At 38.6% G+C, this 72,089-nt stretch overlaps 1 protein-coding gene across 1 annotated transcript; it reads left to right on the top strand.

Moving 5' to 3' along the window:
* The first annotated feature begins 28,590 nt into the window (after positions 1–28,590).
* LOC122042454 (mediator of RNA polymerase II transcription subunit 7a-like) lies at positions 28,591–38,343 on the top strand. The gene is made up of 5 exons (XM_042602589.1): positions 28,591–28,860; positions 28,997–29,066; positions 31,005–31,171; positions 31,259–31,332; positions 37,925–38,343. The coding sequence occupies exons 1-5, from the start codon at positions 28,717–28,719 to the stop codon at positions 37,989–37,991; spliced, it is 522 nt and encodes a 173-aa protein (XP_042458523.1). The 5' UTR covers positions 28,591–28,716; the 3' UTR covers positions 37,992–38,343.
* Positions 38,344–72,089: the final 33,746 nt, after the last annotated feature.

Raw genomic sequence — 72,089 nt, 5'->3', positions numbered from 1 at the left:
TAAAATGCCTAGATAGATATGCATGATCCCTAGATTAGGGCAAAACCAAAATCTACATCTCACAAAGACTATAAGGTGACTTATATGTGTTTTAGTGCACATTAGATACAAGTGAGATGTTAGGATGATGAACAAAACTCAAGATGTTGATTTAGTGCATTCTTTTGAGTTTTAGGTTCATCAAAACACATAGTTATGTGTTTTCCCATCATTGGGAAAGCTAATGTACAAGTCATGTGCATTATGCCCAAGGAACATGATGGGATATTGGTTTTGAAAATGTTTTTAAAATGTTTTTGGAAAACCTTGGTGAAGGCTATCTTTTGATAGTAATCATCATTGAATAGTTAGACACAAACTTGAAGAAAAACACTAAAGTTTTGCAAGTTTTCAAGTTTGTGTCAATCTTTGAAAATATGATGTATTTTCATAGAAAGCTATTTTTCCATGATTAAGTATGCCTAAATAATGTCTACACGAAATTTCATAATTTTGGATTTTGTAGAATTTTCTAGGGGTTTATGAAGGATGAAATAGAATTTCAGCAACTATCGAGCTCGATCGATCCATGGATCGATTGGGTTCTGAATCGATCCATGGATCGATTCAAGCGGCAATTCCCGCGAGCAGAAGCTCGCAGCCGATCGATCCAGGGAATCTGAATCGATCCGTGGATCGATTCGAGAAAGGTTCAATCGATTGGAACCCAACTCAATCGATCCAAGTTGCTGATTTTGCTGGGAAGGCCTGATTTCAGCATCTTTGAACCTCTTTGAGTCTAGGTAACCATTCCAAATCCCTTAAATACATTTGTATACATACAAAGGGTGTTTTCATGTTGAAAACAAGGATGGATTGGTTAACGAAGACTAAGTAAGTTTAGGTTGAGGTTGTTTCAAATTTTGAATATTTGAACCTCAAAACTTCCAAATTTGGGTTTCCTAATGTTTTAGGGATTCCAAGTCATTGTTGGTGCAATGACAGAAGTTACCACCATGTCTTTAGGGGGAGGGACTCTTTAAAGACATGAAAGTTATTTTTCATGAACCTTGGAAGGTGGTTAACCTTCTGTTGTGAACTTGCTCAAGGTTGAGCATTTAAACTTGAAATGGGGAGAAATGGGGAGTGGATATCCTCATTATTTCAAGTGGACACTCATGTGGTAGATAATGCTCAAGGTTGGGTAGTTGTCTACATTGAGGGAGAAGTTAAGGATAAATGAAGGGTATGGGACCTTCATTATCGTGTTGATCACAACGAGTGATGTTGTGAACAACGATGAGCAACTCTTCAGGGGGAGAGTCTTCAACAAATGGATTTGTTGAAGTGTGCCCAGAATTGGAGCATGGGTTGATGTGTGTCCAACGATGGGTTGATGTGTGCCAATAGGGGGAGAATGTATGGTTAAGCTTAGTCCTTCATTACCTATGAGAAGGTCATAGGGGGAGAATGAAAGGACTCATGAAAGGGAGTAAGTTAGGTTTTCATTACCTAGAGGGAATTTGCCCTCTTAGGGGGAGAATGAAGAGCTTAATTTATGCTTTCATTACCTAGTGGCATGAAGAAGGAGGCTATGGGATTAGCCTAACTTACATATGGGATTGTAAGTGTTATTGTGGTATTGTCAAACATCAAAAAGGGGGAGATTGTTGGTGCAATATCCCTCAGGTCAAGGTTGACACAGGTAACCAAGTCGAGTCTTGGTTTGGGTTTAGATGTTTGACAATAAGATATTGATTGAAGAAGAGTCAAGTAGGTCAAGGTTGTTGGATACTTGAGGAAGTCCTAACCGGGATGTTAGGCAAAATGAAAGTCTGGTGAGTGAAGCCAGGCAGAAGAAAAGTCTGGTGAGTGAAGCCAGGGAAGGAAGTCTGGTGAGTGAAGCCGGCAGAAGGGAAGTCTAGTGAGTGAAGCTAGGCGGATGGAAATCTGGTGAGTGAAGCCGGTGAAAGTCCTAGTGGTGAAGCTAGGCGGATGAAAACCCTAGTGAGTGAAGCTAGGTGAAAGTCACGGTGAGTGAAGCCGGGCAGGAAAATCCGGATGGATCAAGGATGATCGGACATCAGGTGTTGAGAAGTCAAGTAGGTCAAAGGATTGATGGATACTTGGCATGAAAGAAAAGTCCAAGTAGGTCAAAGGGGGCGAAGGCACGAGAGAAAAGTCCAAGTGGGTCAAAGGGATTGACCGGACACTTGGTAAGAGTCTAGCAGGTCAAGGGAGTGACTAGATGCTGGGCATGATATACCAACAGTCAAGGTTGACCGGATGTTGGTTTGGGAGGTTTAGGACTTGGTTTTGGACAAAAACCAAGTCTTTGGATCGATCGATGGATCGATCCAGGCTCTGGATCGATCGGTGGATCGATCCGGACACTCCAAGCAGGTCGGATCGATCCGTGGATCGATCGAGGTCCCAATCGATCGATGGATCGATTGGGGGTCCTATCGATTGCAATGGCCGGATCGATCCGTGGATCGATCGATCAGTGGATCGAGGCGCTGCGGATCGATCCGTGGATCGATCAAAGCCTCCGATCGATTGGGAACATTCGAATCGATCGGGATCCGACCGTTAGCGTCGTTTATAGCTGCAGGCGTTCGATGGCTGCGGATCTTTTCTCCGATTCACTCCAGAGCTCTCGCCTACTCCTTCACAGCGCTCTCAAAGATCAGGTCGCCAGTTCTTGAAGGATCTTGGAAGCTTTCCAAGTCAAGAGGCGGATCAAAGGCAAGAAGAGAAGCTAGGGTTAGGGTTTTCTGTACTCATTGTAAGCTTTGCGCTTGTATTTTGTTTCCCTTTCCTTTCTTCTTGTACTGAGAGTCTTGTAGGGCTTCTCCGCCCTCGGTAGTTACCGAAAAGGAGTGTTTTCATAGTGGAGGGTGCGTGCGTGGTGTGGATCCTTGGACTAGTCACCTCTTGTGAGGTGGATACCAAGTAAACCAACCGTGTTAGCGTTGTTGCATTTGTTTCTGTATTTTCCGCTGCATATTCTTGAAGAAACAAGCAACGCCAAGCAACGCCGAGCACCGAGAGAACGCGACGAGCTATTCACCCCCCCTCTAGCTACTTTTGGTCCTAACACTCTCATGTACAAGAATGCAGAATTGTCTAGATCTTTTTTAACTAAGTTTGGAGAGGATTTACTAAGAAATCATCGCCTCAATCACGATCCTTCCACTCTTGGACTACTTCCTCCTAACGAAGTACCTGCCGAGAAATCTGAATCTTCCGAGGAGGAAATCCTCTTCATCACTCGCCGAAAAAGACTAAATATTGACAAACACACTCCTCTTAGGCTCACCATCCCTACGCTTGAATAAATCCCCATCGTCCCCTCTGATATCTCCCATGAAAGAGGTAAGGAACTTATGCCTATACTCGTATCTGTTCCGATTCTACTCTTAATATGATGAGACCTAGCTTACTTATTTCTATTATTCCTCTAGTTATCTTTACCTCTAAGGTGGATTCGAGCGTGCCTATATCTTTCCAACCCCCGCCAATTTCTTCTTCTTCCCCACGTAGAGCGAGAGCCAAGAGAACCCCCTGTAGGAGAACCTCTGTCTCTACCTCTCAAGGTATTTCTACTTAGTCAAACCTTGGCTCCCTACCTCCTATTATACCGTCTTTAATTCATGCTCCTGTACATAATCTTTCTACTACTTCTAGTGTTAGGACTTCACCTCCTATTCTTGAACCTTTGTCTACCCCCTCAGCGAGACCTTCCACCTCTGTTCCTACTCAAGTTCTTTTTAAATAAGCTCAAGGGTTACCTTCTTTATTGGGACAACCAAATCTCACTCCTATTGCTTATAAGCTTCTTCAATTGAAAGGTTCCTTAGCTGAGTCTTGGTTACAATGCCAAGTTTTTATGAAAGGAAAAAACATTATAGATCGAGTAGATGAACATAATCGCCAAGTTGCCGCTGTAAGTATTTTGAATAGGTTTTCCTGGTTCTCTTAATTTTATTAGCTTGTGGTTTTAGATTGTAAAGGTGTTATTATCGCGTTCAGTTTTTTGCCTCAAGCCTACATATGGGTCACTTAGCCTTCGAATTAGAGAGGGAAAATAATATCTTGAAGAATCAAATAACAACTTTAAGGTCAGCTCCCCCTCCTCCCAGCAATGAGATCATTCAATTATGAGAGAAGCTAAGTTCTCAAGCTCAAAATATGGCCCTCTTGGAGAAAGATCTTCAAAATCATCGACAACTACTACAAGTTCGAGAAGGAGAGAACAGGGCACTGGAATTACAAATAAAGGGTTTAAATTTCAAATTGAACATTGAAGCAGCCCTGAAGGATGAAGGAGAGAAAAGGGCACTAGAATTACAAATAAAGGGTTTAAATTCCAAATTGAACATTGAAGCAACCTTGAAGGATAAAGTCATTCCAGATGCCACTCTCAGATCTTCTCTTATGGAAAATTTCCAAACTTCTCATTCCAAATCTCCTGACGTAGCTCAAGAATTAGCCTCCTGAGATTTTGGTCTACTACAATTACAAGAGCGGTTAAAAGTTCAAGACTCTCAGGTAGATTTCCTTACCAAGGATTTGGAGAAGGTCAAAACAGAACGAGACGATCTCAAAGGCAAAGTGGACCAATTGGAGTCAGAGCTACAATCTTATAGGGTGGGTGAAGAAAAGCATTGGGAGAGCTACCGTTGATAATATTTAGACTCCTCCGAATTTGTGAATGAATTTGATGAACGCATCATAGGGACTCTAACTCATTCTGCTGATGGGGTCCTTAGACAACTATAAGAAGGAGGATATCTACCTCAAGAGCCTCCTCCTCGATTTATAGATCGTCGGTGGCTTAACAAAGAATTATCCAAGAAATTCCTTAATAGTTTTAAGTGAAAATTCAGTTGATGGGCTGACCAGGGTTTAGGTCAATTATACTTATCTTCCTGAACTTGTATCTATAAGAAATACCACTGTCTTGTTGACTAATATTTGCATGCTCTTCCAACTATTTTAAATGAACTTGCAAATGAGTACTTTTTTTTAACAAGGAGCATGCGATAATCATGATATTAGGAATAACCATATAAAGTAGGTAGTTACATGTATGTATTTTATTCTTGAATTGTAAACGAATATTTGATACTTACTTGTTTATCGCTTTCCGATACTTGTATATCTTCATAGTTATTCCTGTTACACTTATAACAGATACAGTGAAGAAGCAGTTATGTGGAGCAATCATTTGATAGCCTGATCTTGAATAGGTAAATAGTCAAATATATGTACTCCTTGCTTGCTAAAACTGAGAATATATTTGTAAAAATCAGTACTTACTTGTTTTTTTATAGATTATATCGCTTTGAAAAAAAAATTTAGGTGGGTTATCTTGATATAAAGAACTTTATCCGTTCTTATGTCTCGGCTTAGCTTCATATTTTAAGTGGACTGAGAAGATCTGTAAGTTGTAGCACGCTCTTGTATTTAGATCAGGATTGAATTGCCGGACAGATTTGAGCTGATGAATGAAGACGAAGGTGTCAATATATCTCAACTAGGATATTGCTCCCAAGCAAATTTGAATTGATGAATGAATCCTAAGTGCTTATTACACTTCAGTCGGGAACTTATTCCCGAACGACTCTGAACGGATGAGTGAAAACCAAAGAGCTTATCATATTTCGGTCAGATTTGGGTTTCCGAGCGAGCTTGAGCTGATTTGTGAGTATTCAAGCGTTATTGTATTTCGGTCAAAATTAAACTTCCGAGCAAGCTTGAGATGACCAGCGAATATTCAAGTGTTGTTGCATTTTGGTCGGAATTGAACTTCCGAGCGAACTGATCTGTACTAGGAACATATCAAGAAGTTTAAAATTGCCGCTTATCAATTCGAGGTTTAACATTTATGGTTCCCCTTAAGGAAGTCAGGTCGGTCACTCCTTAAGGTCCCCGATTGAATAGTGCTGAGCGGGGGGAACACGCTCGGAGGTTTATAGTCGATGCTCGACTGTTAAGGGTTTAAAGTCTCCGGTTCTCCTTAAGGAAGCCAGGCATGTTACTCCTTAAGGTCCCCGATCGACTAGTGCTGAGCGGAGGGAACACACTCGGAGGTTTATAGTCGCTGCTCGACTGTTAAGGCTTTAAAGTCTCTGATTCCTCTTAAGAAAGTCAGGTCAGTCACTCCTTAAGGCCCCCGATCGACTAGTGCTGAGCGGAGGGAACACGCTCAGAGGTTTATAGTCGCTGCTCAACTGTTGAGGGTTTAAAGTCTCTGGTTCCCCTTAAGGAAGTCAGGCTGGTCACTCCTTAAGGTCCCCGATTGCCTAGTGCTGAGCGGAGGGAACATGCTCGGAGGTTTATAGTCGCTACTCGACTATTGAGGGTTTAAAGTCTCCGATCCCCCTTAAGGATGTCAGACCATTCACTCCTCAAGGTCCCCGATCGACTAGTACTGAGCGGAGGGAACACGCTCGAAGGTTTATAATCACTGCCCGATTGTTGAGGGTTTAAAGTCTGTGGTTCCCCTTAAGGAAGTCAGGTCGGTCACTCCTTAAGGTCCCCGATCGACTAGTGCTGAGCGGAGGGAACATGCTCGGAGGTTTATAGTCGCTGCTCGACTGTTGAGGGTTTAAAGTCTCCGATCCCCCTTAAGGAAGTCAGACCATTCACTCCTCAAGGTCCCCGATCGACTAGTACCGAGCGGAGGGAACAAGCTCGAAGGTTTATAGTCGCTGCCCGACTATTGAGGGTTTAAAGTCTCTGGTTCCCCTTAAGGAAGTCAGGCCGATCACTCCTTAAGGTCCCCGATCGACTAGTGTTGAACAGATGGAACACGCTCGGAGGTTTATAGTCGCTGCTCGACTGTTAAGGTTTTAAAGTCTCCAATTCCCCTTAAGGAAGCTAGGATGATCACTCCTTCAGGTCCCCGATCGACTAGTGCTAAGCGGAGGGAACACGCTCGGAAGAGGGGAGAGATCGGTTGATCCATCTAAGAAGATATACGTGTTTTAAGGGTAAATGCATGCATTGTCCCTTATATTCAAAAATTAAATGAAATACATAGATAAATTACAGGCGTAGAAATAATTTGCACTCCAAGGTCGCTCAAGATTTCTTCCTTCTGCGTCCTGGAGATAATAGGAGCCCGAAGCAAGCTTCTGTATGACTTTATATGGTCCTCCCCATTGTGGTGTTAATTTACTAACATCCCCTATGGGCTTGATGCGCCTCCATACATGATCCCCTACCTGAAAGAATCGGGGGATAACTTTTTTGTTGTAATTTTGTCTCATACATTGTCGATATGATATAAGGCAGGTCGCTGCTTTGTCCCGGACTTCTTCTATTAGATCAAGTTCCATAAGGCGTCGATCTGCATTACCCTCATCATATAGTTGTCTTCGATCAAATTCCATGCCAACTTCAATGGGAACTACTGCCTCACCTCCGTATACTAACTGAAATGGTGTTATTCCCGTAGTTTCTCTAAGAGTAGTACGATATGCCCATAACACACTAGGTAACTCATCCACCCATCTACCACCAACATGATCCAATTTAGTCTTAAGCCCTCTGATAATCTCCCTATTAGTTACTTCTGCTTGCCCATTACTTTGTGGATATGCCACAGAAGTGAATGATTGCGTAATACCATACCCTACACAGCATTCTTTGATTCTTTGTCCCTGAAATTATCTCCCATTGTCGGAAATCAGTTTATGCGAAATATCGAATCTGTAGATGATGTGCTGCCATAAGAATTTAATGACTGCATTTTCAGTTATTCTTGCCAATGGCTCAGCTTCCACCCATTTTGAGAAATAATGTACAACTACCAGTAGGAACCTTCTCTGTGCAGTCGCTAAGGGAAATGGACCTACTATCTCCATGCCCCATTGATCAAAAGGACAAGAAACTATAGAAGTTTTCAATAACTGAGTAGGATGATGTGATAGATTCTAATGTTTCTGACAAGATATGCATGTTCTTATGAGTTGCGCTGTGTCTTCTTGTAGAGTAGGCAATAAATATCCGGCCAATAATATTTTATGAGCTAAGGATCTCCCTCCGATATAGCTTCCACATGAACCTTGATGAACTTCTTGTAGAATATATTGTATATCTTCTGGTCCAATACATTTGAGCAAAGGGCTAGAGAAGGCCCTCTTATAAAGGTGATCACCCACCAGTGTATACCAAGCAACCCTTTTCTTGAAAACTCTCGCTTGCTCTTCTCCGACTGGTAGAATTCCTTGTTGTAAGAATAATATAATGGGTGTCCTCCAGTCACCCTGTATCTCTATATTAGCTTGTGTCTTGATACAAGATACTAGCACTATTTGTTCCATAGGCTGATCCAGGTTCCAAGGTATTATTACTGAAGCTAGTTTAGCTAACTCATCCACTATTTGGTTTTCTGATCGAGGTATTGTTAATGTTTCGCAAGTGTACAGATACGCCGTCAGTAATAAAGAAAGATATCGTATCCACAGGGACTGGTTATAACCACTAAAGACATCTCAACACGAATTAGCTAAACAACTAATCAATTGGTTTATAAAACTAAGTGCAACTATGAAAAGTAAAGCATAGAAGTAAAAACCTAAAAACAGGAATAAGGGCTATGATAAAAGAATGTTCTAGAAGTTTTGGTTTCTTTGTAATGTTATTCAATGTAAATGACCTACCAAATCTTATTCCTCAATTGTCCATCATTTGTAGAAGGTTTCCGATTCTCTCTTGTAATAGACAACTGGCTTAGGACTAAAATTTATATCTAAATGTGATTAATTAGGAATGATTCTTATGATGTCCTTACACGGGTTTGTCTGTCACATGCGTCCCTCAGATAATTAACATAGAAATTCATTACTTCTCAATCCATATCAAGATATAAAAGATTAATGCATACAATCTATCCTACCCCCTTGAATGACCTTATTTCACCTTCAAGATTATCCTTCAATCGTCCTTACACGGATTTGTCTGTCACATACGTCCCTCGGATAATCGAATGAGGAATTACCTCTACAAGATCCACAAGATACTCAAACATTCAATCAAGTATGGTAATTAAATTCAATCGCAACAATCCACACAAGATCAAATAGATACGAACAAGACAAAATCATAGAAATAGGAAATTGACAAATCCACAAAAGTTTACATCCAATCATATTACAAACTCCCTCTATCCTAGAACAAGGAGATCTAATCCATAGAATAAAAAAAGAAATCCAAAGACAAGAAGATCATAAGCACCTTGATCCCAAAATCCAAGAAGAGAAAGGGAAGAAAAGCTTATCTACGATGAAGAAAGGTCTTCGGATCTAATCCTCGATCTCGGAGTCGATTCGTTGAAGATATGCCCTTAGATCACCGGAAAATCCCTCCAAGGAGGTAAGGAATCGCTCAAATCTCGTTCTCTCCCAAAAGGGAGAACCCCCCTTACAAATGATGAAAGAAACCCTTATATAGAGCAGAGATTTTGGGTGCCACAAGGCCCCGAGACCCAGCCGTGTGTGAGACACGGCCTAGGTCATTCTCTTCATTGCCCATCGCACACGGTCGTGTGATGCACATGGTCGTGACATGTTCTGCCACCGCCATCCTTGCACGGCCGTGTAGATCTACACGGCCTGTGCTGCCTCCAATTCTGGAACTCATGCACGACCGTGCCTGGGACACAGCCAAGGTTTGTTTGGCTTCTGGAAGGCTTGCACGGCAGTGTAAATCTACACGGTCGTGGCCCTCTTGGCTTACACAGTCGTGGCTCTCTTGGCTTACACGGCCATGGCTCTCTTGGCTTGAAAATTGGCACAGTCGTGTGATACACACACGACCGTGGCCTTTTCCTTTTCTGTAGAAGCTACACGGGAAAGCTTCACCACACGGCCTAGATACTCCTCTGCTCTGCCAATGCTGCATGGGTGAGCATCACCACATGGCCCAGGTCACTCTCCCAGACATGGTTGTATGGCACTTCCAAGATGGTGTCTTCCTCCTTACGTTAGCTTGCAGATTTGGCATCGATCATAAATTCTTCTCCAAATACGACTCTTGCGTATAGAAAATGCACAAAAGCATATCTCCGAACAAAAAGAGTAAATATGCTAAAAGCAAAGCTGGAAGTATGAAAATGCATAGATAAAGCATACGTAAAATATGTGAATGTGCGTCAAAACATGCTAAACAAATGTATACAATCTACGCACATCAGGTATCTTTTGTATATTCACTTCTTGAAATCCAACCTTCAATTTATCGAATGCTTCTGCATATAGCTTAAGTCGGTCATTGCTAATTTCAAAGCTGCCTGTTAACTGTTGTGCTGCAAACTGAGAATCAGAATAAATTCACACTCGAGCGGCTCCCACATGCCGAGCAGTTTGTAAACCGGCTATCAGTGCTTTATATTCTGCTTCATTATTAGTGGTCTTGTAATTTAATCGGACTGAAAGTTGAACCCGGTCTTCTCTTGGAGATATGAGGAGGATTCCAATTCTGCTGCCCTGTCTAGTAGAAGACCCATCTACATAGATTTTCCAAGTTTCTTCCTCTTCTGGACCTTGTACTTCTATTATAAAGTCTGCCAGAGCTTGTGCTTTGATGGTCGAGCTAGGTTGGTACTGTATATCATATTCACTGAGTTCGATTATCTATTTGATTAATTTATCTGGATGTTTCTGGATTGAGAAGTACTCGGTCGAGAGTGCTATTAGTTAGTACTATAATTGCATGTGACAAAAAGTAAGGACATAACCTCCTTGTTGTTAACACTAATGCATAAGCTAATTTTTCGAGCGTAGTATATCTACACTCATCTCCCTTTAATAAATGGCTTGAGAAGTACACTGGTTGTTGCTCTTTACTCTCTTGCCTTACCAACACTGAGCCTACAACATGCTCATTTGCTGAAAGATAAATCCATAAAGTCTCTCCTACTACAGGTTTAGATAAGACAGGGAGGGTTGACAAATAATCTTTTAACTCTTAAAATGTCTTGTCACAGTCTTCATCCCACTGGAATTTAGTAGCTTTCCAGAGTATCTTGAAGAAATGAAAACTTCAGTCAGTTGATCAAGAAATGAAGCGAGATAAAGTCGTAATTCGACCGGTCAACGTTTGGGCTTCTTTCATATTGCCTGGGGGCTCCATGTCTTGGATTGCTTGAACTTTGCTGGGATTCGCTTATATACCCTGTTCTGTAACCATATAACCAAGGAACTTACCCCCTTTAGCCCCAAATAAACACTTGCAAGGGTTAAGCTTAAGTCCATACTGCTGCAAGGTCTTGCATGTTTCCTCTACATCCTTGCATAAGTCTTCCGTCTGAAGAGATTTAATTAATATGTCGTCTACATATACTTTCATATTTCTTCCAATTTGTTCTCGAAAGACCTTGTTCATAAGCCTCTGGTAAGTTACCCCTACATTCTTTAATCCAAAAAGCATAACATTATAATAATAAGTACCCTCGGCTGTTATGAAACTAACCTTTTCTTGATCATCCTTGACTAAAGGAACCTGGTGATAGCCTTGATAGGCATCCAGCATGCAAATATATTCACAACCGGCGGTAGAATCTACCACTTGATCAATGCGAGGTAGGGGATAGTAATCTTTCAGGAAAGCTTTGTTGAGATCCCTGAAATCGATACACACTCGCCATTTGTTTCCTGGTTTAGAGACCAAGACAATGTTCGCCAGCCAACTAGAGAATTGCACCTCCCGAATATAACCGACCTCTATTAACTTGTCCACCACCTCCTTAATGTTTTGGTTATGCTCAACTACAAAATATCTCTTCTTTTGTTTGACAAGTCGAGCATCTGGGTATACGTGTAATGAGTGATCCATAACCAGGGGAAATGCCTGTGACATCCTTGGGTGTCCATGCAAATATATCATTATTTCTTATCAGGCATTACATCATCTCAGCTTTGAGCTGAGGATCCAGATTAGCCGCTACATAACTCACGGCTTTTGGTCACCAGCCTATATCTGTATTTCTTCTTTCTCTTCATATATTAGGACGGGCAGCTTCTCCTGAATGGCATTGACCTTCATTCTTTGAGTTTTGCGAGTAGTGTTGGCTTCTGTTCTGATAATCTCCACATAATATTTTCGCGCCAATAACTGATCTCCTTAAACTTCCCCCACTTGGTCATCAACAGGAAATTTTACTTTTTGACAGAAAGTAGAAATGACCATCCGAAATTCATTCAGGGTTGGCCGACCCAGTATGACATTATACGCAGAATATGCTTCTACCACCATAAAGTAGGATCTCTTGGTTCTCATCAAGGGCTCTTCCCCTAAAGATATAGTCAACTTTATTTGTCCGAGCGACTGTACTTCATTACCCGTGAAACCATAGAGAGGAGTCACCATGGGTTGAAGGTCGCTTGGATCTATCTGCAATTGATCAAAAACTTTTTTGAAGATAATGTTAACAGAACTACCAGTATTAATGAAGGTACAGGAAACGTTGTAATTAGCTATAATAGCTTTGATTATTAAAGCGTCGTCATGGGGTACTTCTACCCCCTCCAGATCTTTAGGCCCGAAACTAATCTTCGATCCTGCTGCCCTTTCCATGTTGCATCCCACTGCATAGATCTCTAAACGTTGAGCGTGTGATTTCCTTGCTTGGTTTGAATTACCATAAGTAGGTCCGCCAGCTATCATGTTGATGTTACCCCGAGCGACATTACTATGATTCTCCTCTTGTCGAGAAGTTGTTGCCTCGGGCTATAGCCGCTCAGGTGCCTGGACAGGCCCGACCGGTGTCTGTAATACTTCTCGTTGTGGTTTGGTCATCCGATATTCTAGCTTGAGCGGACTGTTTCTTCTTGAATATTGTTGTCGATCAGAGGATGACCGATAATATTGAGCATTATTCCTCTGGTTCTTCAGAGCGAAATAGTTTTCTGTATAATGAGTACCTAACATATGATATGTACACCATCTTCTTGGGACTTCTTGTGGCCTTTCCACATGTTGCACTACTTGGGGTCTAGGCTCAGGCTGACAGTGTGTAGGAGGAACCACCCGCGGTCCCCTTGGTGGTTGAACAGGGGTTGTGGATCATTCATTAATAGGAACTGGGGAAGGTACAATGTTGTCCTTCTTGCGAGCAGATTGAGCTTCTTCGACATTAATAAATTCAGTAGCTCGCTCAATTAACAAATCAAAATTGGTTGGAGGATTTCACACTAGATCCTTGAAAAAATCATTATCATTGAGTCCTTGAGAGAAGACACTCACCAGAATTTCAGTAATAGTATTGGGAACATCAATAGCTACCTGATTAAATCTTTTAATGTATGCTCTGATACTCTCCTTATGCCCTTGTTTAATAGAGAAAATACTCCAAGGGGTTTTATGATACCTTCTATTGTTGGAAAAATGATGCAAGAATACTTTGCAAAAATCCTTGAAACGTCTAATAGAATTTTCTGGCAATCTTTTGAACCATCTCTGAGCTGCCCCTCCGAAGGTAGTAAGAAACATATGACACTTAACGCCATCAGTGAATTGTTGGGTTGCATGTTCAAATTTAAGAAGATGGTCTTCTGGATAAGTGGTTCCAGAATATTCTCCAATGTTTAGATTCTGATAGCGTTTTGGTAATGAATCATCAAGAATCCTCTGAGAGAAAGGAGTAACAATTCTGTCAGGAAAACTATCACTAGTCGCCATCTTTCCCTTGTATTTTTCTTTTACTGGTGCCTCACCAGATGATTCCTTGAGCACCGATCTTCGTCCCCCTTGCTCCATAGGAGTACGAAAAAATGCTCGGGGATGTCAAGTAGGGGAAATAGGAGCAGGAGCTATGTAAACATAATTGTCTTCCTCCATACCTCTGTCTTTCCGATGATCAGTAGTTGAGAGGGCTGGATTTGCTACTACCGGCAAGGTACCTCCAGTGTTTGCTTGTTGTTGCTGTTGTAATGCCTTCTGCACTCTTTTGTTAATGAACAGCTCCAGATCTTCCTGAGTTAAGGTAATAGTATGAAGTTTTCTAGTGTCCTCCATCGCGTAGTCTCAGATTCAGGCAAGAGTTCCCATAGACTGCGCCAAATTGGATCCTGTCTGAAAGCGTAACGAGATAAAGAGCTGGGGATGGCAGGCGATGACACCGGAGAGAAGACAGGCGACGACTCCAGGGAAGGTGAATAACAATGGATCTGAGAAGACCAAAGCAGATCCCGAAGAAATCCAGTCAGAAAATACCTTCCAGCGATGAGGACAACAATTTGAAGCTAGATATGAGAAATCCAAAGCAGATCTAGATAAGACTCCAGCGAATTAGGACACCATGATGAAGAAAACCAAGGATCAATGTTCTGGCGGATGTTATCACCTCCTGCGCACTATAAAACCAACCGACAAAGCGTTAGTGACCTAAGACCGGAGTGGGAATCCTTGGCTAGTCCCTCCGACGCTCAAATCAGTCTCCTCTGTTCTAGGTGGGAGGAAGAAGAAGTACAGTAAAACTAAAGTGGCACTAGGGTTTCGGTGGTGGTGTTGCGCGTACCTGGCCAGTGGAGAGGATTACCCTTTTTATACCACCTCATATAACCTCCGCAATCATGTGGTGGACCCTGGTTTGTTAAAGTTTGTTATGAGATGACGTAAGTATGTTACAAACCGCAAGTGTACGGTTACATCGTCAGTAATAATAAAAGATATTGTATCCACAAGGACTATTGATTAATTACAAGTGAACTTCGCACGGTGAATTATCTAGACAAACACAAGATTAATTAAAAAGAAAGTAAGAGAAAGAAAGAGGAAAGAGAGAGAATAGATCTTAAGAGGGGTTGAGCAAGAGAATGGAGGATGATAGATTCTAGGATTTCAGTTTCTTTGTAATGCTAGATGATGTTACATAGATTACTTAATTTTTATCCTCTATGTTCATGCTCTTGTAGGAAGTTATATTCATTACCGACTCTCCCCTGCAGTGGATAAGTCGGCATGATCTACTATTCCATGTCCTATGCTACTAAATGGAAGTGATTCATATGAAGTCCGTTAGCGGGGCAACCCTGTCACGACGTCCCTTGGTCATACAATATAAAAACACACTAACACACAATAACATAGAAATATAAATAGAAATTACGCCTGATCCCCTACTTCCTTGTGGAGATTTGTTTATCCTTTCAAGGTAATACCCTAGATGTCCGTTAGGAGGGCAACCCTATCATGACGTCCCTCGGTCATATGATCTAGGATATTTCCCCTACAGGATTAACAAATCTACACAACCATTTGATAAAACATGCAAAAGATATATATAAGCATTCACACACACATCATCAAACATGAACAAGGCATCAACAAGTCATTGAATAAAATCATGGGAAATCTACATAGTTTTACATCATCCATCACATCACAAATACTCCCTACATCCTAGATCTGGAGATCTACTCCATTGAAAAGGAAGAACAACCCCAAAATATAAAGAAAAGCATACTTAAAACCCTAGATATGAGAAGAAGGGGAGGAAGAGATGCTTGCCAATGATTCCGATGTCTTGGGGATACTTCCTTGCTCCGAAGATTGACGGATCAATGAGAGATGGAGGTGGATGAAGCTCTAGGGTTTCCCCCTAAGGGGAGAACCCTTCTCCAAGGAAAGGGACGAAGTCCCAAACCCAAGATGAGTCAAAGAATGGGGATCTTGACCCTTTTATACCCCCTCCAAGCTGCCCAGGAAAATCAGGATTATAGGGGTCTGGTAAACTGGGGTTTTCACCCATTAAACCAGGTTTTCTCGTGATTCACCCAAAACCAAAGTTGTATCTCTTGAAATTATCTTCAATCTGATACTTGGATCGAGCCATGTCTCCAACCGATCCAAAAGTTATGGTTGTTCAAAGCAGTAGAACCCACGATTGGGAGGCACGACTGTGCCATTTAGCATGGGCAAACAATGCTTTCTCTCTATTGGATCTGAAGCAAAGTTGTAGATATTGAAGTCAGCTACGTTTCGGTATAAAGAACATCCTGAAACTCCAATGAAACGTAAAGTTATAACCGAATTACGATCGATCTGCAATCTTCCCAGAATTCAGCACAGCTCTGTTTTGGCATGGCACGACTCGTGTTCTTTGTCACACGGCCGTGTGGAATCCACACAGCCTCACACGGCTTCCTTTCGGGTTGAGTCACACAACCGTGTGGCTCACACGGCCGTGGCGTTCTTCTTCTCTGCCGAGGTCACACGGTCATGTGGATTCACACGGTCGTGACCTTCCTCGCCACTAGAATGTTTGCACGGTCATGCCATTTGGCATGGTCGTGTGCTTCTTGGCCACGGGGATAATGGCACGACCTTGTGGGGCACACGGTCGTGGCTTTCTTCGCATTAGGTGCTGGCACGGCCGTACCATTCGACACGGCCAAGGCATGATAATGGCCACACGGTCATGTGGCCTACACGACCCAAGCTCCTGTGTGCGTTTTAGCTCCATTTTTTATCCAAATAGCGTCCTGTCAATCAAAATAAATAAAGAGCAGATCTCCAAATAAAATATAATTAAAGTATGACATTATAGAGAAATAGGGTGCAATAAACATAGATTATGCTAATGAAATACAAGTAGATGTGCGTCCAAACATGTATACAAGTGTATATAATCTACGCACATCAAAGTACCTACAATAATAGTTTAAGGAATTTTTTTTGTACCCCGGATGTACTTTATTTATCATCTAGCGCACTTACAGAGGTTTCTAGAAGCTATTTCCCGCTAAATTGACCGAATTGTCATATGATCACATATATTTAGTTATACTAGTCTGTACTGGCTATGCTTATGAGATTCTAATAAGTATAAGTGTCTTTATACCCGACCAGATTTTGCCAGGTCGATCTTACACTAGTATCCATATAAAAGTGCATTTTTATATATACTCACTCGGGATTTTATCACCGAGAGTGTTAGGCCTATGTTCGATCGGCTATTTCCAAGACGAGCCTCTTATGACAACCTTGATTCATATGTCTGCTCGATTGCTCGAGATTGTATTACCGAGTGAGTTATGTGCCTGCTAGACTAGGCCTCTACTACCGAGCGTAATATTACGATTCTGCAAGTGCATGGATTCATCATCAGTAATAAAGATTATCGATCTCAGAGGACTGGTTATAAGCACTAGCAATGGTTCACTTAGGATTAGCTAAACTACCGATGGTTGTAAGTTATCTAAAGAAAAGAGATTGGGAAGTGGAGATGAGAACTAGTGAAGAGAGAGTAATTAACTTGGTTTATGAAGAGTTTTAAGAGTTCGGTTTCATTGTGGTGGTATTGATGTATCACTTTCTATCCTTTACTCATTGTCCGTCAACATGCATTCGCCGGAAGATAAAGCAACCATCCTTAAGCACTAAATAGAGAAGATCCCTGTGAAATCCTATTATGGTTAACCCCTATCACTAGGGTGCCTCGGTAGATCACAAGAATACAACTCTAATTGATGTCATTAAGGATAGAAATAAGGGCTTGGTTTGGTCTCTTACTTCCTTGTGGAGAAGTTGCCTCTCCTTTCAAGGAAATACCCTAGATGTCCGTAAGCGGATTACCCCTGTTACTAGGGCCTCTCGGGTATACGATCTAGGATACTCTCTCTACGAGGTTAGCAATTCCTACACAATCAACTAATACGATATGGAAATCTAGCAACAAGTCTCATGCATAGTAGTTGAAATAAAGCAAGCGAAATCATCCAATGAATAAAAGCATAAATATGAATCTTATATCAAAACCAATCCACAACTACTCTCTAATCCTAGAACAAGGAATCTACTCCATAGACGCCGGAGAAAAACTCGAAGATATAATGTAATCAAGCATGCAATCCTTATACAAGAAGAGAGAAAGAGAAAGGATGCTTATCCAACGACGACGAGTGATCTTCATATTCAATTCTTTACTTCTGGAGTTGATGTGGTGATGAAGGATCACTGGACGGATGTCCTGGACGGTGTGGAACGACACCAAGACGATTCTCCCTTTTACGGGGCGCTCCCCCCCCCCCCCCCCCCCCGGGAGAAGGGTACGGCGCCGCGGCACGGCCGTGTAGATGTGGCATGGTCGTGCCTTCTTTTGCTTCTGGTCGTGCTGCACAGCCGTGCCAATTGGCACAGCCGTGTGGATCTGGGGCTCGGCTCCTGGAACACAGTCGTGCAGGATCGCACGGCCGTGTATGGCTTGGCTACAGGTCATGGGGGGCACGACCGTGCAGGTTTGCACGGTCATGCACGGATCCACCTCTATTTGGCCGCACGTCCGTGCCAAAGTTGCACAGCCGTGCACTATTCTTCCTTTGTTTGGCCACACGGTCGTGCGAGGTTGCACGATCGTGTTCTCTGCCTCGTTCCGGTGCGTCGAAATTACTGTTTTTGCTCCGAAAGTTGTCCCTGTCAGCACAAAACCAAACAAAGAGCAGATCTCCGAACAAAAGAGTATTTATAATGAGTATATGATAAAAGAGATGATCATGCAAAGAATATATACATATAAAACAAGTTAATGTATGTTAAAACATGCATAAATGATCATAATATTTACGCACATCACACCCCCATACTTGAACATTTGCTTGTCCTCAAGTAAAACACTACAAACTATGTTCATGAGTTCCTGCAGTGTTTCATAATCCCTAGTGCATTTGTCTAATTTTATCAACTAGTTTCATTGATAAGCATGATTGTAGAGTAACTTAAGTATGACCTGAGCATAAGTTATTTGTGCTCGGTGCAATAAGTAACTCAAACTCTTTAAGTTTCAATTCTCTGTCTTAGTTAAGTCGTCATACAATTGAGTTCCTAATGTTCCCAGTGATAGGCACTTACCTGCCACACACTTGGTTCATTTTCCTTAAATTACACAAGGTCTCAAAGGATATTACTCGGAATCAAGAGAAACATAACATTTATTTTCCCAGTAACCTAACTCGGTCTCAAAGAGATAAATTGTTAGTTTTCACTCACGACAACTTTTTTTTTGTTTATATATATATATATATATATATATATATATATATATATATATATATATATATATATTTGGTGCTATAAAGATGTAGCACTAATCACAAATACATATGTTGGGATTTAGATTTTTCCAAATGAGCTTCCATGATCCGAGGTCATCCAGTAACCAAAATGTAAATAAGAAATCACCATGGGAATAAAAGTACTAAATAATTTGGATGAATCATAACTATTTCAAAAATATTTCTACTATTCAAGCTTAAGTACTTAAGTGTAGTGAAAATAAGATCCTTAAGGTTAGGCCAAGACTTATACCAAACTTCGTACAATACTTAGCTTATTTCATGCTACTAAAGATAGAGAAAGGAGATATACCAAATATACTAACACTATCTTGACAACACATGAATTAAGAGAATGCTAGACATTTTGCTATCGGACAAGTTGGGAAAGTAAAAGATTTGATGTTCTCAAATATGCCTCAAAACTATTTTTTTCAAAAAAAATGATGAAGAACTACAAGTAGGAAAGTGCAAATGAGATGCAAGTAGAAATATTACACTAATAAAATGTGAATAAATAAAATAGACTAATAAAATATGCAAAAAAAAAAAGAAAGAAAAACTCGACTAGACTCAGGTTGTGCAGACACAACACCCCCCAGACTTAAACTTTTCATCGTCCCGATGAAATCAAAATGGTCGATGAGGCTGAAGGTCGGGGAGATCTGGAAGCTCAGGATAAGTCTCAACTACCCATCTCAGGTACCTTACCTGTTTATGATATGCAAACAACTCATCAATATTACTCTGAAAGTTCCTCATATACTACCTAAAATCTTCGTTCCAAATCATTCTCTTTCTATGAGCCTCCATAAATTCAAGCATTCGTGTGCATAACTCTCTCTCACTCTTAAAACACTCCGCAAACACTTAAATTTATCATCCTTCATGCAAATATTTCTAGTGAACAATCCATTATTTTGTTCTAAGTCATGATGAAGAGAGTCAATGATAGGGTGAAATTCTTGGAAATCGAATCGTAAAATATCTCGACTAACCGAAGGAATATGTCTAGGAAGAGAGGTTGGAGGTGGGTTAATCTGTTGCTTTGCTAAAGTCAAAAGCTAATTCTCCTTGACATGGATCGTGGTCAAAATTGGGTTAGGCAATCTAAGGGGAAAACTATCCTTAATCATAAGACTATACCCATATTCTTCTCGACGAATCAAACGAGTGGTTAAACAGAAATTTAAATTCATTCGATTAACATCTTCAATCATTTCAAGACCACTCAGATCATAACCTAGTATTACTGTAATATGAGTAAGCAATCCTCCTAAAATAATGGGGATAGAGGAAGAAGTTTTCCCTAATATTATCAAGTGCCTTAAAAAGAAATATCCAGAATTAATAGACACATTTTCTATCATTGCCCATAAACAATACAAGTCTGAAAGTCTTACAATTCCTTCTTTACCGCTCTTTCCAAATATTGTATTCCTCATCATCATATGGACATATCGAAAAATTGGGTTAATGATACTACTACCATTAGAAACATGTGGATTAAAGCAAGACCGTCCACCAATTTGCTCCCATAAATTTGAATTTTCAAAAGTAGGTAGGATTATGTAAGCTCCATCCCTAGGCAAATCAAAGCATACATTAAAATCCTCAAGACTCCATTCATAGTCATCATTAAATAAACGAAATTTTAATTTTCCTCCCCCTTGAACATTATCAACAGTGATGGAGCTTAAAATTTCCAAAACGATATGAGGATAAGTTAGGTACTTCAAGGCAATTATGTTAGTCCAACCTATTCTACCAAGCAACCAATCAATATCATTCCCAAACCCCAATACTTCTAAGGTTTCTCGGTCCATAAACCTAGTGCTCAAAATGGAACGTTTAGATAACGAATGATAACGATGCAATTGTTCGTCATTAGAGAAAGTAATACCGAAGTTGTTCGATATACCTTTGAAGTGTGCATTCTCCTCGTTTGAGACAACCAACAACTCTTTTCCTTTCCTTTGACGAGAGCTCCCTTCGACGAAGTTCGACATCACGAATAACGAGAGAGGTAGATTTGAGTGAGATGAACGTGAGGAGTGGGCAGTAGCACCTTGGGAAGTTGGAGGAGGAAAGGAGGTATGGGGAAAGGGGTGAAGGTGGTGGCACGGTATAAAGAGGGATTTTGGGGTGGGTCATGTAGGGTTGCACGCCCTCCTCTTGGTGATTCTGCACAGTCGTGCCAATTGGCACGACCCTCTCTTTTCTCTCCTCGGACAAAATTGCATGATCGTGCCAGTTGGCACAGCCCGTGCCTTCTTCCTCTCTACACAGATCGCACGGCCCGTGTCTCCTTCTTCACTGGTGGTCTTGCACGGTCGTGCCAATTGGCACGACCCATGCTCTTCTTTTCTCTGCATAGGCGACACGGTCATGCAAGGTTGCACGACCAATGGCCTTTGCCCTCTTGTTGGCTTCACACAGTCGTGTGGGGTCACACGGCCGACTCCTTTAAGCGCACGGTGACTCACCTTTAGCCATTTTGGCTCCTCTGACGCCTCCACGCCCATGAAACACTCACGACCAGTTCATGGAGGCTATGCACATCCTGAAAACGAATACCCAAAAATAAAGAAGTAAGAACAATACTCGTCTGAACTTACTAGAGAAATAAAACGATAAACGGAATAATGAACTAAAATGAAAAACCCTTAGGTTGCCTCCCAAGAAGCACTTGTTTTAGGTCTTTAGCTCGACCCCATTTCAGTTAGTGTGGACTAAACCCATGGAAGCACGGCTCTCCTCCTAGGGTTAATGCTCCAGTCTGCACCTTTAGTTTCGCTCGTGCAGGACAAATGTACTCTTATTGCTCACTAGAGGGGACCTCTCTTGGAAACTGCATTCCTCGGCTTTGTGTATGTTCATCTTGCTAGAATTTTCCTGAGAAGAGGAGACGCAGTTAGAAGAATCAGATAAATCAAATTCTAACCTTTCTTTGCCGATCTCCAAGGATAACTTGTGACTTTTCACATCAATAAGAGCTCCAGTGGTGGCAAGGAATGGTCTCCTAAGGATGATTGGTATCTTGGGATCCTCCTCCATATCCAAGACAATGAAATCTGTAGAAATGATGCATCCAGCTACTTCTATTGGCACATCTTCAACTATTCCCATTCGGTATCTACATAAATGGTCAGCTAATTGCAATGCTATAGTAGTCAGTTTAATATTCTAGAGTCCTAGCTTCTTACATAACGAGTACGGAAGTAGGCTGACGCTGGCTCCCAAGTCAAAGAAAGCTTTCTGAATGAGTTCAGAACCAATTTTACAAGGTATGGTAAAACTCCCTTGATCCTGAAGTTTCGGCGGAATATTTGTCATAAGTAGAGTGCTGCAATTTTTCGTTAATGCTACGGTCTCCAAGTCGCCCTTCTGCCTCCTGTTAGATAAAATACCCTTTAAAAATTTTGTGAACTTCGACATTTGGTGCAGTGCATCTATCAGAGGTACTTCTACACAAATTTCCTTAATCTTCTTCAGGAATTGGTTGAACTCTTCATCCTTTTGGGATGTTATCAGTTTCTAAGTGAAAGGAATTGTCTAACTTTGTGGAGGAATTTGAAGAGTTCCTTCAACTTTCTTGGTGATCTCCTCTCTATCCCTGTTCTGGATCTGATTGGGCATTAGGGGAGAGGTCTCTTCCTCTGAGTCAAGTCCTTTCTGAGTAGTGATTTGGGGGTCTCCCAAAATTCGTCCGCTCCTCAACTCGATGTGGTTGCAGTGTTCCACCGGGTTTATATCAGGCTTTCCTGGAAATGTTCCCTGTGCTCTTGAAAAGGAATGGGCTATCTGGCTGTCTTGCATCTTCTGATGTTTTTTGAAAATTTTCAGTCTTTGAGTCAATTGTTTGATCTCATTCTTCATCTCTTTTTGCTCTGAGAGGGCTTCTTCGAGCATCTTTTTGATTCTGGACAATTGTGAAGGTTGCTGTTGTTGATAAGTCTGTTGTCCATATGAGTAGCTCTGTTGCCCAGGTTGATAGCTTTGTTTTGTTGGTCCTTGGTCCTGATTATTCCGGTATAAAAAATTTGGGTGATTCCTCCATCCAGGGTTGTATATGTTGGAGTACGGATTGTTTTGCTTTTGGTTGTAACTAACTACCGCATCACATTGCTCAAATTGGTTTATCTGTGCTTGAAGTGACTGACTAAGCCAATATCATAGCTGATATCGAGACATGCACACAATATAGTGCACATCAAACTACAAATAGCACTGACATATGATTTTTAATTCATCTCAGCTATTTCTTCTGGAGTTTTGGAATATATACTCTTGCTCAAAACAATACCTTTCACAATAGGTGTATGTTTTACGTTGCAATTAGACATACTAAAATGATGGAAAATCTTATTTATATAAGACTCTTGTGACAAACCTAAAAGTCTTTTAGGACGATCTCTAATGATTTTCACCCTTAATATGTACTCAGCTTCTCCCATATCCATTGTATCAGATTGTGATAGCAGCCACTTCTTGACTTCATTCACATACCCTATGTCATTTCCAACTATGAGTATATCATCAACATAAAATGATAAAATGACATACTTGCCTTTTTCTCTTTTCAAGAAAATGCAATGATTCTCATTGATCATCTCGAAACCATAAGATAAACGACTTTATTAAATCTTATATTTCATTGTCTTGACTTTTGCTTTAGCCCATATATAGACTTTTTAAGTCTACATGATTTCTCCTCTTGGCCTTCAACAATAAAACCATCTAGCTAAACCATATAGACTTCCTCGTCAAGCTCACCGTTAAGGAAAGTGATTTTTACATTTAGTTGATGTAATTCCAAGTTATAATGTTCCACAAAGGCTAAAATAACTCATATTGATATAAATTTCACTACAGGAAAAAATATCTCTTCAAAGTCAATAGTGCCTTTGAGATATCAAAGAATTCTTTTAACACCTTCCCAATGGTGTTTAGTAGGAGCATGCATAAATTGACAGACATGATTCACAACGAAAGCAATATCAGGTTGTGTAATGGTGACAAATTGTAGGACACCAACAATGCTTCGGTAGATCTAGAGGTCAGACAAGGTACAGTGAAAAACCACCTTCAATGATTGGTGTGGAGATAGGACGTGCACCATCCATTTTAGCTCGTTGTAGAAGTTTAGTAATATATTTGATCTGAGAGAGAAGACAACCTTCAGAATGTGAAAGAAACTCTATGCCAAGGAAAAAAACGAGCATTACTAAGATCTCAAATAGGCAACTCTTGACGAAGAAGATGGAGTAAAGTAGTAATGTCTTTTTGATCACTACCAGTTATTAATATATCATCCACATAAATCAGAACAAATATTGAAAATTTCTCATTACATTTGTAGAATATTGAGGAGTCAGTTTTTGAGCTAGAAAATCTCTGAGTATGGAGCCACATAGATAGATAATGAAATCATACACGAGGTGCTTGCTGAAAACCATATATAGATTTCTAAAGTTGACACACATGTGTTGGAAGTTGCGGGTGGATGAATCCAAGTGATTGCTTCATATAAACAGTTTCTGCTATGTTTTTTTTCCTACTTTTTTTCTGTCTGTTTTTTCTTTTCAGTCTAACAGAATAGAAAAGAAAAAAAAACACGGTGAAGAAAAAAAATGAAGAGAAAAATAAAATGAACAAATACCAACTTTGCCTTGTTACGATTGACGTTGTCAAAGTTGTTGTTGTCAACGGAAAAGAGTTGTTGATGAAAGGAGAAGAAAAGCTGCTGCTGTCGAAATTGTCGTTGTCGAAGTTGGTTTAGGTTGCCGCACTGTAGACGATGATATTAAACTTGGATGTAGAAACTCTTGTAGCTATTGTAATAAAAATTCAAAAGAGGAAAATTAGGAGGAAGAGAAGATGATTCTGATATTACGTTGAAATAGATGAAGAAAAAAAATAAAATAGGAAATAATTTTTTTTTATATTTACTAAAACTAATAGACTTATTTATACAAGTTGTTTAAACAATAATGAAAAAATTAAATATGACATATAATTTTATAAGTAAAATAATAAATATAATAGATTTGGAAGTATTATTTTTGTTATTTGATTCATGTGGATTTTAATTATGATGCCAATTGTCAAATATAATAAATTTTAATGAAATTAATTCGATTTAAATTATTTTTTATTATTATCATTACTCATTTGAAAAAAAAAATAATTTTATTAGGTAGAAGAATCGATTGATGAAATTGTTCTCAGTGTCAATTGGTGAAATTCTGAAACCACAAAGTTGTGGTTTTGACCGATTCAAAGCTTGTAACTGTTGTCGTTTAACAGTGTGTAAGGAAAAAAAAAACCTAGAATGAACATTATATATCTGACTTAGAACCAATCAGGAAAGGAAGAAAGAAATATTATCGGGATCAAGCTGTAGCAAAACATTAGAATTTTAAGATGTCACAGTGGAGAAGTTGACTGAAGGTGTTTGAGTAGTTGACTGGGCAACATCTTCCAAACTCATGTGGAGGCCTATAAAAGGTTAGTTATCTGGAGGTTTTGAGGCTAACGTTTTAAGAGGTCCTTTGGGTGAGTGTTGTCACATTCTAATGCTTCCAAAGAATAATCCATCAAAGACGAATCAAAGTAAAATCTTGATTGCGTAGCGCAGTTGGTTCCTAGAGGCAAAATTGTTTCCTTGATTGTTGTAAAATCCATGTATTTGTCTCAGTTCCTTGTCGCTTGTATGCTTGTGTCATTTTGAGTAATTCTGGTAAGAATAGGATTGTAAGAGATTTTTTCAACTCAAGAAGATATTCCTTCTTATTGGTGTTGTGAGAAATAATTAATCCACCTTCCAGAACGTAGATCGTAAAAAGGAGGAATAAATGGTTTGTTTCTTATTTTTATATTTTGAGTTTATCTTTATCTATTCTATTGTATTAACTCAATTTGTAGATGAAACGAACAAAGCAAAATTCACGAGCATCCATTCACCCCTTCTCACGGCATCTAATGGTCCTACAAAATGGTAGTATAATTTAGTCGGGCTACTTGGATGACAACCAAAGTGGATGGAGAACTAGGTTAAGTTCTATCAAACTACTAAGGGGGTGTTTGGCTCTTTTCTAAGAATAGGAATCGAAATGGAAATCATTGTATTGTGGAATGGGAATGAGTATGAGTATGAATATCACTTTTAAAAGCAATGTTTGGTTAGTTGCATATTTTCTATCGGAATAAATCAAAATTTTGTTTTTTATCCTTAAAGGAAAATAAGAGAAAAAATTAGATGTGAGAGAAAGATGAATGTGAAAAAAAAATATGATGAAAGAGAAAGTATGATGAAAGAGAAAGTGTGATGAGAAAGAATGAAGAGAGAGAAAGTGTAATGAGAGAAATGAGAAAAGAGAGTGTGATAGGAGAGAGCATGATGAAAGAAGATGAGAGAGAAAATATGATGTGAGAGAAAGTATGATGGGAGAGGATGAAGAGAGAGAAAATGTAATGAGAAAAATGAGAAGAGAGAGTATGATGAGAGAGATTGAGGAGAGAGAAAGTATGGTGAGAGAGAAAGTATGATGAGAGAGAAAGTGTGATGAGAAAAAAGAGAACAGTGAGTGTGGTGGGAGAGATTGAGGAGAGAGAAAGTATGATGAGAGAGAAAGTGTGTTGAGGAAAAAAAGGAGGGAGTGTGACAAGAGATATTGAGGAGAGAGAAAGTGTGATGAGACCGAAAGTGTGATGAGAAAAAAAAAGAAAATAGTGTGTGGAACCGCCACATCAACGGCCCCCCTAGAGCCGGTCCCACGGATATGGAGGGAGGTAAATGCAGGTACACAGGTGGAAAGTGTATGACGGAGACGTTAACCCCAGGCAATGACACCCCGGGGATCGACCCCTGGACCTTTTAGCCACAGAAAATAGTGTGTGATGGGAGAGATTGAGGAGAGAGAAAGTATGATGAGAAAAAAAAAGAAGAGAGTGCGATGGAAGAGATTGAAGAGAGAGAAAGTATGATGAGAGAGAAAATATGATGAGAAAAAAAGGAAAGAGAGTGTGATAGGAGAGATTAAGGAGAGAGAAAGTGTGTGATAAAATGATGAGAGAGAAAATATGATGAGAGAGAAGTGATATGAAAGAAAAAATAAATAAATAAATAAATATATTTTGATATTTGATATTAAGGGAGAACATTTTAGTTTTAGGTCAAAGGTATTTTTGGAATAAGTGAATATTTTGATTGATGAAAATGGGGTAATAGCTAATTGAAGGGAGGTATATGGGAATGAGTTATTACCCAATTTCAAGGATTCATTCCCTTATTTGTATTCCTATTCCTATAATCCAAATATTAACAATGAGAATCAATGATTCTCATTCTTATTCTCATTCCCCACTCCTATTCCCCTAAACCAAATAACCCCTAAGAGTTCAATCACCATTAGTTGAATTGGATCAAAAGGCTTTAGCTTGTCAAAAGTAGGTGAATGTGGGGTTAACAAAGATGATGTCTTGCTAACTTTAGGCCGCTATAGAAAAAAAAAATGATAATATCAATTAGTCTCATTGATTATTCCTCAGGTGATTGATTTAATCCTATGAAAATTTTTCATCGGCCATCAAGGTAAATCCGGAAGCGCACGCGGCAGCCAACCTAGAAGTCCAACATCCTTTGATTGCACCACCTCATTTGGAGAAAAAATTTCTACAAATATATCATAGCAGGGGTTCAAATCATGAATACCTGGGTAACAATCTGAATGTCCTACCGTGATATTATAATTCCAAAGGCAACTTTAGGGAGCCATAGAGGTATTTGAGAAGTGGAATTGAAGCCAAGGGAATTAGATCTAAGATGTGGTTGTGTAGTTTTGGGATAAAGGGGGTTGAAGTGGAGAGGTTCAGTTGAGATAGATGGAAGTGGAGGTTGTTGAGTGTTTGATATGGCAAAGAGTTTAATGCCTAGAGCTTTGTTAAGAACTACAATAAGTCCTTGTGTGCTGCTTTCATATATCTCATTTGCATGTTCCTTTTATGAATCTCAAATTGAATCCCAATGTATTAACTATTTTCAACTATGGAAATGAATATACCTTAACTTCTCATTGATACAGATCTAGAATTAGTTATGCTATCGAGCATCTTAAAATATCCATTTAAAAATGCTATAATTTTATTGACACTCATAATTCCTACTTTAATTTTTCTCTCATTCTTTATTTTTTAAAAATAAAATTATAATTATAATTGATATAAAAGTATAAATATACTTAAGGAACACTAAAAAATATTTTTTATTATAGTCAAAAGTACCCTAATATTTAAATAATATTTCATCTTATTTTGCTTTTTAAAAATATCCTTATAGTAACTTTATCCAAATTATCACATAATATTTTATTTTAAAAAATATATTTTTATTTTAATAATATTATAGTAATTTTAGTTAAAATTATTATTCATTTAATATTATTTAAAATTCGGAAGAAGTACGTTTTGATATTTTTTTTTGTTTTTTTAATTCTGGTCGGGCCCCTTTAACCCCAAACGTTCCGAACCCGACCCAATGTGGTCCGATAAGGCCTAACCCCCAAATCACGTGGGCCGCTATATCCCGGCGAGAGCCGTCCTCTGCCTCGTAATCATACTTTACTTTCCGTTCGACGGCAGCCTCTACGCCGGATTAGAGCTCGAGAGCTCCATGGCGGCCGCGACGTCGTCCTCGTACCCTCCACCTCCTCCATACTACCGTCTGTACAAGGACTATCTTGATGACCCGGAGTCTGCTCCAGAGCCTCCGCCGCCTGTCCAGGGGACTTACCCTCTCTTCGGGGCTTCCTATACTGTAACTTCCCTCTTTTTCTTCATTATTTGTTAACTAATTCTGCCCTACCGTGATGATTGTTATGATTTCCCCACTTTTTTTTGTGGTATACTGGGGACTTTTTTCTGGTTGTAATTTTTTTATTATGGCATCCTAGACTGATGTTGTGTTGCCGAGCTTGGAGGATCAGGGAGTTCGTCAGCTTTACCCTAGAGGCCCAAATATCGGTACCACTTCCCTTCCCTCATGTCTTACTGTTATTAGCAATTTTTTTTTGCATGCATTATGGTATGTTTTTGTTAAAGGATTTTAAGAAACAAATAGTAATCAATGATGAAGCTTTATTTTCATATACTAGTATGAAGCATGTATTAAATGCATGGTCCTTTGAGTTTGTAGTTAAGAGATTCTTGTAGAATGAACAAAGAAAACAGGGTCCTGCCCTTCATTTGTTACTTACAGATAGTGAAAGGTAAGGATAACATGTAGGCGGCTTGCAATCTATGCGGAATGGATATGGTGACTTCTAATTTGACACTTAATAATTGAAGTGTTAAAATTTTGAACTAATCAATTTAGGAGTTTTATGTTAATGCTCTATTCAAACATGCAATCTACGCTGAATGCGGATAGTGACTTCTAATTTGACACTCAGTAATTGAAGTGTTAAAATTTTGAAGTAATCACTTTGGGATCTTTATATTAATGCTCTTTTCAAATCTCTAAATGATAGTATAAAGTTAGCTTCTGCTTTTAACAACTGTCAGCTAGTATTTTTCACCATAAACTTGAATGTTGTTTTTTGATTTGGCATGCAAGATTTTGATCTCTACAATTTTCCCAGAACATTGCACTAGATAATGTATATCGGTAGTAGCATTTGAAGGATTAGCTAGATTTTTTTAAAAAAAATTCTCCATGATGGAGATCTTAAATGGTAACAAATAGTAAGCAATTGATAGGCTACCATAGTTCAAAGTCCATATTCCAGCAGTTAGTACCCTGTAGCATGATATATGATGCATGCATGTTTACTGATGTAAAATTAAGCTACGTTAATCATTCACTACAAACACTACAAATAAGCATGCTCAACTTCTCCATCATATCTCAAGTTGCAAATGTAAGAACATCTGAAAGAGCACTTCTGTAGCATTTAAAAAAAATGACAGGTGCAGGCATTAGAATGTGAAGTTTTAGTAACAACATACGGATAGTGGTCCAATATTTATCTCTATTGCTGTGGAATATCGGATTTTAGTCATAATCTTTTCATTGTAATGTTTATTAATTTCATGTTTGATCTTATAAAATTTTGTCTGCTGAGTTCAGAATTCAATACTTTAATTAATTTTCTTTTGTCAGAAAAAATAGTTTGTCCTATTTAATAAATGAAGAAATGGAAGCATTATTATATAGATTTGCCTGCTTGCTTGCTTGGATACACTACTTAATACTTAACTTCATGGAACTCTTGCTTGCTTGGATGATGGTTATACTCTTTGAAATTACAATTTTTTTCCCTTGACATAGATCATTTCCTACATTAATTTGCAATTATTATAACTTCCCATTAGAGTTACATTATTATAGATTTGATCATGTGATGAATCTATATATTGTATCATCTTCTTTGATTAAATGGATAGTGTTAAAATCATTATTTGTTGGATATTGTCAGTGACACACTGCAAAATATGTGATTATTGTGTTTCCGCTGAGTAGTGTAGTTATCTCTTTTCTGAGTACTTTCTGTAGCATAAGAAAGTGTGTTTTAGAAGGTCATATAGTGGACTGTAAACAATCAGTACAAACTGTTTGGATGTTTAAGTTCATAAAAGAGAAATCATGAGGCTTCAATTTCCTTCTACTAGTCAGATAGCTCTACAAGTTTTACTTCTGTAAAATCAGTGGCAAGTCTCTTTTTTCCTGAATTATGTTCATTTCCTTTTTTGATTATGTACATGATTACATGGAACAAGTAATGGACTTCAACTAGGCACTATAGTTAGATCTTCTGTGAGTAAAGTATGTAGTATTGTAGTTTTATTTGGCTATCCGTCATGACATTTTCATTACCTGAAAATCATTTACTTCATCTTCCATGCTTCTATTGCATTGCCCTTTCTTGTTTGGTTTCTTAGATTTAATTTCCCTTGCTTCAGATTTTAAGCTGGAATTAACAACACTCAATAGGGATCTTCAACTACACATTTTGGAATTAGCAGACATTCTTGTCGAGAGGCCCTCACAATATGCACGCAGAGTGGAAGACATCTCTCTCATTTTCAAGAACTTGCACCACCTTTTAAATTCATTGCGTCCACACCAGGTACGTTGATCCGTTTTCATTAACTTGTCTTATAATACTTTTTTTTTTCATTGATTCTGTGCAGATACTTTATTTTTCCACTTTCAGGCCAGAGCGACACTTATTCACATTCTAGAACGTCAAATACAACAACGCAAACAAGCAGTAGAGGATATAAAAAGGTGTTTTTTTAACCAATATGCTAATATGTTCTAACTGTTCACTTTCCTTGGCTTGGGTTTTACGGAAGGTTATTGGTTTATTTATGTGGATAACTCTTTTAACTACTTTAAGGTTCAATTAGTACAGAAAATATTGGAGAGTGCTGTCCTATATTCTTGCTCGTAGGTTGACACTTGTGTGCATAGAATAATAAAATCTTTCTCACCATAAATTCATACAACTGATCTTTGCCTTTTGTGATCCAAGTAAATACACTAAACACTTTTTGTGCAACTAAAGAAACCATCTATGACACACAATATGATAAATACAACCACATAAGAAGAAATAGTATAAAAAAAATTTAAGGTAATTTGGCTCACACCTTGTTTAAGAAGAGAATCTAGTATATGATACTATAAGAGCAAAAGTATGGAAAACTTTACAAGTCGCTTTATGTTATATGCAGCACACTATACCTTAATACCTACACAGAGAACTAGCAAGTTCTAGCATCCCTTAGATGTAAACCCTCTAAGCGCTGTAAGTTCTTTAGTTGCTAGTATGCATTGTGTTGTTCAAGGTGCTTTGATCATAGTGAACATAGTCATTCGAGTCCTCCTTAATGGCTCCTCACCCAAGGAGAGAGGCAGGTGCTTAACGAAATAAGGAAAGTAAGATCTCTCTCCATGCCCTGTGAAACCAAATAGAGATGTCAATATGGGATGTAGCTTGATCAGGTCTAACTACATACGGTTAAAGGCGTCCTTGAAGAGGATATTCATGGAGCTTCCTGAATCCATGAATACCCGAGCTACATCATAGTATGGTAGCTTGGACCACTAGGGCGTTGTCGTGAGGCATTGTGACCCATCTAGGTTGGCTGGTCCAAAATTGATGACCGACTCCTTTGCTCGGGCTTGCCGAGTGACTATTCCATAACTTTATAGTTTTTTTGCATGGGTTTTCCGAGTACGGCTTGAGTCCCCATATGTCCAAAGATCATATTTATGGTCCCTCAGTGGAGAGGATTCATCTGTCCTCCTTGGTTGGTTCTACCTACATTGCCATCTCGAGTTCTACCTTCAAAATCTATGGGACATGGTCATTTGCTTTGAGGCTGACTTGTTGACTCTGGGAGGGTCCAATCCTATGAATATCATTGAAGGGCTCAGTGGATCTCCTTAGTCAGCCGATGACGCATCTCTATAGAATGACCATTTGCACCATGCAGGGCACAGAAAGGTCAGAGTGGCACTCTATGAGCATTCTCTGCAATCCTTTTTACTGGTCGATTTTCCTCTAGCATTTGGATGATTGTCTCCCTAGGCTTGAGCGGGGCATAGTTGGAAAGGGGTTCAGATAACCTCTAATGAGGCAGTGGGGTGAGAACTTTCTTATCTCCGAACGATATAGCGACATTGACTCTTCTCGCTTGCTTTGCTTCTTCAAGTGGATGTACTTCTCAGTTCACCTAAGCATATCATCATAATCAATTGGAGGTTTTTTCAATAGGGACCTAAAGAATTCTCCTTATAATAACCTTTATAACCCCTGAGAGAAGGCGCTAATGAGGATCTTTGAGTTGGCGGTAGAAATATTCAAAACCACATGATTGAAGCGTTATATATACTCTCACAATGTTTCCTTATCATGTTGCTTTAGCAAGAAAAGACTGAGCGAGGTCTTGTAATATCCTTTACTTGCAAATGATGTAAAAACATCGTACCGAATTCCTCAAAAGAGCAGATGAGCTGGACTTCATCCTATTGAACCATTGTTGTGTTGGGCAGACGAAGGTGGTGAGGAAGATCCGACATTTCATTCCCTATGAATATTGGTGCAACAAGGCAACATTCTCTAATCAACATAGGTGCTCCTCCGAGCCAGAAGCTCTATTGTATTCACCAATTTGTAGTGGTTGGAAGTGACTCACTAGTTCTTTAGAAAGGGGTGCCTTGTTGGACCGATTTTCCTTTCTTTTTATCTTAGCACTCAGCTCGTCCTTTCCTTGGAATCTCTTGATATGACTCTCAGGTTGTTGATATAGCCGTCAATTTGGATTGGGTCCGTCAGGTTGGTCCGCCCTACCAAACAATTTAATCGGGTTAGGTTAAAGTTTTATCAACCTATTTTAAGATGGGTCCAGATGGGCTGACTCACCTAGGCCTACGACCCACACGGGTCAGCTCGTGATGGGCTTGGGTTGGTCCACAGGTTGAGAAACACATATTAGCCAACTTTCGTGTCAGTTTATTATCTTTCTTTGTTGCAATCTTGAAATAAAAGCAACACTTTTCATCAAACACGAGTGCCTTTTTTGTGTCTATTTGCATTTAAAATATATGTTTTTAGAATACATTTGATTGAGACTATCTTGTGAAAAACATGCTTAGATGGAAATTGGTGTTATCGTTCAGAAGTAAACCTTTCAAAATTAAAACCTTTAAGATATGAAATCTTTTTTTATTTTATTTTTAACTTTTTGATGGGCTCGTGGGTTGACCCGCTTAAGACACAATCTATCTTAGGTTGGGAATTTCCCAACCCGCCAAGATGGAGGGTCGGCATGCCTCATCAAATTACTGGCCCGCCACTGGCCGACTTGCCTTGCCACGAGTCAGCTCTAGTTGTTGATTTCCTAAACTGCTTCTTCTAATGAGTTGGAGTCCTTGGGTCTTCTAAGAATGGAGGATTCGTTGAGAACTGTCGTCGAAGGGTCTCTTCTATAGTAGCTGACACTAGCCAACTTAGACCCTCCATCGTGAAGGGAGGGGCGGCCGATTTTGAGAAGCCAATAGGATCCCTTCCTTCAGCATTAGATCTTCTTTCTCCTTGGCTTCTTCGGATGTCTCCCATCGCAATGTCTTAGCTCGGATTTCCCACATATGGTGCCAAACGGATTAGTTTGAGATCAAGATGGGCTGATAACGGGAGAAGAGCTTGGTTGATAATACAGGTCAACAGCGAAATAGAAGTTGAATGTTGAATTGGGATTAGGGTAGCGTTTGAACCGTTAATGTCCTACGGTGTGAGCAAGACCCCTCCTCTGACGCTCAAATCAGACCTTAGAGATTCAGAGAGGAGAGTTGCAACTAGGTGAGATAGTGTAGAATAATGTACCTCTCAATGTTGGCATCATTACCTTATATAGGGAGAGAAGAGCGATGAAAAATTAATCCATTTTTTCTCAAAGGACGTATCTCTTTCATCTATACTGAGAGGTCTATCCCTTGGCAATTGGCGTCATTGTAACCGCCACGTTAGAGACCCTCACATATTCGGGCTCAGGAACACAACCCATTCGGACTCGAGGTGCTCAGCCACTTCGCACTCGACACTTGGGTTTGCTGTGCTCGGGCGCTCGAGTTTGGGGTGCTTGTGTGCTCCACACTCGGCACTTGGATTTGCGGTGCTTGGGTACTTGGGAATTTTGTGTTTGGGTGCTCCACACTCGACACTCGAGCTTGCGATGTTTGGGCACTTGGCACTCGGATCTTCGATGTTGGGGCGCTCCACACTCAGCACTTGGGCCCGCGGTGCTCGAGCGCTCCACATTCGACACTCGGACTTGTGGTTCTTCGGTGCTTGGCCGCTCGGGTCGGGGGGTGCTTGGGTGCTCCACACACAACACTTGGGCCTGGGGTGCTTGAGCACTCCACATTCGACACTCAGGCTTGTGGTGCTTGGGCACTCTGCACTCAGGTCTTGGATGCTCGGGCGCTCATCCACTTAGCTCTTAACACTCGGGCCTATGGTGCTCGGGGCGCTTCGCACTCGGGGCACTCAGCTTGCTCATGAACACAACCCATTTAGACTCAAGTTGCTCAGGCTCGGGCAGCCTGTCGATTCCCGTAAGCTACTCAAGCTCGAGCTTGGGCAATTGATCCATTTTGCAATCTTGAGATAGTAATGTAGAAGCGTCCTACTGTCCTGGCATAGGATAGATACCAACTGTATCAAGCATCATGAGTCAAAAAATAATAAACTACCAGTGTAACATGGCTTGTGTTAAGTTTGAAATTTAAGCAGAAGAAAAACTCTTAATTGGATACATTTCCAAATTTTGGGTATGACCATTATGTATCTGTTGCTATTATCAACAAAAGTTGAGTTACACAGGAGATGAGAAGGATACTAGAGAGATTGTCGAAAGAGGGTTTGGAAAAGAGGGCTTGGAGAAGGTCAAGGATTTAAGTAGAAGAGATTATAGTTGTGTAAAAAATTGAGGCAGCATGCATAAATCAAGATTATATGCCAGGCTGTTTGTCCAAAATGTGGATATAATTGCAACATTGTAATAGTATATGCATTCTTAATTCTTTTTTATTTTCAAAGAAAATAGAAACTTAGGAACATATATGAAAAAAATTGAACAAAGCTTTGGATAAATATAACCCTGTTATCTTGGATAATAAGTTAAGCATGTGTCAACTACATGTCCAAACCAACGTGACGATGACCACATTTCACCAAAGAGTAAGTTTGAAATACTCAAAATTAATTTGGCAAATGAAAACTTCAAGAAATTTTGGGTGTGATGGAGAAAAACAGAAATCAAAATCTACGGTCCATTGATTAATTGACTAAAAAGGACGGCTCAATGTATAAAGCTCCCGCTAATGCGGGGTCCTGAAGAAGCATTAGATCACATTGGGTCTATTGTACACAATTTTATTTGCATTGTAAGGAGGTTGCTTTCACAACTCAAATCCGCCACCACAAGGTGGCATGGCAGTAACTTTACTATTACGCCAAGGCTCTCCTTCAATTGATTAATTGACTATGATAAAAAAAAAAAGCTGGATTTTGAATGGGTCATGTTGCAACTTGCAACCTAGTTGATTATACATGACTTGTTTCTTTGTATGATAAAGGCATCTAGCTCTTTATAATGTTTAGGCCTTTCAAGAATCCTACACATTTGCTGGTTGTGCTGTGTAAACAGTTGTCTGATTTAGCTCGCCTTAGCTTGGGATAAATACTAAGGGCATGTTTGTGATACAGGCATGTAATCCACTTATCCCTTATCTTTTCTTGCCAGTTTTGGATGAATTGGTATGGAATGAAACATTATCCTTTCCTCCCTAATTTCACTAGGTTTTCTTTCCAAGCAAACTCAGGAAACATGTTTCCTTCTGTTTTCCTTTCCCCTTCCATCCCTTTTCCTCCTAGCTAAATTGTGACTCTGTACTTGTCCCTTGTATACTCAATTTCATGTTGAACTTTTAATATTCATATTTCTAAAGACTGTTAATTTTTTAAGAAAACCTCTACTGTTCCAAAATGCTATGAATGAACGTTATGTTTATTCTTTCTCTGTCACTCACTTCCATCTCTCAATTAAGATCAAGATGTCTCAAGGATAGATTGCTTTATTTCTTTTCCTTAACTTACCATTCAATTTATGTTTGTTTGTCAACACCTATCTTATATTTCACCCTTGCATCTCCAATGATTTGGCCATCTCAACTGCCACTTCTCATTTTACATTCTCATATATCTTTTGATTTTGTACGTTGAATACTAAGCTTTAAGAAATCTTTGCTGGATCTTGCAACTTGCTCACATTCTAATTCACTTTATTGGAATTTACAACCAATGGAGTACCCATTTTTCAGTTGAATATAATTAGGCGTCTCTCATATGTTTAAGTGAGCATTCAATTATTCAAACTAGCATAGTTTGAGGGTGGCCCTTTGGCAGCTCTACTCATTCGCTCAGCAATTTTTAATAAGACAACAAGGTGATAGGTAAGTTTCTGAGTCTGTAAGATGTCATTCCTGTACCAATCTTTGTCAGTACAGTTTTTGATTGAAATGGTACAGCTTTAATATCATACTATGCTAACACTTGGTGTGCCAAGATCAATTCAAATGAGTTGTAATTCTATGATCACCTTTTCATTGACTTGTATACTTCCTTTTATGAGCCTATGGCAATTAAAAGTGAATTGAATTAAAATTTTAGAGAAAAAATATAAAAACAATATCTTACTAATATTAAAATGGGTGCCTTACATTAGTTAGAACTATTGGTCCTAGTAGGAATTCAAATGAGGTCAATCTCATAACTTTTCAAATCCAGATCGAATAATGTTTTCTAGGACATTTGATAACAGAATTCATTTCCTTACATATCTATCGATATATTCCAGTAAATTATAGAAGTTGGACTTGTACTAGCAGACTGTGAACTGAAACAACATTAGTATAATATTTTGATACATCTAAGTTTCTTACTCCAACCATTACTTTGCTACTATTATTAGTGTTTCTCTTCTCTTTTCTTGTTTTTAGTATTTCATCTCTTCTTAATCAACAAACTAATTGAGGAATGAGTTATAGAAAATATTCCGGTCTCGGTTGGTTGGTTTCTGATGGTACTGATTGAGACATGTCTTGTTTCGGTTGTATCACCAAAACTGTGCTGGTATAGATGACATATTTACCTATACCAACATAATAGTTATCAATGAACGGTGAAAATGATGTTATTTTTGGACTTTGACAGTCTACATTGGAAAATGATGATTCTAAGTATCTTCATGCTTTGTATCTCCTGGAGAACCCACTCTGCTGACTAACTGATATCATATATGTACATTTTCAGGAGGAGAGAAGAGGCTCAGAGGCTTCTCAAGGAAGCACTGCAAACTTTGGATGGCCATGTGGCATGAAGTGAGAGTAAGAATCGTATGGTCCTCTCACATAGAGAAACGTTATTGTTTTCCATATGACTGCTGTACCTGAGCTGATGTTGAGGGATTTGTCATCTAAATCTCAAGTTTAGCATCTAAGTTTGCTGGTGATCATTCATTAGAAGCTTATGTTGACAGATAAGCGCCACAAACTTTTAAACTTTTATTTATATAAAATGCCCAATTCGAGTGGTTAGAGCCTTAGTTGAGGTTATTGTTTACCTAGTGTGGTTGGTTGTTTTATCTTGACCTGTCGTGTCTTCACGCGGGTCATTGAATAAGACTATTCTATTTGAGAAAGATAAGTTCATATGAATTTGAACTTTCAACTTTTCAGTCTTATTTTTTTCTTTTCAATCTAATTTATTTATCAACTAATTGTCAATACTAATCATGTCGTTTATGTTATGTGACATAAGCAATAAAATTAAGGTCCAAATAATATATCATGGCCACTTATTCAAAACAATAAGTTTGGTGGAAAAAATTTTAAATTTAAAAAACAATTGTTAGTCAAAATCATTCTTAAATTTGAGAGGAAAAATCATACTTATCTCGAAGAAAAAACACAAAACAAAAACAAAATCATTTTTCTGAATAATTTGAATAAGAGGAGGTTTCCTGCCAACCAACGACTGTACTTTAACAAGCCTAATATCAATAAGTGCAAAAGAGGATTCCCCAACCAACGAGTGTGTTTTGACAAGCCTATTTTCAATAATTGCAAAATAATGCAGCCTCCAAAGGCCCCACCTCCACGTGGTTGAACAACGAGTTCTCTCTGAGAGTCCAAGAAAAATATTGGCACGCAGACGACCAATTATTTTACTATCACTTAAAATTATATTTCTTCTCTCATAAATAAACATCACGTGTTAGAAAATAAGAAAGTGACGATATAAATTAAGTTTTCCTTTTTTTCCTTAAAACAAAGGAACTTTTAAATATGATTATATGATAAATTTGTAACTTTAAACAATACTTCAAAATTTTAAAGTAACTTTTAGATGCTATGTGTCAAACTCCGTGTCATAAATCATATTTTAGATACTACTAGCTATGCATTAAAATGAAGCTTATGTATGTTAGTTATCATAAAGTTTTATAATGTATATGTATAATATTTCAATTAATAAACACTAGTTGGGAGATACACTGATTCACCTGACGTTAAATTTGATCAAATATATATATATATATATATATATATATATATATATATATATATATATAATATTTTATAAATTTATAAAATTCTGAAATATTTTTAAAATCTGACAATAAAATTTATATTATTTTGTGTTCTATTTTAAGAATTTTTAGATTTTTATTTTATAAAAAAAGTATAGTTTACATAGCAATTTGAACTAAAATTATGGTTAAAATTTCTATACGAATTTAGGGTTGCACAGCCAATCCAATTGACAAAGTGAGCTGTCGTATTATGAGGTCACCTGCGATAAAATCATAATAATAATAATTATTATTATAATAATAATAATAAACTCGCTCTTCAGGGTAATATAAATTGACAGGAAAAGGTACTTTTTGATTTTTTTTTTTTTTGTAAATATTAAAATTTCAAATTAAGATGTAGAAAAAAAATAAAAGTGTAATCTTAGTGCCCAACATTGAAAATAGCAGAAAAAAAAACAAAACAGAAAATATCTTTTCAAAATTATTATTCCTACTTTTAATGCTCGGACTCTGTTGTTCACTTCGAGCCGCCACTGGTCCATTCGACCCTAATTAATTGTGATTTTTTTTTATATTTATCTTTTTATTAAAATTATAATTTGGATAGGATAAAGAGCTTCTGATCGTTCGAAAGCTGTCAGTGGTGGACGGATGGAGTTACCTGATGTCGAGAGAGGACGATTTTTGAAGGATCTCCAGTCGTTTATTCCGATTTAAATTATAATTTAGATAAAAAGATAAATCTGGAAAAGATTATAATTAATTATGATTAAATTAAGATGACGATCTCAACATATATTCTCTAATTTATAGACAGTAAACTAGAGATCCAATCTCGCCTTGGAGAACACGTTCCAATAAAAGACTCAGCTTACACTTTATGCTGCCCCGCGTCCGCATACTGAGAGTCCAAACAAAAGCAAAAAGTAAAAGCAAAACGAATCGTTGACTTGGTAGCCTGAGTGATCGGCAAGAATAAGCCGGAACGCTCCTTGATCACCAAGAAATTGACCAATCTCCATCGACCGCTTTCATTGCCCTCCCTCCCTCCTCCATTAACTTGTATTTTGGCATGGACCGGACCAGTCACCCATATCTATTCATTATTTTTAAAAAAAAAAAAAAAAACTTGCGTCCTGGATTCCTTCCAGGTCCGTTCCATTAATCTGGGAACATATTAGAGAACACCAAGAAGGGTTACTGTCAAACTTTCTTCCCCTCTCTTACTGATGTCAACCAAACAGTTGTTGACACGATTGTGCACGAGCTGACAAGCCCAATTTGAATAAGGGCAGAATAATGTAGCCTGCAGGCCCCACCTCGACGTGGTTGAACACCGATCGAGTTGTCAGAGTACACGCCCAGTTACTTTACTATCACTTAAAATTATATTTCTTCTCTCATAAATAAATTAATTAAATCATAACTATAGATATTTGATTTGGTAGACTTCATTATATTCATTTAATATATATAAAATTAATTAAATAAATAAATTTAAATAACTGATTAAAATAAAAATGAATAAATATGAACGTATATATTTAGCTTATTAATATTCATAAATAATCTTTTTAATAACATTTATGAATTATGCTTATTAATAAAACTCATATCAATATGTTAAATAAATAAATAAATAATTAAAATAACAAACAAGTATATTATCAAGCTCAATAATTAATCAAACAAGTTTAAAATGTAAAAGTTTCAAATAATCAAATAGTTGGTACAATCGACCTTTGGTATCTGACACCAATCAATTGGTGTATCCCAATTGATAAACATATTATTTCCGCTAAAATCATCAGCTATCAATCGATTGATATATGACATCAATCAATTAGTGTATCCTAATCAATAAATGTGATCAATTCCATGAGATTATGTGCTCACGAAAATTCACTACCAATTGATTGAATAATCGATTGATGTGCAACAATCGATTGTTGTATCTAAAATTTTAGATTCAATTTGAGACAAAAATTTAAAATATATAAATAATTCTATGAATTTTGAAGAATCATGAAATTTCATGTAGACATTATTTATGTCGTATACTATCAGAAAAAAAATAGTTTTATAAGAAAATACATCTTATTTTCAAAGAATGATATAAAATTAAAAATGATTGAAAATTTCAATGTTTCACTCTAACTTTGTTTCTAACTAACCAATGGTAATTCCTATTAACAAATATAATTCATCAAGGTTTTTAAAATTATTTTCAAAATTAAATTCCAACCACGATCATTGGGTTAAATGCACATGATTTGCACATTAACTTTCCACATGATTAGACTTCACAAAGTCAATACATTTTGATGAAATTAAAATTCAATTAGATGCACCAAATCAATATTTTGAGTTTTGTTCATTCTCTAACATCTCACTTGTATCTAATATGTCTCAATACATATGTAAGTCAACTCTATAGTTCTTGAGATATGTATAAATTGGTTTTCCCTAAACAACGGATTATATATTTCTAGCTAGACATTTTAAATTTGATTATTCTACCTAGGATATCAATTAATGTCATTGTCTTTAATTACAAGAAATTGAAACAATACATGATAATGATTATGTCATATATCATAATACATACAAAAAAAATTATCATAAATAATGATGCATGTATAGTATGACATATTGCATTTTTCATAGCAATGTGAATATATGATATGATGTCATGACATGTGATAAGACATACATTTTCCTAGATTTTCTATCTAAGTATCATTCTTTAACCATTATGCCAAAAAGGATCATAAGTTGCCCTATCTCCCTATAATGTGCCAAAAACTCACACTTGATACACTTTATGATTTTATCCTATTTCTACCAATTTTAATCTATCGCATGACTTCAATAATTTCATTTGGCACACTATAAACTCATCAAGAATAAAAGTTAAACTTTCTCATTTTTAAGATGTCACACTATCTTGAAAATATTCTAAAATCTCAACTTCACCATGGTTGAGTTAACTATCCTACTAATTAGGGTTCGCACACCCTATATCAATTTAGTGTGAAAAGATCACAATCTTAAGAACTCAATACCTATTGAAACTTCTTGGGTGAACTAGATACTCACTAGGGATAACTTCCCTATACATCTTCCTAATAACTCTCTTAGACTTCTTTGAAGCCTTAATCATGCTAGTCTCCTCAAGGTCAACACTAGAGATAATTTCTCTTGCAACCTTGACTTGACTTCTAAACTTAGGGTTAGTTTCATAGCTATATGAAACTCTATTATATGATGACATATTCTCCTTGGCTTTAGGTTTGTATCTCAAACCTTTCTTGCCCTTGAATGATTCTTGCCTATCTAAGTCTTGATTTTGCTTCTTGGACCTTTTAGCATTATTTGTTATTTTCTCTAGGGTATTCTCTAATTTATCAAGTATTGACTTCAAAACTTGATTTTCAATCCTCAAGTTTTGATTTTTCATGATTGCCTTGGATATTGTTTTTTCTTTTAGACATATATCTAACTTTCTTAGAGTTTTTGCTTAAATTATTTTCTACCTTTCTATCCTTAGGTAAAGTTGTTCTAGCATGATATGATTTATAATTTTCCTTAGAAATATCATGCTTCCTATTTTTATAATATCAAGAACTAAGATGATAAAATCTATTTCCAACATACTTTTTATCATAACTCAAAGGAAGTGCATTATTAAATGATACCTTAGGTTTGCTCTTAGGAGCTTCCTCTTGATTTGAGTTTCCTCCCTTGTTCTTACTTGAGGGTCTTCTCTTTGAACATTGATTTTGATAATGTCTCTTATGATTAAGAAACACATGATGTGCTCTTTTTTCCTTTCGTACCAAGGTTTCAACCTCTTTTGATTTTTTTTTTCCTTTACCTTTGGTGTCACTTGTGTTAGGACACTCCAAGAGCTAGAGGCAGGGGGTGGGGTGATTAACTCCAATTGCTTTGTTGATAATTTGTTATAGCGGAAAACTCGAAGCAATACTAACACTAAGATTTATTTGGTATCCATCTTCTTGAGGTGACAAATCTAATATAATGATCCACACAGTGCAGACACTCCACTATAAGGAACACTCATTCTCGAAAATAATCCAGAGGTAGAGAAATCTCGTACAAGTCCACATACATGAGTATATTGAAATAAGATGTAAATACATAATACAAATGAAAACCTTGCTTTCTTGATCTCTTGTTTCTTGTAGATGCAAGCTTGGAAAGTGTAGTAGCACTTTTTCTCTTCTCCCAATTGATTAACAAATCGATTAAATGACTTCAATTGATCACCCGATTCGATTCATAAGCTTACTGTTCGTCATGAACTTCTCTTAATCAATTTGGAACTTTCCTAATCGATTTAGCACAGACAATACTGTGCTTTCTGAAATGCCGCTTCAATTGATTACCCAATCAATTGAAGAGGGCTGAATCGATTAGCCAATTGATTCAGTATCTCTTTGTGCTCGCTATAAAAACCACCTAATCGATTGTGTCAATAAATTAGGCTTGGCCTCATTGATTACCCTAATCGATTAGGATAGGGATAATTGATTGCCCAACTCTAACATGCTTAAACCAAGTTTACGTTCTCTTGTCCAACATTCGATTAACTGTAACATGTTGAGACTTTTTTACCAAGTGTCCCATCAACCTTTTGACCTACTTGGACTTTCTCTTGTGCCAAGTTCTCATTGAAATTTCGATCACCAAATACAATCCTCCTTGTCCCACTTGAGTTTTCTTTTGTCTAATCTCAGTTAGGTCATTCCTTTGCCAACGTGTTATCTATTGGTGCAGTTAGCACTAACGGTCTAACTCAAATTTTTGATGAATGACAAAGTAGGTTAAGTTAGTTTCATATTGATCTAACACTTCTATGAAGTATACAGGAGAAGCCCAGACAGGTCAACGAGTTGACCTGACGTTTGACATGAAGTCCAGCTAGGTCGATGGGCTGACCTGATAGATGGCACGAAGCTCAAACGGGTCGACGGGTTGACCTGACGTCTAGCACGAAGTCCAGCTAGGTCGATGGGCTGACCTGATATCTGGTACGAAGTCCAGATGAGTCGAAGGGCTGACCGAACGTCTGGCAGGTAAGTTGAGATAAGTCACTGGAGGGGAGTGACTGTGAGGACGCGTTCCCAGGAAGGGAATATTAGGCGTCGATCCAACTTAGATCCATTTTGAAAATCTAAGTTGAGATCATGACTAGATTCCGGTCTCTAGGAGACGGAATTTAATTAATACTCTTCTTGTTAATTATAACTGTGCTAACACTTTGTTTTGCAGGGTAATATAAATTGCATTTTGTCTCAGACTAACCATTTCTTGCGAGAGAAGGACTTCCTGGAGAAAAAGTTGTCCGAGCACCCGGAAGGGATCTAGGCGCCCGGAAGGGATCCGGATGCCCGGAGTGCAAAAAATATCCCCAACGTAAGTTGCAACGTGGAGCGCTCTGGTTGGACGGGATACGTCACACTCCAGGCACTTGGAAGGGATCTGGGTGCCCCGAGCCTCCTATATAAGGAGGATGCACCCTGGAGCAAAGAACAACGAACAATAAGATCTTCCAACATATGCTCTGCCGTGTTACGCTCCTACGATGCTGCGAAAGCTCCTCCGACAACGTGCCTCGTTTTTATTTCTCTTTGTTGTCGGTATTATTTCTTTAAAGCAAATGTACTTTCTATTTATAAAACAATTATTCGAATTGCTACTGGATTGTCCAATGAAAGCACTCAACGAGTGCGGGCCTTGGATAGGAGTCGACCAAAGCTCCGAACACTATAAGAAAATCCGCATTCAACAACACTCAAACGACAACGGTTTTATACCAAATCGTTGTCTTTTTACCTTTTAACAATGGTTTTAACAAAAACCGTTGTCTTTTAGCAATTTTTTTTGGCCTACGACAACGGTTTTTAAAAACCGTTGTCTATTTATGTTTTTTTGGGGCTACGACAACGGTTTTTAAAGGCTACGACAACAGTTTTTGAAAAATGTTGTCTATGTGCGCTTTTTTTGGGATTACGACAACGGTTTTTGAAAACCGTTTTCTATTAAGTGTTATTGAATAGCGTTGTTTTTCTTCTTTCGCAGCTTTTTCCCCTTCGCAATTTTTTGCCGCTGCTGCGTTTTGTCTTTCCCTCTCTCTGAAATTTTTTGCCGTTGCATTCTGCCCCTTTACCTTCTCGATCCCTAAAACCTCTCACTTGCTCTCTCGTTTTCTATGGTGATGGTGAGCGCGCAGCTGTGGGATTGGAGTAGAATGGAAGGCTTAGAGGTTTTCAATGCGTGGCGATCTTTGTCGAGGCATCCTAAACCTCATCGCATACCTCTGATCTGCAACCACGGATTGTACCAACCGCGACCTCGACGACCTTGGAGCACTGCTAAGATCAAGCAGCACTGCTGTTTTATTCCTCTCTCGACTCGATCGCTCCTTTGTCCATCGCACGCTTTCATATTCTTTGCTTTTTCCTTTTCTTCTACAGATCATTTGAAGATGGAGGGCGATCTCCTTTCCATGGCTTCCACTCAGCGCTTGAAGTTATTCCAGGGAAGCCAGGCTTTTCCCTCCAACCTCCACCTCCATCTTCTGTCAAAACTAGGCATTCTGCGAAATTTAGGAGATAAAGAAAGCTGGTAAGCGAAATGAGTTCTTGGTGGAAGGGTAACTATCCTACAGCCAGGTCCAATGGCGACTCTTCGAGGAGGAATTCGACGACCACTGAGGAACAGAAGCAGACGAGAAGGACAAACACGTTCTACGGACCTTTGGAATAGCATTGGCATTTTCCGGAGCCCGAGAAGAAGAAGCCCCCTTTGACTTCAAAATTGACCTTCAGGTCCTTGTAGAAATCGCTCACTAAGGTCAGCAAAAGCAATGCATTTCCAACGATGTTCCAAGGCGTCCACAATCCGAATGAGGAGAAAGTGGTGAAGTCGTTGAGGGACACACTGCTATCGAAGGGTCAGCTACCTGAGAAGTATGATGACTACCATACGCTTCTCTGGTATGGCTAGAATACATTTGTTAAGTAGCTGGAAGAAATTTCTCTTTTTGAATCCTTCTTATTATTATATTGATCATACATGTCCTAGTTCTATATCGTGTGAAAGAATTTTACTATTGATGCTATAGCTTTCTATTCTTCTCTGCAGATTTTTGTGATTGCGGAACTTCAACATGTCTAAGGCAGAGATCATGTTTGTTAATATGCTCAAGTGGAGAGATAGTTCTGGTGTTTATCTTATTGCAAAAGTAATATATTCCTGACATGTTTTTCTCCCTATGGGTTACTATGTGGGCATTTCAATTCAACACCTCACGACTTTTACTGACTTTGACACAAATATGATGAAACAAATAACAATTTTCATCCAATTTCTACAATAATATTTCTGCCGAGATCTTTTTCCTTGCAAACATTAAATCAAATGACAGATTAAAAAAATGTCTTTTAAATGCTGGTTTTTTCTAAATAATGCTTTCATTTTTTTCAAACATAACCATGATGATCCATGTGAATATACATTCCTTTGCAGGTTTTGGATTCTTTATAGGGCCAAGCAAGATGGACCAGTAGTCTTGGTAAATTACCTTACTATGAATATCATCCTATACCTTGGTCATCTCAATATAACTGTTGTACAAACACCTATTCAGGGTTGGCGTCATCCTTGGGAAGGGCATGGAGATCACTCACATGATCATGTGCCTGAAGACAAGGTATTATAGTACAAGCATGCCTTAATTCATCTACAATTTCCCTTTTGTTTGTGTATGTATTATATTCCTTTTTGTACTTTCTATGACATGGTCGCCAATGCTCATACCCCTGGAGCATCTTGGTATATGTTGCAGTTAGTGAGAAATGCAAATGCCAATGTCCCTATAGAAGAAAGTTTGGTTAATAATCTACATGCCATGCATATAATTATTGGTGCCTCGTTATGCAAATTACTGCTGCAATTGAGAAAAATGTCACCATTTGTCCATTAACGTTTAATAAATTGCCCTAAGCTGTTTTATTTTTTTGGCTTCCACCCAGTGATGGCAAAGTAAATCCATTGGAGCTATAATAAACTAGCAGTTCAGAATAAGTAAGAGATGGAAGGTTAGATGCAAAGAATGCTCTTTAGGAAGAATCATCAGATGCATATTCCTGTTGTCAGAACTGGAGAAAGCATATATAAATCTGTTAGAAAAACAATCTGTAGCATGACTTCATTTTTTAAATGGTTGACATTTGCTTGCTGCAAAAGTTTTGAGTTTGTTTGCGATGAGACTACATGGAATAGTATCATCCTCAAAGGTACACGCACTTGCTGTATAAGGTTTATACACGTACTTGCTGTAAAATTTTAGTATGAAAATAAGCTCGTTATAATTTTTCATACGGATTGAACTTCCTTAATTAGTATTACTTTGAAAAAGACATATTTACATTCTCTGCATAAATGCAGCAGATTCATGTCTACAAAAATGATTTGCTCCTATTTATAGAAAATAGGATCATGTTAGTTGCAACTCGCAAGAATTGATTTTACTTTCATTGGATTATAATTTCTTTAGTGGGATTGGCCATATGTGATACACGTTCATGTTTGCAAATTTCATACTTCTCCTTAATGTATTTATTAGACTGCTACTCCAGATGCTTCTAAAGCTTATTTCTGCCATAAAGGGAAGTTGCGCACAGCATGGTTCACCATCGAACTTCAAGTTACATGTGAAATGGGCTCCTGATGTCTATGATCCACCATGCACCTTACTATTACACACTGAAGAAAAATCACCATAAACTTCCCAAAGCAAGGAAAAATTATTACAACAAGCACAGGACCAAGTCAGCTCGAGGAAGTAACAATGATAGAAGAATTGCAAATAGGAGTCTGACCAGCTATAAGACTGAGTCCTTCAACGCAAGGTTTACAACATGAACAGGACCAAGTCAGCTCGAGGAAGTAACCGTTGTCTTTTCATACTATTGGGATAAATTTTTTTTGAACATGAAATATTTCTTCTTTTGTGATTGTAATTCTTGTATAATTAACATTTTGAATGATATTGATGTGGGAATATTTTTTCTTGATTATGATTCTTTATTATATATTTAAAAATATGATATATTGGTATTAAAAGATAATAATTTAAAATACAACGGTTTAAAATCATTATTGTTGTCTATCACCCTTAAAGACAACGGTTAAAAACTGTTGTCGTAGCTCCAAAAGCAATTGTAACTTGCAGAAAAATACTCTAATTAACAACGGTTTTAAACCGTTGTCTTTTCATTCAAAGACAACGGTTTAAAACCGTTGTCGTAGCCCGCCACTTTTAACAACACTGCCAATTACAACAGTTTTAAAGGCCTACGACAACGGTTTTTAACCGTTGTCTTTTAATGTTTTTGTTGTAGTGGAACCAAGTAAAAAGGTTCGTGTTAGCATTGTACTTTTTTGTTCTCGATTTTTCTGCTGCTTACTCTATAACTTTCCGATCGATATTCACCCGGTATCAGAGCAGGTACCGCTCTGATTTGATGCAACCACCAATCAAGCAAGGGGGGTCCTTTTTAAAAGTAAAATAGATATCGTTTGAGTTTAAAAAATATCCTTACGCTTTTCATTTTTTCCCTCCAATATCGTTTTTGAAAACTTCATTTTCATCTTTTCACTATTGGTCGGTATTAGCGAAATATCGCATTTTCAAAAAATTTGTAATAATATTTTTTTAATATTTTATTATTAAAAAAATTATTTTTTTTTTCCATGCATATTTCTTTATCTCCCACACTGCTTACACCTAAGACAAAGTCTTGGAAATTGTCTCTTGTCTATTTTTTTTTTGCATATACCAATGTCTATTCAAGAAGAACAGAGCATCTACGAACCACCACCATACGATCATGAAGATTTCAACTACTGGAGGCAAAGAATGGAATGTTTCTTAGGAAGTCAAGATTTTGATTATCGGCTAATATTGAGAAAACCTTCTCGGAACTCAAAACTAAACAAAAATGTAAGTAAAATTATTTGTGATATTTTACCTAACAATGCTTTATGCAGACTAGAAAAGTACAAGAATGCACATGAGCTTTGGACCCAGTTGATCAAGCTTCACGAGGAGCCGATGGAACAAGAAGATTAAGTCAAAATCAAATCTGGACTCGAATCGAATCGAACTAAATCTAATTAACTTAAATCTAACTAAAATTAAGTTAAATCTAATTAAAGTTAAAGTAAATTTAATTAAAAATAAAATAAAATCAATTAAAATCAATTTAAATTAAAATTAAAATTAAATTTTCAAAAACAATTTAAGTTAAAAATATGCTTTAAAAAAAATTAAAAAATATTTTAAAAAATTATTTAAAACTCCTTTTAAAAATATTTTAAAAATCCATTTAAAATTATTTAAAAATTATTTTAAAAATCCTTTTAAAAATTTCATTAAAAAATTATTTAAAAATTATGTTAAAAATTATTTTAAAAACTCTTTTAAAAATTACTTTAAAAAGTTTAAAAAATTATATAAAAAAATTCTTTTAAAAAATTTTATTTTTAAAAATTCTTTTAAAAACTTTAGAAAATTATTTTAAAAATTATTATAAAAATTTTAAAAATTAATTTAAAAATTGTTTTACTAATTATTTTAAAAACTTTTAAACATTTATTTTAAAAAATTGTTTAAAAATTATTTGAAAACTTTAGAAAATTATTTTTAAAATTCTTTTTAAAAAATTATTTTAAAAAAATCTTTTAAAAAAACTATTTTAAAAAATTATTTTAAAAAATATTTTAAAAAGTTTAAAAATTTTATTTTAAAAAATTCTTTTAAAAATTCATTTTAAAACATTAAAACATTATTTTTAAAAATTATTTTAAAAAAAAATTATTTGAAAAATTATTTTAACTTTAAAAATAATTTTAAAAATTGTTTTAAAAATTATTTTAAAAACTTTTTAAAAAAAATTTTTTAAAAAAAATCTTTTAAAAAATTATTTTAAAAATTATTTTTAAAACTTTACTTTTTTATAAAAATTGTTTTAAAATTATTTTAAAAATTTTATTTTTAAAATTATTTTAAAAACTTTAAAAAATCATTTTAAAAATTCTTTTAAAAATTTTAAAAAATTATTTTAAAAAATTTAAAAAAATTATTTTAAAAAAATCTTTTAAAAATTATTTTAAAAACTTTATAAATTATTTTAAATTTTTTTTTAAAAAATTCTTTTAAAAAGTTTAAAAATTATTTTTAAAGTTCGTTTAAAAATTCTTTTAAAAACTTTAAAAAATTATTTTATAAAATTTTTTAAAAAATTATTTTAATTTTTTTAAAAAAATTATTTGTAATACTTGAAATATTATTTTAAAAAAAAAAATTTAACTTTAAAAATTACTTTAAAAAATATTTTAAAAATTATTTTAATAATTGTTTTAAAAATTATTTTTAAAAATTCTTTTAAAAATTCTTTTATAAACTTTTAATATTTTATTTTTTTAAAAAAAATTCTTTTTAAAAAAAAACTTTTAAAAATCATTTTAAAATCCTTAAAAAATCTTTAAAAAAAACTCTCTTGAAAACTATGTTAAAAACTTTTAAAAACTATTTTAAAATTAAGTTAAATTAAAATAAAATTTTAAATTCTATTAAAACTTAAATTAACTTAAAAATGAAACTTAAAACTTAAATTAACTTAAAATTAAAATTAAAATTTAAAACTTAAATTTGAATTTAAAATTAAAGCTTAATTTATAACTTAAAATTGATCTTCAGAACTTAAGCTTGAAATTTAATACTCCATTTAAAAGGAAACTAGATTAAACTAATTTAAAACTTAAATTTTAACAAATAATTAAAATATGATTAAATAATTAATAAGTAAATAATTAAAGTAAATACTTCAAACATTAACGGTGCTCTATTGTACTTAATTAGCCTTAAATTAAAAAGCTAATTAAAACTTAATTTAACCCAATCAATCTTAATTTCAACATTAATTAAAATCTTAACTTTACTCTAATTAAATCATAATTAAAGATTAACTATTATTGAGTTAGTAACAAATTACTTACTTAGAATAATTAATTATTGATTAATTTCAATAATATTATTTTAATCAAACAATTATACCGATTATATAGAAATACTTATGTAAAAAATATACTTTATAAACATAAGTGTTACTAACCCTAAATCCCCTAAACACTTAGGTAGAAAAATGTGTTAAGGTCTTGAACATTAACATACCCAAACCTTAGTGTTAACTTAAGGGGGAGAGATAAATTAAGTGAGAGTATCAAATTAAGGGAGTATCAAATTCAAAGGAGGAAGGGTTATGTGGTTTAAATTAGTTAAAACAAATCAACGAAATACCAAATAAGACTAACTTAAAAACTAACTTAGAAACCTCGTTTTACTTGCATATTTTTTCACTAACTTAACCCAGATTGTCATTGCATCAAAAATGGGGAGATTGTTGGTGCGGTTAGCACTAACGGTCTAACTCAAGTTTTGATGAATGACAAAGTAGGTTAAGTTAGTTTCATATTGATCTAACACTTCTACGAAGTGGAGAAGCCCAGACGGGTTGACGGGCTAACCTGACGTCTGACACGAAGTCTAGCTAGGTCAATGTGCTGACCTGATAGCTGGCATGAAGCTCAGACGGGTCGACAGGCTGACGAGCTGACCTGACGTCTAGCACGAAGTCCAGCTAGGTCAATGGGCTGACCTGATAGCTGGTACGAAGTCTAGACGGGTCGAAGGGCTGACCAGACGTTTGGCAGGTAAGTTAAGGTAAGTCACTGGAGGAGAGTGACTGTGAGGACGCGTTCCTGGGAAGGAAATATTAGGCGTCAATCCAACTTAGATCCATTTCAGAAATCTAAGTTGAGATCGTGACTAGATTCCGGTCTCGAGGAGACAGAATCTAATTAATACTCTGCTTGTTAATTATAACTGTGCTAACACTTTGTTTTGCAGGGTAATATAAATTGCACTTTGTCTCGGACTAACCATTTCTTGTAGGAGAAGGACTTTCTGGAGAAAAAGTGATCCGGGCGCCCGAAGTACAAAAATTATCCCCAATGCATGTCGCAACGTGGAGCGCTCTGGTTGGACGGGATACGTCACTCTCCAGGTGCCTGGAATGGATCCGGGTGCCTTGAGCCTCCTATATAAGGAGGATGCATCCTGGAGCAAAGAACAACGAACAATAAGATCTTCCAACGTTTGCTCTGCCGTGCTACGCTCCTGCGACGCTGCGAAAGCTCCTCCGACAACGCGCCTCGTTTTTATTTCTCTTTGTTGTCGGTATTATTTCTTTAAAGCAAGTGTACTTTCTATTTGTAAAACAATTATTCGAATTGCTAGTGGAGTGCCCAATGAAAGCACTCAACGAGTGCGGGTCTTGGGTTAGGAGTCGACCAAGACTCCGAACCAAGTATAAAGGTTCGTGTTAACATTATACTTTTTTGTTCTCGATTTTTCCGCTGCTTACTCTGCGACTTTCCGATCGATATTCACCCCCCCCCCCCCTTTATCGAATTACACGATCCAACATTATCCTCCTTGACCCATTTGGATTTTTCTTTGCCAACGTACGATCCTTCTTGATCAACTTAGATTTTCCTTTGCCTAATCCTTGAGTTAGGACTTTGCAGTCAAGTATCCAGTCCTCCATGACCTACTTGACTCCCGTGTTACATATCATCAAATATCCGATCAACCTTGACTTATTTGACCTCTTCTCACATATTGTCTAAACATCAAAATTCAAGCTCGAATCCACTTGAGCTTAGTTAAACTATCGACCTTGACCTGAGGACTATTGATCCAATAATCTCCCAACAACTTGAACCTTCTTCTTCTTCAATTAGGGACACATACTCTTATAATATACATTCTTCCTATATTCAAAGCACATTATGTAAGATACGATAATTAAATAATAAGTATTATTGGAGAAATAACCTTATTAGAATTTTCAGAAATTTTTAAAATTTTTTCAGAATTTAAACAGAGTACGTATAACTCGTTTAAGGGATGAATCTAATAGGCTTAGAGAAAGTCTGTTTGATATATCAATTTAATTGGGAGTTGATTGATTCCATTAACCTAAAGTTTTGTTTAATTAACCTAAGTATTTAAATAGAAACCTAAGTCCTTCTCCCTCTCATTATCGCTGACTCCTCCTTTCCCCTCCTCCTGATCTCTCCCCTTCGTACAATTCTACCACTCTGCCCGACCGATCCACTACCACCCTCACATGACAACAAATCAGCAATGTCGATGCCGCCGGCCAGAGTTGTCATTCTCCTCCCTTCAACCATTAAGCCGAGCCCTAACTTCCTCCCAGAGCTTTCCTCTTCCTCGATCTTCCACCGCTCATTCCCGATTGCCCTCCTCGTGTCGCTGCCAAGTGGTGCCACTCGAACGTCGCCAACCATTCACGTGAGACCCACCGGTGATGTAGTAGCCATCACAGGAGGTGACGTTGTCAGCTAGGGCGAGAATCCCGATTCCTCTTCATCGCCTACTATTGATCTTTACCGCCACTGATTGTGTCATTGTCGCCTGATCGTGCCCGCGCCACTAGATCTAGCCATCGACAGTGTGAGAGTCGTCGTGTCCCTCTTCTTTAAGCCAGTGCCACCGTCTCCCTCTGCTCTGAGCTGGTGCCACCCATTTTGATCTAGAAACGCCGATCACCTCTTCCTCAACCTCTCTGCCTCCGTCGGCGAGGATTAGTTCTGGCATCAACTCACTGTGTGCATGAGTCTCTTGACCTAACACCGCCACCAGCCTCTATTTGCTTGCTGCCATCGTCGGAGAAGAGGAAAGTTAGGTGATGATCCTTGTTAGCTTCAGTGACGATGTGGATTTAGGTATTATTGTAAGGATTCCTAATTAGTTGGATTTGGGATTATTTTTTAAATGTCAATGGAAGATTGGTGTGTAGTTGCTTGGTTCCAGCCAATACAACTCTAGCCCTTACTATTCATTGGTGATCCATATCTTCCGGCCGTGAACCCCTCCAGTCATGAGCCACCATTACCATTTATGCAGGGTCGAATTATGCAATGTTTGGCCGACCGAACGTCTAGATTGGTCGACCGAACCCCTAAGCCAGAAGAGCATATTTCATCTCATGATGAAGTGTAGACCAAGGGTTTGGTTGACCAAACAGGGAGGTTCAGTCAATCGAACGAGGGTATAAACTTCAGACCAGGTTGATCGGACCAGATAAGCCGAGGATCGTCTAGGGTTTGATCGATCGAATGACGGGATCGGTCGCCCAAACGAAGATCCTATCCGAAGTAGCAACATCTGAACGAGAAGCTGGGCAGGTTCAAAAGGTTCGGTCGACCGATTAAAGGGATCGGTCAACCGATAAAGTCGAGTCAAACCTAATCTCGAGATCAGTGGATTAGGATAAGGATCAACTTAACTATAAAAGGAGGTCTCAACCCAGCACTTTGAAACAATAATTTCTGACAATCATTAGCTTTCGCAGTTGCTCCGAGAACCTCTACGACGCCCGAACTCTGCTTCGACAATGGAAAATTCGACCTTTCAGATCCTTGGAAGTCATCGGTATAATTTTAATTAAGAGTACTCCAATTGTATTATTCTTGTACTTCATATCTGTATTTATAATTTCTGAATTGATAGTGAATTGCCCAACAAAAGCGATCAATGATCGCAGGCCTTGGAGTAGGAGTCGTCAAAAGGTCCGAATCAAGTAACCAAAAGTGTTAGCGCTTGCTTTATTTTGTCTTCTTTTCCGCTATGTTTTATTCTGTGTTATGCGAAAATGTGAAAAAGCCACGAGTGTTATTCACCCCTAGCACGTATTGATCCTACAGACTTTCCACACAAAGTGTGTAGTCCTCCGTGACCCACTTGGACTTTTCCCTTGCTAACTTCCCGTTAAACTTTTTGTTGCCTAGCCTTTAGTTACCCTTACCTAACCTCCAATTAGGATTTGTTATTGTTTAACCTCTAGTTAGGACTTTTCATTGTTTAACCTCTAGTTAGGACTTTCCAAGTCAAGTATCTGGTCCTCCCTTGATCTACGTGACTTTTTTCTCATATATTGTCAAATATTGAAATTCAAACTCGGACTAAACCAAGTTTGGCCAACTTGGTCAATCTTGACCCGAGAACTATTGCACCCATATAGTCGACTGATAAAAAATTAACCCCTACCTAAAGGTTTTAAAAGAGAGATTTCTAAGAGATTTTCGAAACTGGTTCTTGGAGGTTTGAGAGTGAAGTACTGGTGCATTTCCATATCAACAAGAGGTTATTCCAAGTAATAAGAAAATGTTCAAAACAAGATTAATATAAAGTTATTTGTACTAATTATATTTGCTATCATCCCTTATTTTCTTGTTCTATTATTGTAATCAAATGTTACTTATTCAGAAGGTATTCAAGAATGAGAAGATTTAATAATAATAGATTATTAAGACTAGACCTTGAATCAATTATCTTTAAGAGATAGATACCCCATAAAGCCTTTTTCTACGGCTTCTCTCGTTCAATGTTTCTTAGAATTCCTCAACCTAGATGTTGACCATCTCTTGATCTTCTCGAGTTCTCATCTCTGATCGCCAATTTAGCACCGTGCATCATCACATTCAATTGACACCTAATTTAAGGTATATTGCTAACTCGTCAAAATACCATAGTTAAGCCCAACTACTGAGAGAAATTATTAATCTAACAATCTCTACTTTTTTTTTTTTTATGTTTGATAATTCATTTAGGAAACAATAAAAATACAATAACTTAACTTTAATATGCATCATGTGATCTAAAACTCAAAAACTCTCCCCTAGATTTAAGCATACCTCAAAACTACATGTCATTGAGCGAGCTATATATCTTAGGAGTAAGTTTACTAACTTAAATTGTAGTATTATTTCTCCCTTTTTCATACATTAAAACAATTCTAAACATGTGATGGATAAAATGATACAAGTACGACTATGGAGATATAAAATTAAACATGATGAAGCAATTAAGCATCTAATATCTGATCACACATTTCATGTATATGTCAAACATTTTGCATATATTCCTATATTAGTACCTAAGGATTTAGGGTGGAACGAACGTATAAGAATTTGTATGAACATGAGAAACATTATACGTATAATAAAAAGCGTACAATAAAAAATAACTTAAAACAATAATTGAAAATTTTAAACTAACTTTTAGGTGCTAGGTGTCAAACTTCATGTCATAAATAAACTTCATGTCATATTATCAAATTTATCTATAAAATAATTGAGAATATTATACGAATTATGTAAGTCTTGAAAACTTTAAGAATACTGACAAGTGTTATATATATATATATATATATATATATATATATATATATATATATATATATATATATATATATATATATATATATATATATATAAAATCCAATTAAGATGCAAGTTGCGGTTAGGTAGTGAGATGGACCCAAACACACACCATCAATTAGCAAAAAAAAAAAAAAAAAAAAAAAAAAGAGTTTGTTTCTATTATTCTATATGAATTTCTAGTTGTGTTTCTTCATTGTTTTTATATATATTCTTTAAAAAGGAAGGCATATAATGACTTCACGGAGTATTTATTTATGAAATTAGATCAATTTAAATTTATATAATACTTTATAATAAAAATCATTAAAATGGATATTTGAATTAGTTAAAATTGAAAAAAGAATGGATACAACAACTCTGAAGGATTTAAAAATATAGAAAAGTATTTATTTGTAAAATTAGACCACTTCGGTCCAGGTAATAGTCTTTAACAAAACCATTATAGGATCCTAAATGCCTCAATTTTTTTTTATTATTTTTTTAAAAATACATACAATGGCATTAGAGGGTTTAGGGAACTTATGAAATATGTACTTATTATAAAATTAGATAAATTTCGAATTCATATATAGTTTTGTTTAAAATTGACATACGGACCTAAATTAATCGAAATTCAAAAAAACGAATGCATAAAAGGATTCTAGAGGATTGGGGGAACATAGGAGTGGATGTTCGTGAAATTAAATCAGTTTGAGTCAATATACCAATTTTTCTCAAAACTACTGTATGACAATAAACTAGTCAAAATTAAAAAAACAAATTGTATACAACAACTAAAAAAAAATTAACAAACATATAAAAATACATGTATGTGAAATTAGATCAATTCATATATATCTAACAAGTTCAAGTATATATAACAGTTTTGTTTCAACCGTTATTTTGACTTAGACTTATTGAGACGTAACGTCTCATGTCAATTTTTTATTACTATCGAGCATCAAATGTATCAAATGTTTGATCAATTATGACTCATTTAGATTTTCTTTTTGTCTCAATTCTATATTAAATTTTTAATCATCAATCCGGTTAACTATTGATGTGGATATATGGGGATGACTCAAATGTAATTAGGAAGGGGAGAAAGGACAGTTTGGTCACTTCACAAGAGTAGGGTTGTGTTTTAAAGTCAGGCACTGTTCACCAATGGAGAGGGGGGAGGTTCGAGTTGTTTGCGCCGCCAGCCCCCTCGCGCAGGAAGCTGACTCCGACGCCGACACTGGCCAACTCCCCTCCCTCTCCCTCATCGTCTCCTCTTCTCTTCTCCTCACCGCGACGCTGCTACCGGGGGGCAAGGTTCGTGTTTTTTGGTCTCCGCCACAGCCCAGCAGGGGGGTTCATGCTTCCCTGCCGCCATCCTTACACAAGGGCCAACACCACTAGCTTTCCCTCACGATGACGACACTGACGCCGCCTAGTAACATCTCAGCCGCCTCCCTCCCTCGCGAGCGAAGACACCATCTCCTCCTTCGGGTTCACTCGACCTCCGCCATCATGGACCGAAGCAAAGGTTTCTGCTCTCGCTGCCGCCGCCGCCGCCGGAGAGATCTACCGGTAGCGCTCGTCTCTGGGCCATTTCCTCTGTCTCTTCCTCTCCCCGACAGGATCGCTTTCTCCTCTCACCGACACGGATGACGTCGAGGGGAGGCTGCCTCTTCTCTCCCTCTCCTCTCCTCTCGCAGGCAGAAACGTCCGACCACTATCGCTGCCCTATGAGCCACGACCGTTCACTGCCATCGCTCCTCCCAAGGCCACAGTCACCATTGGCAACCGTCATTGCCTCCTCCTGCGGCCATAGTCGCCGACGGCATCCGGCGTCGCCTCCCCCAGCGGCGTCTCCCACCACCATTGCCGCTTCCAACAGTTGTGGGCGTCACCTCTGCCTCCCTTAGCAGCCTCTGTCATTCTCTGGACAGCCGCTATCTAGCGAGCTCAGGTTTGTTTACTCCGGCCTTCGAGCCAAGGTGATGTTCGGCCTGCGAGCCGATGTGGTTCCGGCTATCGAGCCGTGGTATTTCATTCTTCGCACCATTATTATGCTTGTGAACTATCTGTACTATCCGGCCTGTGTGCCGCGTATTGGCCTGCGAGTCGTTGTCATGTCCCGATTTACATGTCGCTTTCCATATCCAGGTCGTACCGGATTTCGTGCCGTCACCCTCAGATCTGGTTCCTCAGAGGATTCACATCCATCCACTCGTTAGGGACGCGACAACTCGATCAGCAGCGCGATCAGCTCATCCATCCATACGAGGGCGCCCCCCGGGGCCAGGGTACGTCATTGTACTCATTTCATACTTATTTCATTGTGTCGTTATCATTCGACTGCTCATATATTTATGGGACTGCCTCAAGCACCGGGGTACCAGAGACCGGGGCAACCCGGTCGATGGCTTCAGGTAGTGTTGACCGGAAGACTTCAGACGACTCAGTAAACTCAGAAGACATCTCACCATCCGGGTCATGGAGATGCGGTCAACATTTCAGACGCGTCGTTTTGACAGGTCGATCTTCTCAGCTTCCCGACAGGATCAAATTGGCGCTGTCTGTGGGAATGCACCTGGTCTAGAACGTGAAGACAGACGACCCGGAAAGTTCCGCAATCCTCATGGTCTTGATGGGTTTCGACGAGTATATCGTACTCTTCTTGCTCCATGGGTATTCGGGAGTTGAGGAACTGAGTCAGATCCTCAGCTGGTCAGCAGGTCAGCTTTTCAGTTTTATTTTCTTTCGGTAAAAAAATCTATCATAGCTTCTCTAGCGAGGACTCCCGTGCCGATCGACTGGGTTTCCATCATATCCGAGCCATGAGCTCGATGCCGAAGACCCCGTGCCGATCGGCAGGGCGTATATTATCCGAGCTAGGTGCTCGATGCCGAAGATCCCGTGCCGATCGGCCAGGCGTATATTATCCGAGCCATGGGCTCGATGCCAAGACCCCGTGTCGATCGGCCAGGCGTATGTTATCCGAGCTAGGTGCTCGATATTGAAGACCCTGTGCCAATCGGTCAAGCGTATATTATCCGAGCCATGGGCTCGATGTTGAAGACCTTGTGCCGATCGGCCGGGCGTGTTGAACCTCGTGGTAGTTTTGATGTGATCAACCAAGTTGGTTAGGTCCTGTTTGTTGGTGCAATATTCCCCAGGTCAAGATTGACCGGGTTGACTGAGCTTGAATTGAGTCAAGTTCGAGTCTTGATGTTGTGGTTTTGATGTTTGACAATACATGAAGATTGCAAGTACAATTGTTCATGTGTGAAGGAGAGTCAAGTAGGTCAAGATTGACCGGATACTTGACTGGAAATCCTGGTGAGTGAAGCCAGGTGAAAGTCCTAGTGAGTGAAGCTAGGCAGAAGAGAAATCTTGGTGAGTGAAGCCAAGTGAAAGACCTAGTAAGTGAAGCTAGGCAGAAGAGAAATCCTGGTGAGTGAAGCCAGGTGAAAGACTCAGTGAGTGAAGCTAGGCAGAAGGGAAGTCCTGGTGAGTGAAGCCAGGCAAACATGAAGTCCTGGTGAGTGAAGCTAGGCAGAAGGGAAGTCTAAGTAGGTTAAAGGGATTGACCGGACACTTGGCACAAAAAAATCCAGATGGATCAAGGATGATCAGACATCTGGTGTTGGGAAGTCCAAGTAAGTCAAAGGGATTGACCGGATACTTGGCACAAAGAAAATCTAGATGGATCAAGGATGATCGGATATCTGGTGTTGGGAAGCCCAAGTAGGTCAAAGGAATTGACCGGATATTTGGCACGGGAAATCCAGGTGGATCAAGGTTAATCGGACACCTGATAAAGATAAGTCCAAGTGGGTCAAGGTTGACCAGACACTTGGTGAGCGAGTTCTAACAGGTCAAGGGTGACTGGAAGCTAGGCATGATGGACCAACAGGTCATGGTTGACCGGATGTTGGTTTATGGGACTTTGGACTTGTTTTTGGGCAAAAACAAGAAGCTAGATTGATCAGTCGATCGATTGGCACATGCCCAATCGATCGGCCGATCGATTGGGTGAGTCCTCACGACAAGCTTTCTCCCAATCGATCAGTGGATCGAATGGGGAGAAGTGTCGCGCGAACAGAAGAGCTCTGAATCGATTGACCGATCGATCCAAAGCCCCCAATCGATCGGGCGATCGATTGGGAGGTGCGATTTCGCACGATAAACCTTGGTTCGATCAGCCGATCGATCCAGGCAATTCCCGAGAGCACAGAGGCGCTCTGGATCGATCGACTGATCAATCCAAAGCCTCCCCGATCGATTGGGAGCAATCCAATCGATCGGGATCCGACCGTTGGCGCTGGATAAAGTCGTTGGCGTGCGATTCCTTCGGAAGAACTTGCACTGTTCATCTCCGATCTTCACAGCAGCTTCTCCACAGCATTCTCCACTCTCACCACCAGTTTTTGAAGGATCTTGGAGAGACATCCAAGTCAAGAGGCGTGACTACAACAAGAGGAAGAAGCTAGGGTTAGGGTTTTCATTTCATATCTTGTAAGATATTTCTTGTATTTGTCTTCCCTTTCTTTCTTGTTGTATTGAGAGTATTGTAGGGTTTCTCCGCCTTTGGTAGTTATCGTAAAGGAGTGTTTTATTAGTGGAGGGTGCGTGAGTGTGTGGATCCTTGGACTAGTCACCTCTTGTGAGGTGGATACCAAGTAAATCCTTGAGTTAGCATTGTTGTATTTGTGTTCTTGTATTTTCCACTGCAGATCATCGCAAGAAACAAGCAACGAAGAGCACGACGAGCGCACCGATCTATTCACCCCCCCTCTAGCTACATAATCGGTCCCAACAAGTGGTATCAGAGTGAGGTCGTTCTTCACCAGAATCATCGTCGGAAGGGGCAAAGAGCTAGAGGGTGTAGAAGTTGGAGCAAATTCTATCAAGTCAAAGACTTCATCATCAAGCTCAACTTCAAATGGAATTCCAAGATGGTCTTGGATTCGACACAAGGGTGCCTCCACCATTCATAATGATGAGCTTCGATCTTTGGAGATCAAGGATCGAGAATTTCTTAATGGTGGAGATAGAGCAATGGTTTGCTCTCATGGAAGACTTCGAGGCTCCAAGAAATCCAAAGGGCAAGATCCTCAAGAGGAGCAAATGGAGCAAAGAGCAAATTCAAAGGAGCGAGGCAAATGATAAAGTGACCAAGCTTTTGGTCAATTTGTTGTCAAGCAATATATTGGCTCAAATTGGAGAATTTGAGGATGCCAAGGAGTTTTGGAGCAAATTGGTAACGTTTCATGAGATCCCCTCCACTGTACCAATCCAAGAAAAATCCAAAGAGGGTGACTTATTGGAGGAAGACCAAGAAGAGGAGAATTCTGAAGTTGAGAGATGCTCAACTTTTGAAGAAGAGGTTCAAGAAGCTTCATCTTCAAAGGAATGTAATGAAAAGAGCAAAGAGGGTGCTTACTCTTTGTTTCTTGTAGAAGATGAAGATGAAGAAGCCTCCATCTCCAGGATTGAGGGGGAGCCATTTTCGATGGCACCGGATCAAGAAGAAGGAGAAGTCTCCACATCCGGGTCAAAAGAAGAAGAGGATGAAAAAGTTTCCACCTCCACAAGTCAAGCAAAATCAAATGGAGGATCAAGTGCCATCCCTACACATGGAGGTATAAATGTTTCAAATAAAAATAAAAACCATATCATATGTTTTGAGTGTAGGGAACATGAGCACTACAAGAGCAAGTGCCCCAAATTGGCCAAGAAGAAGGGCCAAGTGGCACTAAAGGGTAAGGTGAAGCGTAAGGAGACCGTCCCCGGAACAAAGAAAAGCAAGAAGCACATTGTGTGCTTCTCTTGTAATCAAAAAGGACATTATAGGAGCCAATGTCCCAAGGGGAAGAAAGCGGTCAAGGCTCATGGAGGAAGCACAACTCAAGGGGGATCCTCCAAGGTAAAAAGAAAGGTATCATTTATTGAGCCTACTCCCTTGAATAATGGTAAAAAGCATGCTAGTTCTAATTTTTATCATTTTAATGCTATTTACCATAAGAATAGAAAGCATGAGAGCTTTAAAGAAAAACATGTTGCTCTACATACTAAAACTACCACACCTAGGTTTAGGAAGGTAGATAAAAATCTAGACAAGGAAATTAAGAATTTTAGTTATAGGTCTAGAAATAAAAATGCTCATGAATTCATTGAAAAACCTAAAACTAAAGACTTAATGGTGGAAAATCAAGTCTTGAGGTCAAGACTTGATAAATTAGAAAAGACCCTGAAAAGGATGGAAAATATCCTAAAAGGGCAAAATGAGCATAGCCTAGGTCTAGGAGTACAAAAGTCATCCAATGGCCATAGAGGTTTGGGATACAAACCTAAGGCTTAGAAGGATGTAATTTCTTACCATAGGGTTCCATATAGTTATGGAACCAACCCTAGGTCAAATGATCAAGTCAAAAATACTAAGAAGGTTATTCCTAAGAGTATTTTTGCAACTAAGGTGATTAAGACTTCTAAGAAGTCTAACAAAGTCACTAAAAAGGTCACAAGGGAAGAAATCCCTAGAGTTGACCTAGAAAGTGTGACCAAGGCTTCCAAGAAGCCTAACAAGGTCACTAGGAAGGTATCTAGGGAAGTTATCCCTAGTGAATACCTAGAGCATCCAAGGAGTACCAATAGGTTTTGGGTTCCTAGGAGCATTTTCTCTACCCCTTAGATGGGTTAGAGAGTGTCAACTCTAATTGAAAGGGTAGTTAACCCAATCATGATAAAGTTGACACTGTAAGAGCATTTTCAAGGTTATTATTAACATTTGAAAATGAAAAAGGATTATCATTTACTCTTAATTGGAGTAATATGTGCTATGAGTTGAGAAGTTTTGATGTATTTTCAATGGCACAACAAAAAAAGAGAAAAAGAAATGTCAAGTTGGGAGTTTGACATTTTATGAGGGACTTAGTGGGCAATCTAGGTATTTCTTTTATGCTAATTCGCCATGCTTTATTTGGCCATCATATGTCATGACATCATGTTTATTTTTTCATTCATATTTTATTATGAAAACCACAAAAATACCATATCATGTCATACATATATCATGTAGTTATAGGATATTTTCTTTTGAAAATTATTTCTTTTTGATGTATGTCATAACATATCATGCATTATTTTAATTCCTTGTAATTTAAGTACTAATGGCATTTATTAACAAATAACATCCTTGGTGGATGTTCAAAACATCAAAATACCTAGATAAATATACATGATCCCTAAAATAGGGCAAAACCAAAGTTTACATCTCACTAAGAACTATAAGGTGATTTGTATGTGGTTTCATACACATTAGATACAAGTGAGATGTTAGGATGATGAACAAAACTCAAGATGTTGATTTAGCGCATTTTTTTGAGTTTTAAGTTCATCAAAACACATAGTTATGTGTTTTCCAATCATTGGGAAAGCTAATATACAAGTCATGTGCATTGAGCCCAAAGAACATGGTTTGATATTGGTTTTGAAAATCATTTTAAAACACTTTTGGAAAACCTTGGTGAAGACTATCTTTTGATAGTGATCATCATTGAAGAGTTAGGCACAAACTTGAAGAAAACACTAAAGTTTTTACAAGTTTGTGTCCATCTTTGAAAATATGATGTATTTTCTTAGAAACCTATTTTTCCATGATACTATATGCCCTAAATAATGTCTAGAACGATTTTTATGATTTTTGGAATTTTGTAGATTTTTCTAGGGGTTTCTGAAATTGACTGAAATGGAATTTTAGCTTTTTCAGAGGTTCAATCGATCACCCGATCGATTGAAGGGTCTCAATCGATCGGGCGATCGATTGAGAGCAAGCTTCTCGCGAACAGAAGCTTCCTGGATCGATCCATCCCTCCTGAATCAATCAGTGGATCGATTCAAGCAGGTTCAATCGATTGGGACCCAACTCCAATCGATTAGGAATGTTGATTTTGACTGGTAAAGCCTGATTTCAGCATTTTGGATCATCTTTAGTCTAGCTGACCCCTCAAAACACTTTTGTATACATTTAGGGGGAGTTTTCATGATGAAAACGAGGACAGATTGGGTAAGGAAGACTAAGTAGAGGTTTAAGTTGAGGTTTGGTTTCATTATTGAATTTATGAACCTCAAAACTTCTATTTTGGGTTTCCTAAAGGTTTAGGGATTCCAAGTCATTGTTGGTGCAATGACAGAAGTTACGTACATGTCTTTAGGGGGAATTACTCTTTAAGGACATGAAAAATTATTTTCATATACCTTGGAAGGTGGTTTTACCTTCTTTAGTGAAAATGCTCAAGGTTGAGCATTGGAATACAATAGAGAGTAGATATCTTCATTGTGTTAGTGGTATATGCTCAAAGATGAGCATTTGATGAAAATAAAGGGTATGAGACCTTTATTTGAATCGTGTGGTGTATAATGAGTGAAGTTGGGAACAACGGTCAGTAACTCTTCAGGGGGAGAGTTTCTTTTTGATATGTGCCAATAGGGGGAGAATGAAGGGTTTAAGTTAGACCCTCATTATCTAAGAGGGAGTTTAACTCTTCAGGGGGAGAGTTTCTTTTTGATGTGTGCCAATAGGGGGAGAATGAAGGATTTAAGTTAGACCCTCATTATCTAAGAGGGAGTTTGCCCTCTTAGGGGGAGAATGTAGGGTTTAACTTACGTCTTCATTACCTAGTGGCATGAAGGAGGTTGAGGCTATGGGATTAGCCTAACTTAAAGAAGGTATTGTCAAACATCAAAAAGGGAGAGATTATTGGTGCAATATTCCCCAGGTCAAGGTTGACCGGGTTGACTGAGCTTGAATTGAGTCAAGCTCGAGTCTTGATATTGTGGTTTCGATGTTTGACAATACATATAGTCAATACATGAAGATTACAGGTGCAATTGTTCATATGTGAAGGAGAGTCAAGTAGGTCAAGATTGACCGGATACTTGACTGGAAATCCTGGTGAGTGAAGCCAGGTGAAAGTCCTAGTGAGTGAAGCTAGGCAGAAGAGAAATCCTGGTGAGTGAAGCTAGGTGAAAGACCTAGTAAGTGAAGCTAGGCAGAAGAGAAATCCTGATGAGTGAAGCCAGGTGAAAGACCCAATGAGTAAAACTAGACAGAAGGGAAGTCTTGGTGAGTGAAGTCATGCAAACATGAAGTCCTGGTGAGTGAAGCTAGGCAGAAGGGAAGTCCAAGTAGGTCAAAGGGATTGACTGGATACTTGGCACAAAGAAAATCCAGATGGATCAAGGATGATCAGACATCTGGTGTTGGGAAGTCCAAGTAAGTCAAAGGGATTGACCGGATACTTGGCACAAGGAAAATCCAGATGGATCAAGGATGATCGGACATCTGGTGTTGGGAAGCCCAAGTAGGTCAAAGGAATTGACCGGATACTTGGCACGGGAAATCCAGGTGGACCAAGGTTGATCGGACACCTCGTAAAGATAAGTCCAAGTGGGTCAAGGTTGACCGGACACTTAGTGAGCGAGTTCTAGCAAGTCAAGGGTGACCAGATGCTAGGCATGATGGGCCAACAGGTCATGGTTTACCGGATGTTGGTTTAGGGGACTTTGGACTTATTTTTGGGCAAAAACAAGAAGTTGGATCGATCAGCCGATAGATTGGCACATGCCCAATCGATCGGCTGATCGATTGGGTGAGACCTCGCGACAAGCTTTCTCCCAATTGATCAGTGGATCGATTGGGGAGAAGTGTCACACGAACAGAAGAGCTCTGGATCGATCGACCAATCGATCTAGAGCCCCCAATCGATCGAGCGATCGATTGGGAGGTGTGATTTCACACGATAAGCCCTGGATCGATCAGCCGATCGATCTAGGCAATTCCCGAGAGCACAGAGGCACTCTGGATCGATCGATCGATCGATCCAAAACCTCCCCGATCTATTGGGAGCAATCCAATCGATCGGGATTCGACCGTTGGCGCTGGATAAAATCGTTGACGTGCGATTCCTTCGAAAGAACTTGCACTGTTCATCACCGATCTTCACAGCAGCTTCTCCACAGCGTTCTCCACTCTCACCGCCAGTTCTTGAAGGATCTTGGAGAGACATCCAAGTCAAGAGGCGTGACTACAACAAGAGGAAGAAGCTAGGGTTAGGGTTTTCACTGCATATCTTGTAAGATATTTCTTGTATTTGTCTTCCCTTGTTTTCTTGTTGTATTGAGAGTATTATAGGGCTTCTCCGCCTTCGGTAGTTACCATAAAGGAGTGTTTTATTAGTGGAGGGTGCGTGAGTGTATGGATCCTTGGACTAGTCACTTCTTGTGAGGTGGATACCAAGAAAATCCTTGAGTTAGCATTGTTGTATTTGTGTTCTTGTATTTTCCGCTGCACATCATCACAAGAAATAAGCAACAAAGAGCACGACGAGCGCACCGATCTATTCACCCCCCTCTAGCTACATAATTGGTCCCAACATTGTTTTGTGTTTGATCCCTGTGTCTGAGTGTGCAGGAGCTTAGGAGCGCAGGAAGTCGAGCAGAAGACGCAGCTAGCGAGAAGGACGACATGGGAAAGGAGCCGACGGGCTCGGTGCGTCCGAAGGATGAGAGAGCTGCGGAAGAGTACACCGGTGGGTGAGAAGAACGTGGGCGGCGTTCGAGGGATGTTAAGCCGGGGAGGAAGGCTACTCGAGGAAGGCCGGAAATTGGGTTCGAGTGAGCCCTATTTCGATTGGCTGAAATCACCCAATCGCATGGAGCTACGGAAGTCAAAGCAAGGCGAAAGGATGCTGGAAATAGAGCTTAAGGCGCCTCAGGCCAGTACTGGAGGCGCCTCCACCTTGGAGGCGCCTCAAGCTTGAAGGCGCCTTCAACTGGTCAAAAGTGACCATTTGCGCTGCGAATAAAGTTTTATCCGCCCACTCGATGGAGGCGTCTCGGACCCTCGAGATCAGATTTCCAGAGGCTATTTAAAGGCCCCTGGAACTAGGAATTCAACATCAATTGAGTATTCAACTCTGTAAGCAATTCCTAGCAATAGTTCTGAGCTGTTAGAGTGTAAAAGGCTTCTCTGCCTTCAGTAAAGGAGATCTTTTCTAGTGTGCTTTTCATCGCCTTGGATTAACAACCTCCTTGGTTGTAACCAGGTTAACTGCTGAGTCTCTTTTCATTTCTGTTGATTTAATTGTTATTATTTTTCTATTGCATTTTTTATTTGAAAGATTCGAGGAGGGTTATTTTTATTTTTCAGGCAATTCACCCCCTCTTGTCGGCCTCCGCTGCACCAACAAGTGGTATCAGAGCTAGTTCGCCTCAGAAGGACTAACCGCCAACTGAAGCATAATGATCAAGACAATGGTCGGAGCGAATATTCATCCCCCAAAGTTCTACGGAGACTTCGTAACATGGAAACGTCGGATGGAGGTATTTTTTAAAACCGACTTCGATATTTTACTAACTATGAAATATGGTTTTGAAGTTTCAAAAGATAAAGAAGAGCATCAGTGGAGCAAGAAAGAGCAAGACGAGTTTGTCGCCAACGGAAAGGCAGAATTCCACCTGCTTAGCGTGTTGCCACCATAAGAGGTAAGTCGAATCGGAAGCTAAGACTTTGCGAATGACCTCTGGGAAAAATTCCTGGAGCTTCACGAAGGTACCTCGAAAGCTAAGCTTGCGAAGCGCAACATCCTCCGGACCCAATTAACGAACCTCCGGATGAACCAAGGTGAGAAGGTAGCGCAACTCCAAGCAAGGATTAAAGAGCTGATCACACAACTAACCAATTTTGGAGAAGAAGTAACGAACCGGGACCCAATCTTGTACGCGCTCAACGTCTTCCCCAGAACTCCAGAGTGGGCCTCCTTAGTAGATGCGTACTACATCTCTAAAGACTTCGAGGTAAGTACTTTAGAAAATTTGTTCTCTACATTTGAACTTCATGAATCTCGGATTGCAGAGCCCATTAAAGTGGAGAACGCAAGTCAGAACATTACCTTGAAGGCAAGAATAAACGATTCTGACTTCGAAGTCTCGATCAACGAATCCGAAGCTGCATTAATGGCAAGACGATTTAATAAGTTTTTTAAATCTAACAAATTTAGATCGCAAAAGCATGAGTGAAAAAGAAGAACAGTTCGTTGCTACAACTGCAACGAAGAAGGGCACATCAAGGATGACTACCTGAAATTAAGGAGAAAGCAGAAAGAAAAGGAAAAGGTCAAGTACAAGAAGTCAGAAACCTCCAAGCACAAGAACCTGAAGGCCACTTGGTCAGATTCGTCGTCTTCCGAATCAGACGTCGAAGCCTTCTCAGGGTTAGCACTAATGGCTAACCATCAGATGGAAGAAGAGTCAAGCTCCGAGATGAACATAGATGAAGGGGGAGGAACATCAGAAGAGGAAAGCTGCAGTGAAGGGGGAGCCTCACCTAGTCAGGTAAGTAAGGTACATGATCTAATCCTGACTCAGTCTTTTCGCTTTATTAAGTGTCTTTCTAAAGACTTATTAAAATTAGAAAAAGAAAATGCTGAATTGAAATTGAGCCTAGCAAAAGCATGTCCACTAGAAATATATGATAATCTAAAATTAGAAAATGAAAAATTAAAAGTTGAAATTGAGAAATTGAATGATGCATGCTTAAATAAATTTCCAAAATCAAAATTAAGAATTTATAGAAAATTGAACTGGTATATAAGAAAACATCAGGGCCAACTTAGAATAATACCTAAAGAATATGTACCCCCTAAGTTTTTGACCAATCCTGTAGGAAAGAGCCTTTATTGGGTTCCAAAATTCTTGCTAGTCTAAACTTCTTTTTTAGTTAAAAGCTTACAGTGAGAAAATTAAACATTGAGTTCTTTTATGGAAACTTTGTCTAAAGAAGTGGTTGTTGCTCCAATAACCAAGAAGGCCTAGTGCCTCGCCACGACCTGGAAGCCGAAATATCGAAATAAAAATGTTTAATTAACTTTATGATAAAAGCATTAAAATTAGATTTAAATAATTCTTTGAAAAGTTTTTAAACATTTCCTTAGAAATTTCTTTAAAAAAAATTTAATTATCTAGAAAAATATCTCTTGAAAGTTTTACTTAGAATTTTTTTAAAAAAAATTCTAAAAATTAATTTTGACTTAGAAATTATTTTGAAAAAATTCTAAAAATCCAGTTTACTTAGAAATTTTGTTGGAAAATTCTAAAAATTAAGTTTGACTTAAAATTCAGCTTACTTAGAATTTTTTTACTTAATATTTTCTGTTATTCTTACCCCATTTTTGTTGTGATCAAAGAGGGAGAGAGAAGTACAAGTTTAGGGGAAGAGAGAATTTTTTTAAAATATTTTTTTGAAAAATTCTGATTAAATCTTTATTAAGTAGTTGTAATTTTATTTATTGCAAATTTATGTGTTAGTTTAGTAATTCTCTTTAAAATTAATATTTATCTATTTTTTACCCTAACTTGAACATTGGTTGATGCACATCAAAAGGGGGAGATTGTTGAACCCCATGGTAGTTTTGATGTGATCAACCAAGTTGGTTAGGTCCTATTTTGTGTTTGATCCTTGTGTCTGAGTGTGCAGGAGCTTAGGAGCACAGGAAGTCGAGCGGAAGACGCAGCTAGCGAGAAGGACGGCACGGGAAAGGAGCCGAGGAGCTCGGTGCGTCCGAAGGACGAGAGAGCTGTGGAAGAGTACACCGGTGGGCGAGAAGAACGTGCGCAGCGTTCGAGGGACATTAAGCCGGGGAAGAAGGCTGCTCGAGGAAGGCCGGAAATTGGGTTCGGGTGAGCCCTATTTCGGTTGGCCGAAATCACCCAATTGCATGGAGCTACGGAAGTCAAAGCAAGGCGAAAGGATGCTGGAAATAGAGCTTAAGGCGCCTCAAGCCAGTACTAGAGGCGCCTCCACCTTGGAGGCGCCTCCATCTGCCTTGGAGGCGCCTCAAGCTTGAAGGCGCCTTCTTGAGGCGCCTTCAGTCTTGATTAAGGCGCCTTCAACAGGTCAAAAGTGATCGTTTGCGCTGCGGATAAAGTTTTATCCACTCACTCGATGGAGGCGCCTTGGACCCCTGTTGGAGGCGCCTCGGACCCTTGAGATCAGATTTCTAGAGGCTATTTAAAGGCCCCTGGAACTAGAAATTCAACATCAATTGAGTATTCAACTCTGTAAGCAATTCCTAGCAATAGTTCTGAGCTGTTAGAGTGTAAAAGGCTTCTCCGCCTTCAGTAAAGGAGATCTTTTCTAGTGTGCTTTTCATCACCTTGGATTAACAACCTCCTTGGTTGTAATCAGGTTAACTGCTGAGTCTCTTTTCATTTCTGTTGATTTAATTGTTATTATTTTTCTATTGCATTTTTGAGTTGAAAGATCCAAGGAGGGCTATTTTTATTTTTCAAGCAATTCACCCCCCTCTTGCCGGCCTCCGCTGCACCAACAAGGCGTATATTATCTGAGCCATGGGCTCGATGCCGAAGACCCCGTGCCGATCGGCCGGGCGTATGTTATCCGAGACAGGTGCTCGATGTCGAAGACCCCGTGCCGATTGGCCGGGCATATATTATCCGAGCTATGGGCTCGATGCCGAAGACCCCGTGCCGATCAGCCGGGCGTATATTATCCGAGCCACGGGCTCGATGCCGAAGACCCCGTGCCGATTGACCGGGCGTATATTATCCGAGCCACGGGCTCGATGCCGAAGACCCCGTGTCGATCGACCGGGCATATATTATCCGAGCCACAGGCTCGATGCTGAAGACCCCGTGTCGCGGTCGGGCGTATATTATCCGAGCCAAGGGCTCGATGCCGAAGAGCCCGTGCTGATCGGCCGGGTTTGAGTTATGTTCGAAGACCGTCGAGCGGCGACGTTAAATCCCAGAGTCGGACCGGTGACTATAAATCCCCCGGCCCGAAGACCGTCGAGCGGCGACATTAAATCCCAGAGTCGTACCGGCGACTATAAACCCCCCGGCTCGAAGACCGTTGAGTGGCGACGTTAAATCCCAGAGTCGAACCGACGACTATAAAAACCCCGGCTCGAAGACCGTCGAGCGGTGACGTTAAATCCCAGAGTCGAACCGACGACCATAAAAACCCTGGCTCGAAGACCGTCGAGCGGCAACGTTAAATCCCAGAGTCGGTCCGGCAACTATAAAAACCCCGACTTAAAGACCACTTCATGGACCAATTCCTCGGATGTCCTTTCTCCCCCGTTCAGGGTCGAGCTTATCAGAGCGTGTATCTCCCCCGTTCGGGGTTGAGTACCGACTTATCAGATATTTTATCTTCCCCGTTCGGGGTCGAGTGATTATCATTGATATCAAACCAGTTTCGGATCTTTTATCTCCCCCGTTCGGGGTCGAGCTTATCAGAGCGTGTATCTCCCCCGTTCGGGGTTGAATGACCGGCTTGTCAGATATTTTATCTCCCTCATTCGGGATCGAGTGATTATCATTGATATCAGACCAGTTTCAGATCTTCTATCTTCCCCATTCGGGGTTGAGCAGTTTTCACTGGTCTCAGACCAGCTTATCGGATATTCTATCTCCCCCGTT

Source organism: Zingiber officinale, chromosome 2A (assembly GCF_018446385.1).
Source record: "Zingiber officinale cultivar Zhangliang chromosome 2A, Zo_v1.1, whole genome shotgun sequence".
NCBI lineage: Eukaryota > Viridiplantae > Streptophyta > Magnoliopsida > Zingiberales > Zingiberaceae > Zingiber > Zingiber officinale.
The sequence above is the reverse complement of the archived record's forward strand: the minus strand, read 5'-3'. Positions and strand labels throughout refer to the sequence as shown.

What these genes read in the sequence shown, in the direction of transcription:
- LOC122042454 (XM_042602589.1), top strand. Translation starts at nt 28,717, where the DNA reads ATGGCGGCCGCGACGTCGTCCTCGTACCCTCCACCTCCTCCATACTAC. An exon ending in CCCTAGAGGCCCAAATATCG is followed by an intron (nt 29,067 to 31,004) that starts GTACCACTTCCC and finishes CCCTTGCTTCAG; the next exon opens with ATTTTAAGCTGGAATTAACA. An exon ending in ATTCATTGCGTCCACACCAG is followed by an intron (nt 31,172 to 31,258) that starts GTACGTTGATCC and finishes TTCCACTTTCAG; the next exon opens with GCCAGAGCGACACTTATTCA.